Below are 62,649 nucleotides of genomic sequence, written 5' to 3'. Positions count from 1 at the left end.
TTTACAATATGGTGGAATGACTTATTTTGTAATACATGTCAATATCCATAATCCATTGAGCTACTAAGATTGAGTATTTCTCTTTTATTGCAAATGTGGAAAGCGAGAAATTCATTATGTTTTAATGATGGTACATATGAACCTAATTAATGACATAGTTCATAAGGCTTTATTTGATTTACATGAATATGACGATGTTGTGCGAAATTCGGCAGTTGTGAATCCTATACCTAACAAGATTTATGTTGCAACAGTTACTTTGGTCCGAAATGGGATTGTTGTTTTCACAGATGCAGGTCTACAAAGGGAGAAGGAAAAAGCAAGCATTGGAATGGCGGCTATAGATAGCTGTGGTAATTTGCTTCATGCCTTTGGTACCCCTATTCAATATGTAGGGAAGGCCATAATTGTTGAAGCACTAGCAATTCGAGAAGTTGTGGAAAGAGCACTACAAAAGGGTTGGTCAAAGGTTCACATACTGTCAGATGCAAAGAATGTCATACAAATGTTACAAAAGAATTTGATAACATCTTGGGAAATAGAGACCGTTTGCGAGGATGTCTGGCGATTGATGAAGTCTTTTGAAGAAATCGAGATTATATATATTCCTTGAACATGGAATGTATTAGCTCATAATCTAGCTAAAATTTCTATTTCATGTATAAATAAGATTTCTTGGGATTCTGCCTTCCCAAGTTGTGTTGTAATTGATGCAATGGTGTCTTATGGACATCTGAAACACATTTTAAAGTAATGCAATAAAATGTTTTCCTGAAAAAAATAATGATGGGGAATTCAATTAAATTAGAATTTAATATAATATATTTTTTCCTTTTTAAATATCTTAATATCTATGATATTTTTAGTTATAATATACTCATTTATTCTTATTTACTTGTTTATTTTTGACTTCACACACATATTAAGAAAAAAATAACAATTGACAGTGGATTAACATTTTACCCCTATTAAATGATAAAATTTCAAAATCAATTTACTCTTTAAAGATGTTCTACCTTAAACAAAAATATTAGTTTTCTAAATAAATTGAGGGTATAATAGGTAAAAAAATATTTTATTTTCTTGATTTGTCAAAATTAACAAGTAAAATGGGACAAATAAAAACTCTAAATTGAACAAGTGAAAAGAGACAAAATGAGTACTTGTAATGTATTAATTTATAAAGAGCTATGTATAATATTATTATACCTATACTAGCTAAAAGAGCTCGTGCTAGCACGGGCCCAACATTTGTTATTTTTTTTTCAAGTTTTGTGATATGGACAAAATTTGAAGAGTTTAGATATTTAAATTGTTAATTATTGCAATTATAAAAAAATGTAATATATAATTTTTTTTTATATGTTGTTAAGATGAGGAGATTTTGAGTTGACCTGAACTAAAAAATAATATGTATATTTTTAATTATTTTAATTTATAATAATATTTTTTCGTAATTTTTAAGTACATAACATACGAAAAAGAAAAATAAGATAAATAAATTAAAACCAGAAGAAATGTGTGAATAGAAGTTACAAAATTGGTGCACGTGTAGAAGCTTTTTCTGTGGAAGTACAAGGAGGCATAGACAGCCTAGATGCGTATTATTAGATATGTGTACTATTTTTCTTCACTAGAGTTTTAGCCTAGATGCGTATTATTAGATATGTGTACTCTTTTTCTTCACTAGAGTTTTTCTTTTTTTAAAGTTTTTTTTAGTAAGATTTTTAATGAGGCACATTATCAACGAATTAGACATTCAAAGGGAAGTGTTAAAAATATAGTGAATGTCTATCTTTTAGAGAATATTTTGGAACCCTAATTTTGGGACCAAGTCAATTTCCCCCTATAAATAGAGGTCCTTTTCATGGTAAAATCACCCCTCAAGAAAAATAATAACTCTTCTCTCTTCTGTCTACTTTCTTGGGGCTTTGAATTAAAGGTGACATTAAGGTGTCAAAATAAAGGGTCGGTGACATAAGTCTTATTATTTAGTGTAGGTGACAATTATGTGATTAATGATTAAGGATTGTGGAGTTTCCCTCAAGTTTATAAGTTGGCAGTTTGGTCCATTGAATTAAATGAGGGGTAAAATGGTAAATGACTAAAACCTAATTTAACCAATTTTGGTGGGAACCAAAATTGGAGGGAAGCCACCAGCTGTACCAAAAGGGGGAAAATAAAACTCCCCCCCGTATTCCTATTCTTATTCTTCTTCTGCTATGTTCTTGCTCTCTTCTTGCTTGGTTGCTTGCCTTTCTTCTTCCCATTCTCTTCATCTTCTTCTTCTTGTTTTTGTACATTGTTGGTCTTGGCTGCTGGTCCTTCTTGAGCTTTTTTCATCTTCTTGAATCAGATTTAGCTAATCTAATCAGTGGATCAGATTTCGTTCTGTATCAATTGAAATTACTTCATAAGTGATTGGGTTCACACACCATTGTTTTGGTAAGTAAAATTAATAGTTCTTTGAAATCATTCATCATCATCTGGGTAGCTGCAAATTTTTCAATAATTTGCATTCGCGTTTCCAACAGATGGTTGTATATGTTGGAACATATGACTTATACATTTTGTCACAACATGTGATTTATGTTTCGCAACAGAATAGTTATATGTAGCAACATATGACTTACATTTCGCAACATGATAGTCATATATTGCTACATATAACTTACATATGTTGCCACATGCGATTTATTTGTCACAACATATTAGTTATATGTAGCAACATATGACTTACATGTCGCCACATAATAGTGATATGTTGCAACATATGATTGTCATACACATTTCTTCATTAGTACTAATTGTTTTTTTAATTAATTTCTTCAGGTATAATAAATGGAGGGATTATTTGTAGGGATTGATTGTCGTGGTGAATGGGTCGAGAAGAAAAATAATACATTTGGCGTTGAAAGAATGGTAAGAAACGGGGAGGGTCGGTAGGGGTAGGGATGATTGTCGAAAGAAATATTTTGTATGATGATTTTGTGAATTTAGTCATGGAAAAATGTGAATACAATTGTCATCTGAAAGATCTTGTCATGAGTTACATTCCCCATTTTTTTCATAATGAGAATGTCTTACCTTTTAAAATAACTGATCAGCCTAGTTTGGTTGTTTATTTGGGAGGAGCAAAGAGACCACCCATATTAAGAGTCTACGTGGATGAAAATCCTATCGAGGAGGATCATAATCTAGAAGAAGTCCAACAAGATATGTTAAATGATGAATTTAATGATGTAGACATGAATAGTCACGATGCTGAAATTGGAAAAGATGACGTGCCGGACTTTGAGAGCCACAATCCTCCTATACCTATTGTTGGCAACAATATTCTATGTTCTTCTCAATCATCACGTGTGAATAATGTTTGAGATGATGAAATCGGTTTTTATAAGGGAATGACATTCAAGAACAAGGAAGAACTGGCAAATTCATTGAAAATTGCTTGCTTGAAAAAAGATTTTAGACTGAAAAAAGTGATCAATTCTCGTAATGTGTTTTCTTTTAAATGTTCATACTCGGAGTGCAATTGGTGGCTGAGGGCTGTGAAATTTACAAGTAGCGACAAGTTTGTCATTAGAATCTATGAAAAGTACCATACGTGTGGTTCAGAGCATCTTACAAGCCATAATCCCCATGCCACAACAAAAGTCATAGGTAAGTACTTTGAAAATAGGTTTTCCAATGGTAAAGGCCCATCCACAAGAGACATGTCAAATCAACTCCGCACATAATTGGGTTGTAAGGTAAGCTATTGGAAGATTTATAAGGACATGAAGCATGCTAAGCCTAATGTTAGGGGAACAAATGAGCACGGATATGCAGTGCTTAATGCATACCGTTATATGCTTGAAGTTACAAATCCAGGAAGCAAGACGACATTGTCGCTCGATGAAAATGAGAGGTTCAAGTACTTCTTTGTATTATATGCCACTTGGATAATTGGTTTTCAAGAAATGAGAAAAGTAATAGCCGTTGATGGGACACTCCTGAGGAGTAAGTATGAAGGAGTTTTGCTACGGCGGTGGCATAAGATGCTGAGAATCATATATTTTCATTTGCTTTCTGTGTTGTGGACAAGGAATGCGATGCCTCATATGAATATTTTTTTCAAAATATGATAAGCTTTGTAGATGATACTGATGAGTTATGTATTATTTCTGATAGACATCCAAGTATTCGAAAGATAGTTTCGACTATCTACCCTGCATCTCATTATGGTTGTTGCATGAGACACCTTGGGAAAAATATTCGAAATAACTTTCACAATTCAAAGGTAGTGACCCATTTTTATAAAGCAGCAAAGGCGTACGATAGATGTGAGTTCAATGACCATTTCAATCAAATAAGAGATTTGGTACCAAAGGTGGCTGAAACTCTTGAACGTATTGGATTCCACACATGGAGCAGGGCATTTTGCTTGGGAAATAGGTACATTATTATCTATACCATCTTGTTTGATTTTATTGTAATTTTATGTGTTTTGATTGATTTTTTGTTGTTGTGTAGATATAACATTATGACGTCAAATATCGCGGAGTCGGTGAATTCTATGTTTGATGTTGAAAGAGAATTTCCCATTGTCGCTCTATTTGATGAAATAAACAGGAGATTTGCACTTTTATTTCACCAGAGGCGTGTGGAGCTAGTGAACTCTGCAAATAGATTTGTTCCTGAAAAGGACATATTAAAGTATGTCAACGCGGGCAACAAGTTATTGGTTCATCAAATCGCTAACTACAAGTTCAGTGTCACTGGTCATGGTGATGTTGCTATGGTGGATCTACAAAGAAGAACTTGTACTTGTAGAAGTTTTGACTTGGACAAAATACCTTGTCCACATGCCATGGCAGTGCTTCGAGCCCAATATGGTGCCGATTTTGGAAATCAGATTTATGAGTAGTCCTCTCCATATTATTCGGTGGAAAAATACATAATGGTATATTGTGAGGAAATTCACCCCGGTACCACCTGAAGATTCTTGTATTGTCCCTTTGGATGTCATAGAGAGAGAAATACCTTGTCTATATGTTGATCAAAGCAAACCTGGAAGAAGGAGATATAAGAGACGGCGTGGAGTTGGTGAATCATTTCCAACAAGAAAAAATAAGTGTTCCGTATGTAGGGACTTTGGCCACAAAAGAACTACATGCCCAAATCGAAATGCTCTATAAGTGTTGTTGAATTTTAATGAATGTTCTTTTTTATTTGAGGATGATGTTCCCTATCTTCTTAACTTAATTTGAATCAACTTATGTCATGTTATTTATATAAAATGTGTGATTTATTTAATTATGTGTTGCTACTTACAACAGAATATTGCATATGTTCCAACATATGTCAATTATGTGTTAGATTTTATAACAGAATATTGCATATGTTCCAATATATGTCAATTATGTGTTACATGTACTACAGAATAACACATCTGTTCCAACCTCTATTAATTATGTGTTAGATCGTACAACATAATATGCATATGCTCCAACATATGTCGATTATGTGTTACAAGTACCACAGAAAACACATTTGTTCCAATATATTTCTAATAAATAATTACGTGTAAGGTGTGTGAACCATCAATCAATAATTACTGTCATTGGAACAACTTTCAAGAAAAAAATTAATTACAACTCTTCATATTTTACCCTTTTTTCCAAAAAAATAAAGTACTTTCATTTGTAAAGTCAAAAGTTGTGTCTTTTCTCTTTTGTCGTCTTCATAAGTTGCAACTTTTCTCACATTTCATTTTCCTGGCATTATATAAGAAATCTTGAAAGAATAAGAAATCTTCAAAAATGACTATGAGTAAAAAAAACTACATTGAATCCCTTCGAGGGAACTTCTAATTGATATCGTTGAAAGGATTGCTTCCTACTCCCTCAAAGATTTAATAGGGTTAAATTAAGGTATGTATGTATTAAACAATTTTCGCTCTTTAATTTGATTTCCTAACCATTTGATTTGATTTCTCAGTTCTAGGGTCCTCAATCAAGTCGCTAATGAACCTTCTATATATCCAAAGGTAACATTGGTCAGCATTCCTTATCGTAGATGGTCGATAGTTCAACAAGCCATTTCTTTCATGGAAATGTGCAGAGCATCGGGGAATTTAGAAGCCTCATACAGAAAAGGCGTGGTAATTTTTTTTATGTTTTTTGTATGTATTCACGTTTTTATCAATGTATTTTGCCTTTTAAATGTGTTATTTCTTCTGTAGTTTAATTTTTTCAACCTTAACGATCCAACTGCATTGTGAATGATTACTCAAGCAGCAGGTGGTGGCCACATTAGTGCATCCTATGTGCTTGCCATAATTTCAATATTCAATGGCGGTGAATCCATGAGAGAAGGTTTAATGTTCATTGTCAACATGAAAAAAATGGAGCCACTAAAAGTCAGAAGATGTCGACATAATCTGCGAAATATTTTAGGTGGAATGTGGGTGCCAGAACCTCATTTGTTAGGAGGAAGACCCATTTGTTGTACTGTTCATCAATTTGAGCGAATCAGACGCATGAATGGTTGGCCCATGGTAAGCATGACAACGGGACCGGAATCGGGACTACCAGACCAGGATGGACCGAAACCGGCCATCACGGGCCGAAACCGTACCGGAACTGGGATGGACCGGAACCGGTAATTCCGGGAAAAAATATCAAGACCCGTTCCAGACCAGTAATGGACTGGGACCGGGCCGGAAATCAGGTCCCAACGGCTATTTTTTTTTAAAAAATTATTAAAATTAAAAATTAGGAACATTACTCAAAAATTATTAAACTTTTATAATTTTAATGTTAAAAATTTATACTTTTAAAGTTTTAAATACAAACTTTCAAACTTTAAAAGTATAAAAGTTTAAATGTTACACTTTAAAAGTTTGAAAATTTAAATTCAAACTTTAAAACTATAAAAGTTTAAATTTCACTCTTAAAACTTTGAAAATTTATATTCAAACTTTAAAATTATATAACTATAAAATTTTAAATTTCACACTTAAAAGTTTGAAAAGTTAAATTCAAACTTTAAAACTATAAAAGTTTAAATTTCACCCTTTAAAAGTTTGAAAATTTAAAATTCAAACTTTAAAACTATAAAAGTTTTTTTCACCCTTCAAATGTTTGAAAATTTAAATTCAAACTTTAAAACTATAGAAGTTTAAATTTCACACTTTAAAAGTTTGAAAATTTAAATAATTAAATTCAAACTTTAAAATTTAAATTCAAGACCATAAAAAATAATAATTAAGCGATTAACCTATACTTTTATTAATATTAATTAAATAGTACAAGTTGAATTACAAAATATTAGTAGAGTATTAAAAAATCTAATCTACACAACCACCTTTTAGGAAGGGTTCTGTTTGAATTAGAACTCAAATTATTATACTCATACTAATAGACATTTAAATTTAATAGTTCATGCTACCTAGGAAATCTTTTTTTAAATCATTTAACATTTCTCTAGCAACATGATCTGGAATTGATTGATTAGCTAGTTCCTCCATTGCATCAAATGTTGTCGTCACTAAAATCTTGCATTATTTCATCAACGCCATTTTCAAATTTGGTCGATAAAGGTGGACGACCATAACTCCTTCTCTCGCCATTAATCCAATCTCTAAATAGTACTGATATTTCCAAGCTATCTGCTGCTAATGAATATCTATGCTCTCCAATTTGAAATCTTGCTGCACTAAAAGCACCTTCTGAAACTGCTGAAGATGCTTGAATAACTAACACATCTCGAGCAACCGGTTGAAGTTTTGAAAATTCCTGGTCGCGATTGCTCCACCATTCTAGAAGATCAATAGTAGTAGCTTCTGTATTTTGATTAATATATGCATCAAAGTCATTTCTATCATTATGAGAAAGTTCACTATAAGAATCTATCATATCATCAATATCATCTTCATTATTATATCTACTCCTAGAACTTTGAGGCTCTTCATTACCTACTACATTCATTATATTAGAAATATATAAGTCATACAATTTTCTAGCTTCAATTTTTATACTATCTTTAACATTTTGATAACTAGGTGTTTCATCATCTTCACTATCAATACCCAAATTAAAATATATTTTATCAACCATTCGTGATGCACCTTCATCTTTGTAATGTGGGTTTAACAAACAAGCGGTCAAATAAATTTGAGGAATATGAATAAAATATTTTTAAAATTTTTCAATCATTTTTTTAACAGATTCTTCAAATCTTGATTTATTTTTGAATTTATAAAATTTACTAGAAATAACACAAATATTAGGTAAAACAGAGTAAATAGTTGGATAATAAAGTGTAGATATTTTTTTTGTAGTTAAATAAAAAGCTTTTAAGAATTCTGTAAGTTCTTTAATGTCATTCCAATCATTATCATCAAGTCTATACGTCATATTTGAATTATGAGCATTCCAAACCATTTGTAAAGGTTTCCTATATTCATAAGCGACTTCAAACATTCATATAAAGAATTCCATCTAGTACACACTGATTTTGGAATTTTTCTAGGTGGAAGATTAAATTCACGATAACGATTTTCAAAATCTCTACGTCTAGACTTAACTTGACATTTAAAAATAAAATGACATGCAATTTCAACTTTTATGCAACCATCATTATACATTGTTATACCATCTCTAACAATCAAATTATATATGTGTGCAACACACCTAATATGAAAACCATCAATATAAATAGGGCAAAGAGACGATTTTAGTATTTCAACAGCAGTTCTATTATTAGAAGCATTATCTAATGTGACACTACTTATTTTATCATAAATTCCATAGTTTTGTAAAACATCTATAATTGTTTGAGCTATATAACTACCGGTTTTATGCATTTCACAACATTTATAACCTAAAATTCTTTTTTGCAAAGTCCAATTTTCATCAATCCAATGCGCAGTAATAGTGAAATAATCATTCCCATTTACACTACAGCCCATATCAGAAGTAATAGCTATTTTAGAATTATTATAATAAAATAAACAATGAAGATATTGAAAATGTTGAGCTTGATAATCAAAGATGGCCTTTTTAATTGTATTTCTAGTAAAACCTTTAAAATGTGGATTATACACAATTTGAACATAATGAATAAAACCGGGGATTTTCAGCAAAACTAAATGGCAAACCCATAACAACAATCATTTTAGCTAATTCTTTAAGATTTTTTTCTCTATTATATGACCGTTGTATACTAGAACTAGAAACATTAGAAGGATTTAATCGTGTTTGGATCATATTAGAGCCCTCTACTCCTACATTTTCAGGAAGGGTGGTACCATTTCTTTAGCTTTGATTACAACTTTAGCATGCAACAATTTATTTTTACAACATGACATTAAATGATTACTCAAATGTCCTGTCCCACCCTGTTTTCCTACAGTTTTATGATTCATTCTATGTTTACATTTATTACAAATAGCTTGTGTTTTATCTTCATTCTGAGTCATAAATTGCCACACAACTGATTTTTTAGCGCGTTCTACCTTAGTCCTAGGATGCACGGGGGGAACGGGAGCAGGACAACGAAAGGGAGCGGGAGCCAGGGAAGAGGGATTGAGAGTGGGACTAGTAGCTGACGGTGGCTCAGTTTCATTATCATCATATTCATCAACATTATTATCAAAACTATCAACATAAGCATTAACATCATCATGTTCATCATCTTCAGGTAATTCCTCATCAAAATTACCAAACCTTCTTTGTAAATGTTCATGATAAAGATCTAATCCACTATTACTATCAATATTAAAAACAGTTTCATCAACATGCGTATAATCATCCATATTTATTCTTAATTGAGAAGTTTTTTTAGTTTTAGATTAAGAAGTACTACTGATTTTTTTTATTTTTCTTGGATTTTGAGCTCCATAAATTAGTGATCTAATCAACTATGGTTGTTTTACCCTTGTCAACATTGTTTTTACCGGAATTCATATTCAAATATAAAAAAGTGAGTAAATTATATATAATACGAAAATGTAATGCAAAGTTTTAAACAAATAAATAATTAAATAAGTAGAGACTAGAGACTAGAGGCTAATTACTCACAAAATAAATAATTAAATGCAAACAAATAAATAACTAAATGAAAAATGAGTTGGAACGAATGTACCAAATGTCTACTTAAAAAAGTAGACGTGTATGACCGCCGAAAATTGAAAGTTGAATTTTGAAGCTCCAATTTCCAAAGACCAAATTCGTAATTTAAACGAGAATAAGAGATTAGAGAGTAGAAGAGTGAAGATATATTTTGTGACTTGTGAGTGAAAAGAATGAAAGATTGAAGGTATTTATAGTAAAAAAAAAGGGTGAAAATGTAGTTTTTAGAAGGTTGGGGTATTAAAAAAAGTTTGGGAGGTAGGGAGGTGTAAAAGGGGAGTTATGGAGGTGAAAGAGCCGTTAGTGGGGCCCAAAAGCCGTTGCCCAACGACTCTCAATGGCGATAATTTTAATTAAGATTTAAAATAAATAAATAAAAATTTAACAAACTGGATCGGATCGGGACGGACCGGGACCGAAACCGGGACTAACCGGTAAATCCCAGTTTCCATCTTGTTACCCCTCCCGGACCCGCTACGTTCCAGACCAAACCGGGAGTAACCGAAACCGAGACGGAACCGGTAACGGACCGGGACGGACCGAAACAGGCACCTCCCGGTTCCGTTGCCTGTCTTAGCCCATGGGAAACGACAATGAAGATGATATTCATTGTGATTTATGTAGTTGTGATTTAGAACTAGATTATGTAATTAAATTTCTGCCTTATACCACTGTGTGGTATTAATTAATTTGCCATTTGTGGCAACATATGTACATAACTTGCAAACCAAATTCATAGTGAAAAAGGTTGTCTTTTTGTGTTTTGTACTTATTTTTGAATTTGTTCTTTATAAAATGTTTAATCCAAAAATATTTGTTTTTCTTCATAGTGTTCTCATTTTGACCATCCTTGAAATGTCATCTGTGGCAACATATGTACGTTCTGTAGTATATTGTATTTAATAGTTTATACTTCAACAAATATGTCATATATGGCAACCCTTCACTCGTGCAGTTGGACTGACTAGTGACTTTAAATTCAACCTTGAGACCGAGCCCTGCCTCTCACCTTTCGGTTCATTGCAAGGAAAGACTAAAAAGAAAAAAAGAAGCTTTCGGCGGACACAATCCCTAGGGACTTGACACTTGGACACCGGTGGCCCAGCCCAACATTCTTCGCAAATTCTGTAGTGAAATTGAGACTGCTCACATGTATATATCCTAAAATGTGTTTTTTGGGGCTAATTCAATTGAATTACGGTCTAATATAACAACCTCCTTCATTAATGACAACTCTTCATATTTTACCCTTTTTTCAAAATAATTAAGTACTTGCATTTGAAAAGTCAAAAGTGCCTCTTCGTCTTCAGAAGTTGCGACTTTCTACATTCATTACATTGAGATTATATTATATAAGAAGAACATAACAATATAAGGTCCTTTTATTTAATTTTCTCCAAGATGGAAAAGAAGAACAAGAAATCTTCAAAAATGGCTATGAGTAAAAAAAACTACATTGAATCCCTAATCTAAAAAATTTTGACATTTTCCCATTCCTAAATCGCTTAATTTATCAATTAACCGATCCTTGACGTGTCATATGTGGCAACATATTCATAACATACATGTAATATGTGGCAACATGTGTATATCGTAAAAGGGTTTTTTTGGGGTTAATTCAATCAAATTGTCACTAATTCAACATGTAACACTAATATATAGTCCTACAACATGTCTAAGTACAGAATTATGGTCTAATACAACAACCTTCATTCAATTCTATCAATTATTTTTACAAAGACTATCATCTCACTAGTTCATCATACAATGACCAAGTAACTCCATATGATAGTTATATAACACCCTTGTAAATCGTTGTTCCAAGTGTTATAACATATTTTTATTGCTTAATTATGGTTCAAAGTACTAAAATTTGGTCCAATTTGACATTTTCCCATTCCTAAATCGCTCAATTTATCGATTAACCGATTCTTGAAGTGTAATCTGTGGCAACATATGCACGTTCTGTTTGATAAATCTCAACGGACATGTAATATGTGGAAACATGTGTATATTATAAAATGGTCTTTTTGGGGTTAATTCAATCAAATTGTCACCTAATTCAACATGTAACACTAATATATAGTCCTAAAACATGTCTAAGTACATAATTATGGTGTAATACAACAACCTTCATTCAATTCTATCAATTATTTTTTCAAAGACTATCATCTCACTAGTTCATCATACAATGACCAAGTAACTCTATATGATAGTTAGATAACACTCTTGTAAATCGTTGTTTCAAGTGTTTTAACATATTTTTATTGCTTAATTATGGTTCAAAGTACTAAAGTTTGGTCCAATTTGACATTTTCCCATTCCTAAATCGCTCAATTTATCGATTAACCGATCCTTGAAGTGTAATCTGTGGCAACATATGCACGTTCTGTTTGATAAATCTCAACAGACATGTCATATGTGGCAACATATGTATATCATAAAAATGGTCTTTTTGGGGTTAATTCAACATGTAATGTAATAGATCATTCTAGAATACTCCACTAACACACACTCCACACACTCTCACTCATTATAAAAGGGTTAATTAGGGTTCCCTTAATTCACAAAAACAAGCTCTCGTTTTATATTTTCTTTCCTTTATTCTTTCTCCTCTCCTCCTCTCATCACACTCAAATTTTCCTGAGAAGATGTTACCACCTTGAACAAATTTAAGTCTCTGCATGCTCTTGTTGTGGGTGATCAACGTAATTATGTTGTTCTCAGTTAATATGATGTCTTCTTCATGTGTGTTCTCAGTGCATGGATGATGTTTGTTTTTGTCGAATCTTGTCTAATGGAGGGTAACTTCATCATTTGGTAAGTCTTCTTACTTTATATATAACATCATGTCTACTGTAACAACGTGTATGGGGTAGTTAACTATGGTTTTTTGTTTTTCTGTAGGTGGTCTTGTGACAGAGTGCATGGGTAGCTCTGATCCACCACTTTTCAAGAAAGAATGGTGATGCCCCTCCAGGTTTAATCGTTCAATGTTGACTCCATATGCTTCAATCAATTCCTTTTTTGCTGGCTGAAGTAGAAGTATAGGGCTAGAGCATTTTAGATGTAAATTTTGTTGTTTTTATTGGCGTTAATGCCTTGTAAATATGGATATGTAGCCTAGCCTAGCCTTGCATGTCACTATATCAACAATCAATGGGCTAGAATGTTTCAGATGTAAATTTGTTGTTTTTGTTGGCGTTAATGCTTTGTAAATATGGATATGTAATCTAGCCTAGCCTTGCATGTCACTAGTTCAACTAACAACTATCAATGACATGTTTATGTTTATGTTTAATGTTTCCCAAGTTTATGTGCTTGAACTCCTCTCTATTGATGTTGATACTACTTTCATGTACACATAATTGACATATGTTGCAACAACTTAAAAAACGTAATTACTTTATAAAATTCATAAGCAAGCCCAACCTGTCCCTATCCCTTTGGGGACATCCGATTAAAAATAGGCAAGCCCAACCTCTAAAACTGACCCAATCAGCCCATTATTTCATTTCTAGAAGGGATAGATATATAATTTAGGGTTTTCATTTTCATTTCAAAAATAGGGTTTTCATTTTCTTTTTCTTCCTTGTCACTTCGGTTCCTCTTCGCGCTTTCTCTCTCTCCTCTCTCTTCGCATGGATCTCGGATCTCTGGAGTGCATGGGATATATGATGTTTTTTATTTCATCCGTCTTTTCTGTTTTTTTGTTTTTTAACACGCAACTAATTTGATTGGCCTTTGGTTAAACCAAATCTCAGCACTGTCATGTATTGTCAAATCAATAAAATCATTAATTTTGAAATATAGTGGTTGGGTAAGAATTTCTGAGTTCTTTAAATATCGATTAGTACTCTAGATCTAGATCTAATGAATGAGTTTTGTTTGTTTTTGTTACTTTTGATATAATGTCAAATGCAATATTGAATCTAATTTGTAATAATGAAATGATCCCATGTTGGGTGTGAAAATCTGTTGCAAACATGGAGACTTACTTTCAATGCAAACTTCATGGTCGAAGGACAATTCAGGTCAAAGATTTTGGTCTTGTCCACGCTATCGTATATGTACATTTCTACATCTTAGTCTGGAGACTTCTCTTTATTTTTTATTTTTTTTTAAATTTAAATTTCTTTGTGGTGTGTATTTTAGGAGAATGCATGCAACTTCTTTAGATGGAGGGATCGTGAAGATGTTGATATTCGATCCAAGTTCGTTATTCTGAGATTGGTGAACAAAATTAAGGAGTTAGAAATTGATGATGAAAATCATATTAAAAGAAGTTACAAATGTGTGATGAAGGAGAAAAAGAAGACCAAATGTAACAACTGGAAGCTAATCTTCGTGTTTTTTTTTTCTATTTTTAAGCATTACCAAGAACACTGTGGAGGATGGAAAATTCATATGTAGTTGTATACAACCATTAAAATTATCATAGTTGTGGAAATAAAATAAATAAATGTAGTTTTGCACTCATGTTCCAACATTTTTACTTGTTCTTAACATAACATATGAGTCAAATGTTGCTACATATGAGACATATGTTGCTAAGATGACTCATTTGCTGCTACAGATGACTCAAATGTTGCGACATGTCACCCTTATGTAGCAACGTTTGACCATTTGAGGCATATGTTGCTACAGATGACCCATATGTTGCTACATATGAGACATATATTGCTACAGATGACCCATATGTTGCTCCGTATGACACATATATTCCTATAGATGACCCATATGTTGCTACAGAGGACCCATATGTTGCTTCAAATGAGACATATGTAACAACATTTGATCAAGTACTTTCTCTCAATATAACATCACATACTATGTACTTGCTCTCAATATAAGATAAAATAACATAAGTGATAAAATAAAACATTGTCTTTAATTACAAACACATTATCAAGGCTCCAAGCTCCTAAATACTATCCTAGCAGCCCAAACCCATTACATTCGATGAACTGCATTGTCACACAACATGATTTTGGGAGGTTGAATTGTTGTCCTGGTAATCAAATGCTCAATAAATGCAAGTGAATATGACGCGCACGCGGCTTTGCTATCATTTGTTACCATGGGTTCCAATTGACCTTTAAATTCCCATGGTTCATTGAGGAACTTATCTGGCAAATGCTTCATTATTCCACTTTGCTTCAACAATTTTGGCAGCAACTCGAAGACAGGTTGTATGAATGTCAAAAACTTGGCATGTTCCATACCCATCAGCAGACAGTCATAAACATTCATGCGACCCTCGTGCAAGAGGATCTCAAGAGTCACAAAATGAGTTTTGTTAATGTTCATGACTTTCAAAAGCTTTTTTGCACCAATCCAATCCATGCCTCCATGATATGGTCTAATGCCCCTGACATAGTTAATCATATCTTCATCCCATTCAAACTCATTAATTAACTGTGTAAAGCTTCTGCCACCAACTGTTGTTGTCTCCTCGCTCATTTCGTCATATCTTAGTTTGGAGTTGGAATAAAAGTTGAGATCCAGGAATCTATCTGTGGAATCGTAGTACTCAGGGTATCTCACATGCCTCTCCCTCATGAGGCTAAAGATTTCATCAACATACTGAAATTAAAAATTATATTAAAGAGTAAAAGAGTAATCATTGAAAAGATAAAACAAATGAACATTATAAATTAAAGGTACTAGAAGAGAAACATTACCTAGTCTTCTCACCAAATGTCCATGCTTGTCATGATCCTGAAATCTTTTCCACGAAAACAATGCATGTTGTATTCTGCACGCAGATTCTTTGCTCTCGCCAGGTCCACCAGTGTGTTCTTTTCAGCTATAGTCACACGCTTATAAACATTCACATGCTTGAACTCCAACACTTCCTCTCCTATGGCTATTGGCAATTCTCCAAAGATCTTCTTCTTCAAATTTTGTATTGCCTGGATAAATGATTTTTTCCTCCTCTTGGCCTGTTGGGTATATGGATGCCGAACATTCTTTGATGGAATGACCTTGACCCCCCTCTTGTTTATAAATTCAATGACAGCCTGACTCAATGTTTGAAGATGTATGATATAATCTTCATCTTGTTTCTTGTACTTCTCACAGAGAAATCCAGAACATCTTCTACAAGAGGTAGTGCCTTGGTTTTGTCCAGCACCAACACCAGGACCAGCATCAATACCACGACTATCACCCCCATAAAAAACAACTAATTCATTAACAACTCTGTCTCTTTTAATGGTTCTTGCTCCAGCCAATTCCATTTTAACTCTATCCACAACAAGATCAAATAAGGTTTCAACCAACCCTAGAGTAATTAGATATGACGTTTGCAATTCCTTTTCTGTTGGGACAAGCCATGGATGCATAACCTAAAATTATAAACATGGGTCATCCATAGGAATATTTGGGTCAAATGTTGCCATATATGTGTCATATGTCGCTATAGATGGGTGATATGTTAACACATATGGGCATCTGTAGCAACATTTGTGTCACATGTTGCAATAGAGGGATCATCTGTAGCAACATATGAGTCTTCTGTAGCAACATTTGTATCATATGTTGCGATAGATGGATCATATGTAGCAACATATGAGTCATCTGTAGCAACATTTGGGTCACATGTTGCGACATATATGGGTGTAATATAATAATAACTTACTGCATCATGAGGAGGGTTATAAAGATCTGGAATATTTTTGGAAGTTTTTGTTTTTGATCTCAACCATCTCAATATCCTTGGAGATGAGATCTCTTCTTCTGCATTTACTTGATGGGACAAATGAGGAATGACTTCAAATGCCCAAGCCTATAAAAAAGGAAAACATGTCACAAATCAAATGTTGAATTATTCAATATAATATAAAAAGATTAAGAACATTTATGTTTACCATGAAAGCCCATGGAAAGCCAAATAAGTTATTGGTCTTTAGTCCTAAATGTTTCAACAAGTATTTGACAGTTAATTCAAAGTTCTCATGACCCCAAGGATAGTTGTTGAAAGCCTCACTATCCTGAGATAAATTCACCCATTTAAGGGATATGTTGTTGTTGAGATCTCAAAAGTACATTATGTACAAACAAAAGTAAGCACAATGACTCCTTGTTCTTCCTTGGTGTATCCTCAACATTCAACAAATATATTAAATCGAGATTTTTGAAGCTTGTGCCAACAAGGGACATCAAGTCCTGCTCCTCAGTTGACTGTGTTGTTTCATCTTTTCCTCCTTTCTTTCTTCTTGTGAATTTGTTGACTATGAATTCAGGGACTGGCTCAGAAGGAGGATGACATTTTAATCCTGAAACTATGACAAACTCACTTTTGCCAAAGAGGAGTGGCATGCCACAATAATTAATCAAAACCTCATCATTCTTTTCAGGATTCTGAAAAATGAACCTTCTTTTCAGAAGTTCATAGACCATGGTCAGTTGAAAACGTGCATTATTATTCTCTGGCAAATCAAGAAAATGACCAAAACAACTATTCCGAAAAAATCTTCCAAACCATTCTGCTTGAGGGTGATCCTGAATGTGTCGAAAAGTTTTCCCATTGCTGACCTCATAATGCTATCACCAGTAGCATTAGGCTGCAAATGCACAGAAAAAGTGTGTGCATTGATAGTTTTGATCCCATTATCCTCAACTTCATTTTTTTCTTGTTCTTCTTCCTCAACTTCTTTTTGTTTTCCTTTGTCTTCATCAACTTCATTTATTTGTTCTTCTTCCTCCTCAACTACTTCTTTATTTTTTCCTTCTTCTTCCTCAACTTCTTTTGTTTTCCTTTATCTTCCTCAACTTCTTTTGTATTTCCCTCTTCTTCCTCAACTTATTCTGCTTTTTCTCCATCGTCATCTACTTCATTTTTTGCTTTTTCTCTTTCTTCATATTCTTTTTGAGAAAATTCTGCTGCTACTTGAGAAGAAGAAACTGCTTCAGATGCTAGTTCTTCTAAAAGAGTGGTAGTCGAATTATCATTCTTCTTCCTACAAGTTCTAGTCCTAGGCCTCTTCTGGATCTTTGTATCAGTTGTTTCTTTTGTTAATACAATTTTTCTTTTGACAGGAGCCATTATATTTGTATCTGCAACCACAAAAATCAAATATTTCTTAACAAAAATAACAACAACCAAACACAACAACACAAACAACAAATACGATTCAATACCACACATGAACCAACCAACAAACCACAAAACCCTCCCTAAACCTTAACCAACGAACTACAATTTAAGATTTTTGAAATCAGATAATATTTTTAAAAGAATAACTATCCAACAATCCTACAAACAAATAAGTGATAAAACCACTAAAAATGTCCTGATTTAATACCAGTAAGTATTTCTCAAATCCCTAACTAAATTTTACCTGACAAGATATCAACGATAAACTAGAAATGATGAGGGCAACGACGCCTTGTTGTAGAAGAGGATCGCAACAGATTACCATTGATGTTGTAGAAAATATCGCAACAACAACCTTGATCTGTGAAGGAATAATGGAACGAGAGAAAGGAAGGAAAGAAGAGACAAGAAAATGGAAATTAGTAAAAATAAATTAAATTTGGAATATGAAACGACCTTTTATATAGAAGAGGAGAGAGGGAAAAATGAAGGGACGATTGTTTTAAACCTTTTCGATTTTTTTTGAATTTTGACAATTCAAAGTGTGACATATGTTGCCACATATACCCTTTCTGTTGGGGCACATGCAAATAATTTTGTGGTGTTTTTAACAACATAGGTTATATATGTTGCCACAGACACCACATTTCTTCCTTTCCATCATAATTGACATTTGTTCCAACAAAATAAAAATAATATTAATAATCATTAATATTAATATTATCAGCAAACATTAACACTTCATCAATTGTTTTATACAACTTATCAACAAAAAGGTAATTCACAATGGTATACATAACCATCAATCTAATCAATGGTGGTAACCACAAAATTTTCATCTATGAACTTTGCTTTTTTAGGTCTAGGCCTCTGTGGGCCTTCATTGTTAATAACATAGCCACTCCGAGCCTTTAAAATCCCATAATTCCATAGGAGTGAAACATATCTCAAACGAAGGGATTGAGAAATAATTCCATCAGATGGTATTTGTAGTCCATCACTCAAAAACTCAGCGTATGCAGCAACAAAAACTCTACAATCACTGCATGGTATATCATCAATTAGAAAATATAATAAACCTAATGTTAACATCACATTTCGATAGTGGTAAGACTAGAAAAATAATGTGCTACTACTTACAAACTATTGCTTGCTTGTTGGGCAATACCAGTAACATGTATGACTTCGAATGGGTGAGATTTGTTCTTGCCCTGGTAAGATTCAAGAACTGACCAGGTGGTTCGGTCTTTTTCTCATAAAATCCGTTGGATTCAAGGTACTTTGGCAACATTGTAGACAACTTTTGAATCTCGGCGCACAATTTTCTGTTAGTCCTAGATGAGGACATCGAATCATACACCTTTATGTGTCGTTCCTTCAATACAATGACTGCCAAGACCCAATGAAACTCCCCATTGCAATTTACAGGGACATAAACCTTATCTGTGAGGTGCCAAGGCAGTCTAGCAGGTATACCAAACCCTTTGATAGTGCCAACGATTTTATTCTCATATTCAGGAACAACACTGGCATTGTCAATGTATGTTTTGAAAAAACAATTAGTAGTGGTATATCGATATTTAGAATGACTCTGTTGCTTCGACTTCTTCCGCAAATAGTATAAAATGACATCCACATACTGCACAGATGCATCAACAAGTGTTTTTCTGTATCAATTTATTTGTATGTATTCATGTCTTAATCAAAAGATAAAAGTGGGCATGAATTTACCTCATCAGTCCAACACTTATTAGGTTGAGACATTACGTAGAACCAGTCCTTCTTCTTTGGAAATGCAAATACAAAATCCAGTTGTTTGAACTCAAGATTCGAGCAATTGGCTAAGTAGTGATCATCCTTATCTCTTCTGTAATTTTGTAATTATTATAAATAAATATTTAGTGGACAACAAGAAGATATACTAATAAGAGTTGAACAACTTTACTTTTTTGCATGATGCTTGTAAAAACCTTCGCTTATCCATTGCGAGAAGGATGACATTAGTTCAGTTGGACCCTCGCCGTCAATGTTAAAACCTTCAAATGGATATTGTTGCTTCATATCACAACTAACGACTTTGACTTTCTTCTCTTTCTTTTTCTCTTTCTCTTTCACTTTCTTTTTCACTTTCTCCTTCTCCTTCTCCTTCTCCTTCTCTTGCTCCTTCTCCTTCTCCTTCTCCTGCTCCTGCTCCTTTTCCTTCTCCTCCTCCTCCTTCTCCTTGTCCTTGCCATTTAGGTTTGAGTGTGATACTGGAGCAGTAGTCATTGATTTTTTTCTTTCAATAATTATAGATAGTGATTGGAAAATAATTTTTTTCAACCTCCTACACTTCAGTGATTGGAAAATAATTTTTTTCAACCTCCTACACTTCAAAGGTTGTGAAATCTTCTTGCATGTACGAACATCAATATTATAAGTTATTTCCTTAAAAATATCAGTGAGTTCCTTAATACTACTAATAAAATAATTATGTTGCTGCTCACATTCTTCGCATAGACAAATAGCATTTGATGTTAGAAGAGGAAGCAACACCAATAAAAGATTGAGTTGTTGTCATGGATGAAGCCTCTTGTATCATTTCATCTACAAGGTAAATAAAAAACGGTTGAGAGTTTACAATTGATTATAAAATAATAATAGATAGCAATTTATACTTATGTTGACAGAGATGGATATTATGTTGACATATATGTACCTTCTATTGCCACAAATGAATCTTCTGTGGCCACACATAAATCTTCATGTGCTTCAAATGAATCTTCTGTTACTACATATGACTATTTTATTGCCCTAACACATAGGTGATATGTTCCAACATATGACAACTCTGTTGGAATATATACCAACATATCATTAAAATGTAGCAACATACGACACATCTTTCAACAAATGAAATATATGTTGGATAACTGAATAAGACTATATTTTTAAAATCATATGAACAAAATGGTCACAAAAAACAACAAAAGCAACAAAAGATGATTTTTCACTGAATGTTAACAATACATATACATTTCCTCAAAATTAGGGCTTTTTTGGGTTTGTTGATTTTCTTTCAAAACAATAAATAATAGGTACCATTATACTATTATTCAATTTTCACATCTATAGAACGATTTATTGTTCATTAATCCAAGAAAAAAACTTAGTATTGTTCGAAAATTGTAAAATCTTTCAAAAAACTGACTTACCCATTTTAAGTTGAACACAATCTTCAGTTCAGAAAGGAGAGAGAGTCACGGCCGGAGATGAGGACGAAGATAAGATAATGGGGGAAAATATTTGTTTTGATAGTCGGATTTTTGGATTTTCTAAGGAAGAAGAAGAAGAGAAGAGAGAACGTTGGGAGAAGAAGAAAGAAAATTCTATTTTCTTTTACCTTTTTTTAACTGGTTTGGATAGAATTGTAAAAGTTGAAAAAATGAAGTGTTTTTTTTGTATTTTATGAAAGATTAGAAAGTTTTGAAAATGTTAATTTGGTCCCAGATTTACTTAATTACATTTTAAAGTGAATTTGACCATTTCTTGGTCAAAGTGTCACCAAAAACAAAACTCAAACTTAATTGATACCTTTCATTTAATTGTCTCTACTTTCTTCTTCTTCTTCCTATTCTATAGTTTCATAACAAAAAGAAAAATCGTTTTGTTATTTGTTACCTATTTTTTTGGATTCATTCTTATCTATTATCATTTTTTTTGTTATAATACTCTAAAGTTTTAAAAAATTAAAATTAAAATAAAATAATACGTAAATTAAGAATTTTGTTTTGTTATTTGTTACTTTTTGGGAGGGTCTAAATCTTTATTTATTATAGAAAAAATTTAATCCTGCAAAAATATTGTTGTTACTTTTATTTCTAATTCTGTAAAGTAATACGTAAAATAATATATACAATATAAAAAATAAAATTCATGAATGAATTCGAATTAAACTTATTGGATTCATTCTTATCTATTATCAGGAAAAAATGTCTGAAAGTGGCTAATATATATACTTTTACTGTTATACAAATTAAACCACGAGTTTGAGTACACCAATTTTTTAACATGTAAATTGGCCGTTGGTGTTAAATGGCAAACATGTGTTTGTTATTTAGTCGCTTTCAAAATAGTACAGGTCCATGTGAGGGAGAGTTAATAGTAGTAGCTAACTCGCAGCCGTGCAATTATTATCTTTCATTTTACTCTCTTATATTCATTCACTCTCAACCTATTTTTCTTACTCCAACCATTACACCCATTTAAAAGTTTTTTAACTTTGTTTGGTATTTGACAAACTTTCAATAAAGTCATAAATGGCTAACTTGAACTAAATAAGAAATTAGAATTACGACAGTAGGAAATTCATAGAAATTTACATTGAAGAAGTCTAATAGAGAGAAAACACGAAAAAATAAATAACAAAGAAAAAAATACAACATGCACATCCTTCTAAAGACTTTAATCATAAAAATATAGATGAAAAAAAAGAAATACAAAATAATTAGGGAAATAGGTCTGAAATATATTCGAACTTTGACCGAAATTGCTGTAACAATACCGAACTTTGGAAAGGACCTTTTACCCCCTTGCACTATTTAATAATATATTTTAAAGGTATATATGTGTCCACGTGGACATCATAAATATTGCATCATTATAAATAGTAACGTGTCCACGTGGGCACATATATACCTTTAAAATACACTATTAAAAAGTGCAAGGGGTAAAAGGTCCTCAATAAAGTTTGGTATCGTAACAACAATTTCGGCCAACTTTGAAGTATTTTTCAGACCCTTTTCCCAAATAATTACTTAATTCTTTGAGCTCTTATCGACATCTTCCCTCTTAACCAATCAAAATTCAAGAACCTTCTTCATCAAGTCAAACTAAAACATGAATCAAAATAGTACAACAATAATGTAAGTATTTCACTACTTTAACGACATAATACATAAATGTACCATTTAATTTTGATTCAACTGGTATCTATGCCTCTAACGTTGGGTATGCACAAGTAGACAAACCGAGTTTGAGTACTCCAATTTTTTAACATGTAAATTCGCCGTTGGTGTTAAATGCCAAACATGTGTTTGTTGGTTAGTCTCTTTCAAAATAGTACATGTCCATGTGAGGGAGAGTTAATAGTAGTAGCTAACTCACAGCCGTGCAATTATTATCTTTCATTTTACTCTCTTGTATCACTCTCAACCTATTTTTCTTACTCCAACCATTTACATCCATTTAAAAGTTTTTTTAACTTTGTTTAGTACTTGACAAACTTTTAATAAAGTCACAAATGGCTAACTTGAACCAAATAAGAATACAGACTTACGACAGTAGGAAATTCATAGAAAATTACATTAAAGAAGTCTAATAGAGAGAAAACACGAAAAAATAAACAACAAAGGAAAAAAATACAACACGCACATCCTTCTTAACACTTTAATCATAAAAATAAAGATTAAAAAAAATAAAAAAATACAAAAGAAATACTTAATTTTTCGAGCTCTTGTCGACATCTTCCCTCTTAACCAATCAAAATTCAAGAGCCTTCTTCATCAAGTCAAATTAAAACATATATCAAAATAGTACAACAATAATGTATGTGTTTCACTACTTTTAACGACATAATACATAAATGTGTCATTTAATTTTGATTCAACTTATATCTATGCCCTCCAACGTTGGGTATGCACAAGTAGACAAACCGAGTTTGAGTACTCCATTTTTAACATGTAAATTCGCCGTTGGTGTTAAAAAGCAAACATCATGTGTTTGTTGTTTAGTCGCTTTCAAAACAGTACAGGTCCATGCGAGGGAGAGTTAATAGTAGTAACTAGCTCAAAGCCTTGCAATTATTAGCTTTCATTTTACTCTCTTGTATTCATTCACTCTCAACCTATTTTTCTTACTCATCAATTAATCAGATATGGAATTCTTATCTATCTTTGTGGACAAGGTAACAGATTGCTTGATCCAGCCAGTTGCGCGAGGGATTGGGTATTTATTTTACTACAAGAGCAACATCAGATCTATGGAAGATGAATCTAAGAAGATGGAGGATATCAGAATTGGGGTGCATCAACGAGCGGAGGCTGACCAGAGAAACTTACAAGTCATTTCACTCAATGTTGAGGCTTGGTTTACAAGTGTTAATTCTACTACTGCAGATGTGGCAGCTGTAATGCGACGATGTAGAATTGAGGTTGAAAGATATGGTTGGTGTCCAAACTTGAAGTCACGTTACTCGCTGAGCAGGAGAGCTAAGAAAATTGAACTGGAGTTGATTAAACTTCGAAATGAAGGCAATGCTTTTGCTGTTTTCTCCTATCCTGCTGTCGAAATTGCAGTTATACCTAGTAACAGTGGTGAGGAGTTTGACTCCAGAAAATTGCAAGAGGAAGAGGTCATGGCAGCTTTGAGAGATGACGGGGTTACTATGATTGGGATATGTGGTATGGGTGGTGTTGGTAAGACAACACTGGCTGAGAAAATCAGACAAAAGGCGAAACAAGGAAGTTTGTTCAATGATGTTGTCATGGTAATTGTCAGTCAACAACCAGACCCTAAAAGAATTCAGGGTGAGATCGCAAGAGGAGTTGGGCTAACATTAGACGGGGATGATATGTCTAGTCGTGGAGATCGGCTGCATAGAAGGTTAATGGATCAGAATAGCTGCATCCTTATAATCTTGGATGATGTTTGGAAGGCTCTTGATCTAAAGAGACTTGGAATTCCATGTGGAAGCAACCACAACCATCGGTGCAAAGTGACATTCACAACGCGTTTCCGATCTGTTTGTGAAGCAATGGAAGCTCAGAAGATCATGGAAGTTGGAACGTTATCCGAAGAGGAAGCATGGATCCTTTTCAGGCAGAAAGTCGGTGATTTTGTCGACGATCCTTCTCTTCATGACATAGCAAAAGAGGTTGCCAAAGAATGCAAGGGGCTGCCTCTTGCAATTATTACAGTTGCAGGAGCACTAAAAAAGCATAAAAACAAGCGTTCGTGGGACTGTGCCCTTGAAGAATTACGCAGTGCAGTAACAATAAGTATCCGTGAAGTGCCCACAGAGTTGTACAATCCTCTGAGGCTAAGCTATGATTACTTGCAAAGTAATGAAGCCAAGCACCTCTTTTTGCTTTGTTCCTTGTTCGAGGAAGATAGTGATATCTGTCCTGAAGAATTACTTAGATATGGAATGGGTCTTCACATCTTTTCAGCAGTAAAAAACTTAGAAGATGCAAGAAATAAGGTGTGTTATATGTTAGAAACATTCAAAGATTGTTTCTTGTTATCCCAAGGATCAGACAAAAATTATGTCAAAATGCATGATGTGGTACGTAACGTGGCTATATATATAGCGTCTGAGGGCAAGCATATATTTATGGTAAGTCATGATGTGAACTCAGAAGAGTTTCCAAGAAAAGACTCTTACGAGCAATACACTCACATGTCAATTGTTGCAAATAACTTTGATGAGCTTCCTAGCCCAATCATTTTCCCCAAACTGAAGCTTCTAATGTTGAAACTCTGTTTTGAAGAGTCATTCAAGTTACAGGATGATTTTTTTGATGGAAAGAGTGAACTCAATGTCTTAAGCCTGAGGGGAACCAGATATACGAATCCCATTGTGCCTTTTCCAGAATCCATTAAGAAGTTGTCAAATCTGAGGACGCTGTGTCTGAGTGAACTAAGGTTGGATGACATATCCATTATTGGGGAACTTGTCAAATTAGAAATTCTCAGCATTATAGATTCTGAGTTAGAGGAGCTGCCAGTGGAGATAGGAAAATTGACCAATCTAATTATGTTAGAGTGGCGGAATGTGGATATAGAACTTAAAAGGATTGCAGCAGGGGTCTTATCAAGACTAGTTCGATTGGAGGAACTACATATGATGGAGGTAGAAGATTGTAGTTACTCGACTTTGAGTGATCTGGAATCCTTATCGAGATTGACTACACTGACATTAAGTTATTGTTCCAGGGATGTGATCTACAGTAACTTGGTCCTTCCCTCCAAGTTGACACGGTACGCTCTTAAAGTGGGTGAAGCAACTTTAAGAAGGGATGATTACGACAAGAATATTGCTTTAGAGGTCACGGAGACCACCCCATTGGGTGATTGGATCCGCCACCTGTTGAAGGAGAGCGAATTCGTATATTCAACCGGAAAGGGCTCTAATAATGTGTTGACTGAGTTGCAGCTGAATAAATTTCAGAATGTAAAATGTCTCAGCCTCTTTGATTATGATTTAGTGACGTTTTTATGGAACATCTCTGGGAGGACACATGAAGTAATTAAGTTCCCCAATTTATATGAGTTGAAGCTTGAATTTCTGCAATGCCTCACTCACTTTTGCAGTGACAATGTTGAGGGAATTGAGTTCCCTCGGTTGCGGAAAATGGAGTTCTACAGATTACCTGAGTTCCAAAATTTCTGGCCTACAGCCAACAACTCCATCACTCACTCAAATCCTCTTTTTCATGAAAAGGTTTGCTTCATACTTTTTCAGTTTTTATTTGGAGGGTTGTTTGAGCATTAAAGATTATTTACTTACAGAGAGTCTATTTTTTCACCATTATACAAATGACTTAGATATACCTTTCTTGTATAACGAACAAGTGAAAAATTAATTTTAAATTGATCTTTTTAATTTGTTATTTAAAAAATACATATACGACTATATTTGATCCTTCTCACACATGAAGGTTTTTTGAATTTTTTTTTTTACTTCTTTTATTCAACGGCTAATTTTAGTTTTAAATATCTCCTTCTATTTGCTTATCATTATTTGAAATTCTTATATTTATTTCATGGTTTTTGTGCGAAAATAAATAGATATGGAAAAAGAAGAAAAAAGTAAGAACAACTTTAAGACTTATTTTTATAGCTATATTGTTAGTATTTATTTTTCGAAAAAGGGTCAAAATGTCTTTAAACTATGTGAAATGAACAAAAGTGCCCTACGTTTATACTTGGAAGTTTGCAGGTTTCTTGTCCCAACTTGGAAAGGCTATGTATCCACAGTGCTTCCAGCATAACTGCTCTATGCTCTAAGCAACTTCCAACTCCCTACTTTAGCAAACTTGTAAAATTGGAAGTACATAATTGCAGAAAATTGAGAAACTTGATGTCTCCATCAGTGGCTAAAGGTCTTCTGAATCTCCGGGAACTAGAAATTGTAAACTGCCAATCAATGGAAGAAGTGATCACAAAAGGAGAAGGAATCATGACCTTATTTCCCCTGTTGGAAGAGCTCAAGCTTCAGACACTGCCTAAGCTGGGGCATTTCTTTCTGACGGAGCATGCTCTTCAGAATCCATTTCTTAGAGAAGTAAAGATATATGACTGCCCTGAAATGAAGACATTTATCCAACAAGGAATATCTGTCAGTCTTGAAAGTGATGATGAGGTGAAAGTAATGTTCAATTCTAAGGTTTGTCTTTATAACTAATTACTGCTCTCTTTCCGTTTTAACTAGTAAGTAGTAACTGTTATTTCTGTTCCACTTCCTGTTACCTTGACGTAAGATGATATATGGTTCATTTTTTTATTTCTACTAGAAGCTATATTCAATTTTCATCCCTTCAACATTTGCAGGTATTTTGTCCAAACTTGGAAGAGCTATATATCTCGGGGGCTAACAGCATAAATGCCCTATTCTCTTACCAACTTCCAACTGCCTACTTCAGCAAACTTGAAATATTACAAGTCTATCATTGCGAAAAATTGAGATACTTGATGTCTCAATCAGTGGCCAACGGTCTTCTGAATCTCCGGGAGCTAATGATAAAAGACTGCCAATCAATTGAAAAAGTGATCACAGAAGAGGAACAACAAGGAGAAGGAATCATGACATTATTTCCCCTGTTGGAAAAGCTGCACCTTCAAACACTGCCTAAGTTGGGGCATTTCTTTCTCACAGAGCATGCTCTTAAATTTCCATTTCTTAAACAAGTGACGATATATGGCAGCCCTGAAATGAAGACGTTTGTCCAACAGAAATCTGTGAGTACACCAAGTTTTGAAAGTGTGAACAATGATGATGAGGTGAAAGTAGATGATCTCAATAAAGCCATGTTTAATTCTAAGGTTTGTCTTGTGCCTCTACCTGTATAGCTAATTACTATATATATTTGTGTCATACGTTAATACACCCCTGGTCTACTGCTATCTTTCCATTTTAACTAGCAAATAATGGTAGTAATATTAATCTTTTCAGATAGCTATAGCAAATAAAAGTTTATTTTTAATCATCCCCCTCCTTCCACCCCCTTTGAACAAAAAAAAATTGTTTCCAGAAAAACTTTATAGTTTTTTCTTCCCTCGCACCCCCTACCCCAACCACCTTCACCCCAAAAAAATATTAACGCCTTTTTTCTTTCTTTTACGGATGAGCCTCTTTTACTCATTCTACCCATTTAAATAACCACTTTTAAATGGGTAAAATGAGGTTTACTCATTGTTTACCTATTTTCAATGAGTTGACTACCCAACACCTTTAAAATGGGTAAATTTGAATAGGTACCCATATAAATTATCCATTTTGCCACCACTAGGCGAAATTGCAATATTGTAACCCAGGGTTCACGTGAACCCAATATCTTTTGCCTAGTGACTTTAATTTGTATTATTAATATCTAGAGATACATTGATTATGAATGTGATTGTTATTGGATATTAACCTGAGGTTTTTAGATATATCTATACATTTCAAATTATGAATGGGCATCTCATCCTAAATACTTTATATTTTGCGCCTCAATAGGATTAATAAGGTGAGACATATCGCCTTGCTTGTACTTTTTCATTTTTCATTTTGTTTTCATTATATATACTAGTTTTTGGACACTTGCACGTGTGTCCCATAAAAATGTTAATAGATCCATTAGAACGATAAGAGTTGTATGAAAACATGCTTGCAATGAGTAATAATGAAGCAATTACAAATAAAACTTGATAAGTGTGACAAGAAACACCACATGAGTGGCGTAATTTAATGTTTGAAATTAATTCATTTCAAACAACCAACTCTAAATTTTTAACTTTGTTTAGTAGTTAACAAACTTTCAATAAAGTCACAAATGGCTAACTTGAACCAAATAAGAATACAGACTTACGACAGTAAGAAATTCATAGAAATTTACAATATTTTAATTTAGTATATGGGTAAAATAATAATTCAACGTTGTACTTTGGAGCTTTCCACTTAACTAATAATATATAATATGTGCATTTATTCTCTCATGTAAATTTATATTCTATGTTGTTTTAAAAGAATGCTTTTTAAAATACTTGTTTTATATGAGTAATTTGACCTTAGATGTTTAAGCACTTTTGGATTCTCAGTGTTGGGTGTTAATATGCAACAAAGTTTGATACTTGGAAGTTTGCAGGTTTCTTGTCCCAATTTGGAAAAGTTATATATACGGAATTGCGGAAAATTGAGAAAGTTGATGTCTCCATCAGTGGCTAGAGGTCTTCTGAATCTCCGGAGACTAGAGATTGAAGACTGCCATTCAATGGAAGAAGTGATCACAGAAGAGGAACAACAAGGAGAAGGAATCATGACATTATTTCCCCTGTTTGAAAACCTGCACCTTCAAACACTGCCTAAGTTGGGGCATTTCTTTCTCACAGAGCATGCTCTTAAATTTCCATTTCTTAAACAAGTGCAGATATATAGCTGCCCTGAAATGAAGACGTTTGTCCAACAGAAATCTGTGAGTACACCAAGTTTCGAAAGTGTGAACAGTGCTGATGAGGTGAAAGTAGATGATCTCAATAAAGCCATGTTTAATTCTAAGGTTTGTCTTGTGCCTCTACCTGTATAACTAATTAATATATATATTTGTGTCATACGATAATACACCCCTGGTCTACTGCTATCTTTCCATTTTAACTAGCAAATAATGGTAGTAATATTAATCTTTTCAGATAGCTATAGCAAATAAAAGTTTTTTTTTAATCATCCCCCTCCTTCCACCCCCTTTGAACAAAATAAAATTGTTTCCAGAAAAACTTTAGAGTCTTTTCTTCCCTCACACCCCCTACCCCAACCACCTTCACCCAAAAAAAATATTAACGCCTTTTTTCTTTCTTTTACGGATGAGCCTCTTTTACTCATTCTACCCATTTAAATACCCACTTTTAAATGGGTAAAATGAGTTTTACTCATTGTTTACCTATTTTAAATGAGGTGAGTACCCAACGCCTTTAAAATGGGTAAATTTGAATAGGATACCCATATAAATTATCCATTTTGCCACCCCTAGGCGAAATTGCAATATTGTAACGCAGGGTTCACGTGAACCCAATAGCTTTTGCCTAGTGACTTTAATTTGTATTATTAATATCTAGAGATACATTGATTATGAACGTGATTGTTATTGGATATTAACCTGAGGTTTTTAGAGATATCTATACATTTCAAATTATGAATGGGCATCTCATCCTAAATACTTTATATTTTGCGCCTCAATAGGATTAATAAGGTGAGACATATCGCCTTGCTTGTACTTTTTCATTTTTCATTTTGTTTTCATTATATATACTCGTTTCTAGACACTTGCACGTGTCCCATAAAAATGTTAATAGATCCATTAGAACGATAAGAGTTCTATAAAAACATGCTTGCAATGAGTAATAATGAAGCAATTACAAATAAAACTTGAAAAGTGTGACAGGAAACACCACATGAGTGGCGTAATTTAATGTTTGAAATTAATTCATTTCAAACAACCAACTCTAAATTTTTAACTTTGTTTAGTAGTTAACAAACTTTCAATAAAGTCACAAATGGCATACTTGAACCAAATAAGAATACAGACTTACGACAGTAAGAAATTCATAGAAATTTACAATATTTTAAGTTAGTGTATAGGTAAAATAATAATTCAACGTTGTACTTTGGAGCTTTCCACTTAACTAATAATATATAATATGTGCATTTATTCTCTCATGTAATTTTATATTCTATGTTGTTTTTGAAGAATGCTTTTTAAAATACTTGTTTTATTTGAGTAATTTGACCTTAGATGTTTAAGCACTTTTGGATTCTCAGTGTTGGGTGTTAATATGCAACAAAGTTTGATACTTGGAAGTTTGCAGGTTTCTTGTCCCAACTTGGAAAAGCTATATATATGGAATTGCGGAAAATTGAGAAACTTGATGTCTCCATCAGTGGCTAGAGGTCTTCTGAATCTCCGGGAGCTAATGATAAAAGACTGCCAATCAATTGAAAAAGTGATCACAGAAGAGGAACAACAAGGAGAAGCAATCATGACCTTATTTCCCCTGTTGGAAGAGCTGCACCTTCTAACACTTCCTAAGTTGGGGCATTTCTTTCTCACAGAGCATGCTCTTAAATTTCCATTTCTTAAACAAGTGACGATATATGGCTGCCTTGAAATGAAGACGTTTTTCCAACAGATATCTGTGAGTACACCAAGTTTCGAAAGTGTGAACAATGATGATGAGGTGAAAGTAGATGATCTCAATAAAGCCATGTTTAATTCTAAGGTTTGTCTTGTGCCTTTACCTGTATAGCTAATTACTATATATATATATTTGTGTCATACGTTAATACACCCCTGGTCTACTGCTATCTTTCCATTTTAACTAGCAAATAATGATAGTAATATTAATCTTTTCAGATAGCTATAACAAATAAAAGTTTTTTTTTAATGATCCCCCTCCTTCCACCCCCTTTGAACAAAAAAAATTGTTTCCAGAAAAACTTTAGAGTTTTTTCTTCCCTCACACCCCCTACCCCAACCACCTTCACCCCAAAAAAATATTAACGCCTTTTTTTTTTCTTTTACGGATGAGCCTCTTTTACTCATTCTACCCATTTAAATAATCACTTTTAAATGGGTAAAATGAATTTTACTCATTGTTTACCTATTTTAAATGAGTTAACTACCCAACACCTTTAAAATGGGTAAATTTGAATAGGTACCCATATAAATTATCCATTTTGCCACCCCTAGGTGAAATTGCAATATTGTAACCCAGGGTTCACGTGAACCCCATAGCTTTTGCCTAGTGACTTTAATTTGTATTATTAATATCTAGAGGTACATTGATTATGAAAGTGATTGTTATTGGATATTAACCTGAGGTTTTTAGAGATATCTACACATTTCAAATTATGAATGGGCATCTCATCCTAAATACTTTATATTTTGCGCCTCAATAGGATTAATAAGGTGAGACATATAGCCTTGCTTGTACTTTTTCATTTTTCATTTTGTTTTCATTATATATACTAGTTTCTGGACATTTACACGTGTGTCCCATAAAAATGTTAATAGATCCATTAGAACGATAAGAGTTATATGAAAACATTCTTGCAATGAGTAATAATGAAGCAATTACAAATAAAACTTGAAAAGTGTGACAAGAAACACCACATGAGTGGCGTAATTTAATGTTTGAAATTAATTCATTTCAAACAACCAACTCTAAATTTTTAACTTTGTTTAGTAGTTAACAAACTTTCAATAAAGTCACAAATGGTTAACTTGAACCAAATAAGAATACTGACTTACGACAGTAAGAAATTCATAGAAATTTACAATATTTTAATTTAGTATATGGGTAAAATAATAATTCAACGTTGTACTTTGGAGCTTTCCACTTAACTAATAATATATAATATGTGCATTTATTCTCTCATGTAATTTTATATTCTATGTTGTTTTAAAAGAATGCTTTTTAAAATAATTCTTTTATTTGGGTAATTTGACCTTAGATGTTTAAGCACTTTTGGATTCTCAGTGTTGAGTGTCAATATGCAACAAAGTTTGATACTTGGCAGTTTGCAGGTTTCTTGTCCCAACTTGGAAAAGCTATATATAATGAATTGCGGAAAATTGATAAACTTGATATCTTCATCAGTGGCTAGAGGTCTTCTGAATCTCCAGAGACTAGAGATTGAAAACTGCTATTCAATGGAAGAAGTGATCACAGAAGAGGAACAACAAGGAGAAGGAGTCATGACGTTATTTCCCCTGTTGGAAGAGTTGAACCTTACAAAACTGTCTAAGCTAGGGCATTTCTTTCTGACGGAGCATGCTCTTAAATTTCCATTTCTTAGAAAAGTGGAGATATCTGACTGCCCTGAAATGAAGACGTTTATCCAACAGAAATCTGTGAGTACACCAAGTTTCGAAAGTGTGAACAGTGATAATGAGGTGAAAGTAGATGATCTCAATAAAGCCATGTTTAATTCTAAGGTTTGTCTTGTGCCTCTACCCATATAGCTAATTACTATATATATTTGTGTCATACGTTAATACACCCCTGGTCTACTGCTATCTTTCCATTTTAACTAGCAAATAATGATAGTAATATAAATATTTTCATATAGCTATAGCAAATAAAAGTTTATTTTTAATCATCCCCCTCCTTCCACCCCCTTTGAACAAAAAAAAATTGTTTCCAGAAAAACTTTATAGTTTTTTCTTCCCTCACACCCTCTACCCCAACCACCTTCACCCAAAAAAAATATTAACGCCTTTTTTCTTTCTTCGGATGAGCCTCTTTTACTCATTCTACCCATTTAAATACCCACTTTTAAATGGGTAAAATGAGTTTTACTCATTGTTTACCTATTTTAAATGAGTTGAGTACCCAACGCCTTTAAAATGGGTAAATTTGAATAGGTACCCATATAAATTATCCATTTTGCCACCACTAGGCGAAATTGCAATATTGTAACCCAGGGTTCACGTGAACCCAATAGCTTTTGCCTAGTGACTTTAATTTGTATTATTAATATCTGGAGATACATTGATTATGAACGTGATTGTTATTGGATATTAATGTCACGACCCAAAAATGGACGTGATGGCACTCGTCTTATCCCACCAAGACAAGTCAGCCTAACACTCACCCATTACAATAAAATGCGGAAATTTCATAATTAACTTAAAAATACCCCAAAATCTGGTTGTCACGTGCACAAGCCTCTAAAGTATTACAATTGAATCAAAAGGAAAATACAAGTCTCATATGACATTGTTTCTAGAGTAGAACAAGATCATAAACAGGAGTAAGAAGGATCGCTGAGAAGACAAACAACTGCCTTACAAATCTCCCAGAAGCCTCGAAAAAGAAGAGAATAACAAGTACCACAAAAATCCAGGCTCATAACCTACAAAAATTTGTAGAAGCAAAGGGTGAGTACCAAACCACACGGTACTCAACAAGTAAACCTCTAAACACGAGCTAAGGGGATAGAATACAAGTACTCCTTACACCCCAACCGAACCTTCACAACTACAATCTGTATAAAACCAGCCCAACCTAACAGTTCAAAGTTTACAAAGCACATAGTTCAACACAACACTCTAACAATTTCATATCTTCAACAACAAGCTCAATAATTCATCAGTCACAAGTTCCATAGAAAGGCACTCACAAGATCAGCAACACACAAGATCAAGTTCACCAATAATAAAGAAGTGCAATGCAATGAAATGCAATGTCAAGTATAGTGATGCATGTCTGACCTAATGATACACACCCGCTGTCTCTCAGTCCGGGACCCATGGGGGACATATCTGTCCATGCATCCATCGCGGCGCGCGATACACCCTCGATAATAGTAACCATCGCGCGCGCATACGTCCTCGAAATATAGTATCCGTCGCGGCGCGCGACACGTCCCTCGAAATATAGTATCCATCGCGGCGCGATACGTCCCTCGAAATGGTACATCCTCTTTATTTTCTTATTCTTTCTCAATGCACATAACACTTGTCACAACCATGTCTCGGAACAATGCAAATAACATGTTCACACAAATAATGAAGAGATGACCATTTTCATAACATTGCACAATTCACAACAACACAATCAGGATACAACATCAACAATGATTCAACAAGCCTTTCAAACAATTCTCAACACATCACACAAACAATTGATCACATTGCCTTTTATTATCCCTTTCTCATCATTAGAATTAATCAATGTGGACAAGTCAACCCATCACCAAGTCTCATAACTCTAAACACATATTACAAGGAAATACATGAATTCCATACACTTAACAAGGGTTTAGAAATCCACTTGCCTCAAATAGTCGAACAATCACTCTGGGAGTTAAGTCTTCCCTTTTCATTGAACTTCCAAATCAAAGCAATCTATTCAAATAAATGACCACAATAAGATTCCAAAACTAACAACACTCATATTACTATGTGTTTAGCTTTGACCCAAAAATTTACCCAAGTTTATAATCAAGTTCTTAAGCTCGATGTCCATTAACATGTCAACTTTCATATTTCTCAAATTCATGCCTAAGGTTAAGTCATAATTTCTCCAACACTATAACCCTAATAGCTTTCATATAATATAATACACATAATATTTACTTACATGTATCAATAGGTTAAGATAGGAGTCATAATGTGACAACCACGAAAAATCCAACTGGAAAATCGATACAAGAACAAAAAACCCAATAACCTCTAGTAATGAAATTATATTTTAATTCATAATCACATTCATCCTCCTAACCTTCTTTATGATTATTATCATTGTCAACTAAATGTTAGACCCATATTTCTCCAATTTCAATAACATTGTACAGTATTCCAATTTCCACTTCTTATTGATCCAAACTCACTTTCTTGTTTTTCTTTTTCTATTACAATCAACTATAATAATAATAATAATAAATAATGATAACATGACATCTATGAATATACACCAACACATTGATTAAGGCATAATTAATGTTTACCTGCGGGAGGTTCGTCGCTCATATGCTTGTGCCGACGGCTGAGGTTATGTCGTGCTTCTTTGGAGATTTCTTTTCTTTTTAAAATTAAAAGATTGATCGAAAATAATATAGGGTATTAACTTAAATTATATTAAATATGGATTTGGCCCATTTATTTTCTTTTCCTTTATTATTAACAATAAAAATAATCATTTATTAAATTTAAAAATTATATCACTCATTCTCACAAGTCATAAATCATTTATAAAAACTATTAAACGGGGCTAACTTAGAAAAATGGGTAAAATTCATAAAATGACTAAGAGGGTCGTTACAATTAACCTGAGGTTTTTAGAGATATCTATACATTTCAAATTATGAATGTGCATCTCATCCTAAATACTATATATTTTGCTCCTCAATAGGATTAATAAGGTGAGACATATCGCCTTGCTTGTACTTTTTCATTTTTCATTTTGTTTTCATTATATATACTAGTTTCTGGACACTTGCACGTGTCCCATAAAAATGTTAATAGATCCATTAGAATGATAAGAGTTGTATGAAAACATGCTTGCAATGAGTAATAATGAAGCAATTACAAATAAAACTTGAAAAGTGTGACAAGAAACACCGCATGAGTGGCGTAATTTAATGTTTGAAATTAATTCATTTCAAACAACCAACTCTAAATTTTTAACTTTGTTTAGTAGTTAACAAACTTTCAATAAAGTCACAAATGGCTAACTTGAACCAAAGAAGAATACAGACTTACGACAGTAAGAAATTCATAGAAATTTACAATATTTTAATTTAGTATATAGGTAAAATAATAATTCAACGTTGTACTTTGGAGCTTTCCACTTAACTAATTATATATAATATGTGCATTTATTCTCTCATGTAATTTTATATTCTATGTTGTTTTAAAAGAATGCTTTTAAAAATACTTGTTTTATTTGAGTAATTTGACCTTAGATGTTTAAGCACTTTTGGATTCTCAGTGTTGGGTGTTAATATGCAACAAAGTTTGATACTTGGAAGTTTGCAGGTTTCTTGTCCCAATTTGGAAAACCTATATATACGGAATTGCAGAAAATTGAGAAACTTGATGTCAACATCAGTGGCTAGAGGTCTTCTGAATCTTCGGAAACTAGAGATTGAAGACTGCCATTCAATGGAAGAAGTGATCACAGAAGAGCAACAACAAGGAGAAGGAGTCATGACATTATTTCCCCTGTTGGAAGAGCTGAACCTTACAAAATTGTCTAAGCTAGGGCATTTCTTTGTGACGGAGCATGCTCTTAAATTTCCATTTCTTAGAGAAGTGGAGATATATGACTGCCCTGAAATGAAGACGTTTATCCAACAAAAATATGTGAGTACACCAAGTTTCGAAAGTGTGAACAGTGATGATGAGATGAAAGTAGATGATCTCAATAAAGCCATGTTTAATTCTAAGGTTTGTCTTGTGCCTCTACCTATATAACTAATTATTATATATATTTGTGTCATACGTCAATACACCCCTGGCCTACTGCTATCTTTCCATTTTAACTAGAAAATAATGGTAGTAATATTAATCTTTTCAGATAGCTATAGCAAATAAAAGTTTTTTTCTAATCACCCCCCTCCTTCCAGCCCCTTTGAACAAAAAAAAATTGTTTTCAGAAAAACTTTAGAGTTTTTTCTTCCCTCACACCCCCTACCCCAAACACCTTCACCCAAAAAAAATATTAACGCCTTTTTTTTTTCTTTTACGGATGAGCCTCTTTTACTCATTCTACCCATTTAAATAACCACTTTTAAATGGGTAAAATGAGTTTTACTCATTGTTTACCTATTTTAAATGAAGTGAGTACCCAACACCTTTAAAATGGGTATATTTGAATAGGTACCTATATAAATTATCCATTTTGCCACCCCAGGCGAAATTGCAATATTGTAACCCAGGGTTCACGTCAACCCAATAGCTTTTGCCTAGTGACTTTAATTTGTATTATTAAGATCTAGAGTTACATTGATTATGAACGTGATTGTTATTGGATATTAACCTGAGGTTTTTAGAGATATCTATACATTTCAAATTATGAATGGGCATCTCATCCTAAATATTTATATTTTGCGCCTCAATAGGATTAATAAGGTGAGACATATCGCCTTGCTTGTACTTTTTCATTTTTCATTTTGTTTTCATTATATATACTAGTTTCTGGACACTTGCACGTGTCCCATAAAAATGTTAATAGGTCCATTAGAACGATAAGAGTTGTATGAAAACATGCTTGCAATGAGTAATAATGAAGCAATTACAAATAAAACTTGAAAAGTATGACAAGAAACACCACATGAGTGGCGTAATTTAATGTTTGAAATTAATTCATTTCAAACAGCCAACGCTAAATTTTTAACTTTGTTTAGTAGTTAACAAACTTTCAATAAAGTCACAAATGGCAAACTTGAACCAAATAAGAATACAGACTTACGACTGTAAGAAATTCATAGATTTTACAATATTTTAATTTAGTATATAGGTAAAACAATAATCCAACGTTGTACTTTGGAGCTTTCCACTTAACTAATAATATATAATTTGTGCATTTATTCTCTCATGTAATTTTATATTCTTTGTTGTTTTAAAAGAATGCCTTTTAAAATACTTGTTTTATTTGAGTAATTTGACCTTAGATGTTTAAGCACTTTTGGATTCTCAGTGTTGGGTGTTAATATGCAACAAAGTTTGATCCTTAGAAGTTTGCAGGTTTCTTGTCCCAATTTGGAAAAGCTATATATACGGAAATGCGGAAAATTGAGAAACTTGATGTCTCCATCAGTGGCTAGAGGTCTTCTGAATCTCCGGAGACTAGAGATTGAAGACTGCCATTCGATGGAAGAAGTGATCACAGAAGCGGAACAACAAGGAGAAGGAATCATGACCTTATTTCCCCTGTTGGAAGAGCTGCACCTTCTAACACTGCCTAAGTTGGGGCATTTCTTTCTGACGGAGCATGCTCTTAAATTTCCATTTCTTAAACAAGTGGTGATATCTGGCTGCCCTGAAATGAAGACGTTTGTCCAACAGAAATCTGTGAGTACACCAAGTTTCGAAAGTGTGAACAGTGATGATGAGGTGAAAGTAGATGATCTCAATAAAGCCATGTTTAAATATAAGGTTTGTCTTGTGGCTCTACCTGTATAGCTCGTTACTATATATATTTGTGTCATACGTTAATTACACCCCTGGTCTACTGCTATCTTTCCATTTTAACTAGCAAATAATGATAGTAATATTAATCCTTTCAGATAGCTATAGCAAATATTTTATTTTTTTTAATGATCCCCCTCCTTCCAGCCCCTTTTCACATAATAAAATTGTTTCCAGAAAAACTTTAGAGTTTTTTCTTCCCTCACACCCCCTACCCCAACCACCTTCACCCCAAAAAAATATTAACGCCTTTTTTCTTTCTTTTACGAATGAGCCTCTATTACTCATTCGACCCATTTAAATACCCACTTTTAAATGGGTAAAATGAATTTTATTATTGTTTACCTATTTTAAATGAGGTGAGTACCCAACGCCTTTAAAATAAGTAAATTTGAATAGGTACCCATATAAATTATCCATTTTGCCACCCCTAGGAGAAATTGCAATATTGCAACCCAGGGTTCACGTGAACCCAATAGCTTTTGCCTAGTGACTTTAATTTGTATTATTAATATCTAGAGATACATTGATTATGAACGTGATTGTTATTGGATATTAACCTGAGGTTTTTAGAGATATCTATACATTTCAAATTATGAATGGGCATCTCATCCTAAATACTTTGTGTTTTGCGCCTCAATAGGATTAATAAGGTGAGACATATCGCCATGCTTGTACTTTTTCATTTTTCATTTTGTTTTCATTATATATACTAGTTTTTGGACACTTGCACGTGTCCCATAAAAATGTTAATAGATCCATTAGAACGATAAGAGTTGTATGAAAACATGCTTGCAATGAGTAATAATGAAGCAATTACAAATAAAACTTGAAAAGTGTGACAAGAAACACCGCATGAGTGGCGTAATTTAATGTTTGAAATTAATTCATTTCAAACAACCAACTGTAAATTTTTAACTTTGTTTAGTAGTTAACAAACTTTCAATAAAGTCACAAATGGCTAACTTGAACCAAATAAGAATACAGACTTACGACAGTAAGAAATTCATAGAAATTTACAATATTTTAATTTAGTATATGGGTAAAATAATAATTCAACGTTGTACTTTGAAGCTTTCCACTTAACTAATAATATATAATATGTGCATTTATTCTCTCATGTAATTTTATATTCTATGTTGTTTTAAAAGAATGCTTTTTAAAATACTTGTTTTATTTGAGTAATTTGACCTTAGATGTTTAAGCACTTTTGGATTCTCAGTGTTGGGTGTTAATATGCAACAAAGTTTGATACTTGGAAGTTTGCAGGTTTCTTGTCCCAACTTGGAAAAGCTATATATACGGAATTGCGGAAAATTGAGAAACTTGATGTCTCCATCAGTGGCTAGAGGTCTTCTGAATCTCCGGAGACTAGAGATTGAAGACTGCCATTCAATGGAAGAAGTGATCACAGAAGAGGAACAACAAGGAGAAGGAATCATGACCTTATTTCCCCTGTTGGAAGAACTACACCTTCTAACACTTCCTAAGTTGGGGCATTTCTTTCTGACGGAGCATGCTCTTAAATTTCCATTTCTTCAACAAGTGGTGATATCTGGCTGCCCTGAAATGACGACGTTTGTCCAACAGAAATCTGTGAGTACACCAAGTTTCGAAAGTGTGAACAATGATGATGAGGTGAAAGTAGATGATCTCAATAAAGCCATGTTTAATTATAAGGTTTGTCTTGTGCCTCTACCTGTATAGCTAATTACTATATATATTTGTGTCATACGTTAATACACCCCTGGTCTACTGCTATCTTTCCATTTTAACTAGCAAATAATGATAGTAATATTAATCTTTTCAGATAGCTATAGGAAATAAAAGTTTTTTTTTAATCACCCCCCTCCTTCCACCCCTTTGAACAAAAAAAAATTGTTTTCAGAAAAACTTTATAGTTTTTTCTTCCCTCACACCCCCTACCCCAACCACCTTCACCCCAAAAAAATATTAACGCTTTTTTCTTTCTTTTTCGGATGAGCCTCTTTTACTCATTCTACTCATTTAAATACCCACTTTTAAATGGGTAAAATGAGTTTTACTCATTGTTTACCTATTTTAAATGAGGTGAGTACCCAATGCCTTTAAAATGGGTAAATTTGAATAGGTACCCATATAAATTATCCATTTTGCCACCCCTAGGCGAAATTGCAATATTGTAACGCAGGGTTCACGTGAACCCAATAGCTTTTGCCTAGTGACTTTAATTTGTATTATTAATATCTAGAGATACATTGATTATGAACGTGATTGTTATTGGATATTAACCTGAGGTTTTTAAAGATATCTATACATTTCAAATTATGAATTGGCATCTCATCCTAAATACTTTATATTTTGCGCCTCAATAGGATTAATAAGGTGAGACATATCGCCTTGCTTGTACTTTTTCATTTTTCATTTTGTTTTCATTATATATACTAGTTTCTGGACACTTGCACGTGTGTCCCATAAAAATGTTAATAGATCCATTAGAACGATAAGAGTTGTATGAAAACATGCTTGCAATGAGTACTAATGAAGCAATTACAAATAAAACTTGAAAAGTGTGACAAGAAACACCACATGAGTGGCGTAATTTAAAGTTTGAAATTAATTCATTTCAAACAACCAACTGTAAATTTTTAACTTTGTTTAGTAGTTAACAAACTTTCAATAAAGTCACAAATGGCTAACTTGAACCAAATAAGAATACTGACTTACGACAGTAAGAAATTCATAGAAATTTACAATATTTTAATTTAGTATATGGGTAAAATAATAATTCAACGTTGTACTGTGGAACTTTCCAGTTAACTAATAATATATAATATGTGCATTTATTCTCTCATGTAATTTTATATTCTATGTTATTTTGAAAGAATGCTTTTTAAAATACTTGTTTTATTTGAGTAATTTGACCTTAGATGTTTAAGCACTTTTGGATTCTCAGTGTTGGGTGTTAATATGCAACAAAGTTTGATACTTGGAAGTTTGCAGGTTTCTTGTCCCAACTTGGAAAAGCTATATATACTGAATTGCGGAAAATTGAGAAACTTGATGTCTCAATCAGTGGCCAACGGTCTTCTGAATCTCCGGGATCTAACGATAGAAGACTGCCAATCAATTGAAAAAGTGATCACAGAAGAGGAACAACAAGGAGAAGGAATCATGACCTTATTTCCCCTCTTGGAAGAATTGAAGCTTCGAAGACTGTTTAGTCTGGGGCATTTCTTTCTTACGGAGCACGCTCTTCAAATTCCATTTCTTAGAGAAGTGATGATATATGACTGCCCTGAAATGAAGACGTTTGTCCAACAGGGAATATCTGTGAGTACACCGAGTCTTCGAAATGTGAATCATGAATATGTGGAGAAAGTAGATCTCAATAAATGGACTCAACAGATGTTCACTTCTCAGGTTTGTGTTGTATAACTAATAAGTCTCTCTTTCTGTCTTAACGTAATATTCATATACTTATTTACGTTTGTCAAAATTGAAGCAACTTTCTTCTACAATATTTTCAATGAGAAATTTGAAGCATCACTATTCTCTGCACCCAGGAATAAAAAGCTAGTCAAGGCGATATTTCTGAATCTGCTAATGACTCGAAAGGGTGAACCATGATTTTGGAGGTGTTGGCAAAGAAGCCGAACCTAGTCATGGAGGAAGCCAGTGATGTTATTAATCTAAAGCTATCTAGGAAGGTAATAAGTATTCAATGAAATAGACCATGTTAGCTTGAACATCGCCTAATACCTATACCATTGTTTGTTGATTTTTGAAAGAAGGGGTGGATCTTGAAGAAGTGGCACGAGCCTAGAGTAGCAGCCTATTACATATTGTCGGGCCCCTTTGATATCTTATTAGTCAAGTGCTAGCGCCCCTTTAGAGTAAGATGCTCGTGATGGAGGTAACAAGCAAAGGCGGATCGATATTATGATTCATGGATTCACGTGAACCCAACAGTTTTTGCCAAGAAACTTTGTATTTGTACAAGTAATTCTTTATTTGCATATTCTCTGACTTTCTGATTGATTTTGATTCAAGGACAGTTTTTTTCTGAAAATTTGGACAAATGAAAGTAAACTAAGAAAGAAGCACTTCATAAACTATTGTCTGGAAAAGGTAAACCTTTGAAGACTGTTTTGGAATGTGAACTGAAGACTAAAAGTGAAGTCTTCGTTTAAAATTCTTTTTTAATTTTTGTTTCCTACAATTATTATTTGATTGATCTTTATATACCACCATATCTTCTTGTATAGCCCCAAAACCAAGCTAATATTTCAAAGCTCCGAGCATTGTCTGCTGAAAACTATTGTCATGGTGCCTACGTCAGCTTGTACACACAGTGGTGTGTTCCACGGTGTATCAAGTTAAAGTAACTTGTAACAAAATGTAACTATATCATGTACTTGTCACTAAAATACACTGATAATGTAAGAGTTGCTTCCATTGCCGGTGTATAAAAGTTAAATTATTTGAAGTGCCACTTGAGATTCTATCATTTCCTTCAATTTGTGAGTGCTCTTATACTAAAATTTGTTGGCTTTTGTGTGTTTGAATAATTTGCAGAAAACATAAGTGCCAATAGTAGAAACTAAACCACCACAAAACAACATAGTTGTTGATCAAAGCAAGAACATAAAAATGACTCTGATGATAGAAGAGAAGGGTAACACAAGGCCCCAACGCAATAATAATTCCACGGTCAAGACAAACTAGGAACCTTGTGAAAGATATATTATCTGGCTTTGGTTCGTCATCAAAATACTCCTATTGGAAGTTCAAAGCAAGGACATAAAAGTGATGGCTCTTTGTCGAGCACAGAAGGAGCTTTGACCATGTAAATGCTTTGCTCGAGCTCCTTCATTGCTTCTCTCTAGTACTCATTGTCTTTCTTTCCTTTCATCCCGTATGATTTGCCAACTCATGTTAATAGCAAGAACATGCACATGATAGATCATATATCGTATCATATCATATAAAAGAGAATCCTAGGCCCGCCTATGTGGCGCTATCACAAATCAAGATTTCCTTTAAATTTATTTAATTCCAAAACTAGTCTTCCCCTCCTCTCAGAAACCTTCACAACCGTCACCACCATCTTACAAGCCTCACCAAATCTTCCATATGTATAAATATCAGCCCCCCTTTGAACTTACTTAAGAAACTGATCGCCAGATAGGAATACCCGTTCAAACGTAAGTTTAACCAACTAGTACCAGAATGAAGTATTGCGCCAAACTATGTGAGTTAGCTGGCTTAGATGAATATATAACAACTATACCTTGAGAATTTTCTTTTTAGTTTTGGAATTGTGAATGTTTCTCCCTTAATCCTATGTATACTTGCATTGTTGCATGCATTAGTCTACTATTTCTCAATAATCTTACTTTACCTTTGGTGATTTGAGTTAATCATTTCTTGTCTAGGGGTGGTACAATATAGATTGAAGGTCAATGTCATTTATTAGAGCTTTGAATGAAATATGAAGAGTTGCGACTTTCATGAAAAATTGCAACTTTTATGAAGAGTTACGAATTTTATGAAAATTTGTGACTTTTATGAAAACTAAGGTTGTGACCTTTCCGAAGGGTTGTAACTTTTTCAAAGAATTGTAACCTTTCCGATAAGGCACAATAAACATTTGTTCACACTACCCTTTGTTGTCTATAAACAGAGGGATTTCCTCTCTTCTTCTTCTTCTCTTCTTCTCCTTCTTCTTCTTCTTCTTCTTAATTAAATATTTGTGTACTTTGCTCCTCTTGAGAGGTTCATTGACACCATTGTTTTTGTATCAATGCACTGGTGAATAGAATAGTTCTATATATCCTGAGAGGATTTATTCCTTTAAACCTCGGGTACTAGAGGGGAATAATTTCCTTAAGGGGACAATGTGCATTTAGTGGGCTCGGTTTTTTGCTTTATGTTTCATTCTATTGTTAAAGATCCTAGTATTTTTTTTACAGACATTAATCTATGTTTATGTTATTAATTGTTGTTTTGAGTACATGCTTTAAACTTTGTTGTTTATGTTTCTGCCAAGTTATTGTTATAAGTATTTGTTAGTAAGATTAAATAACACATGTTAATTGAGTATTTCCGCATGTTTTCTCTAATGCAATTGTTGAAGGTACAATAAAAAAAATCCCTTGAAATCTATACTACCATCTCTTGAAAACAAAATTCAAATTTGGTATGCCATTGTAAGGACATAAAGACCTTAAAAATCTTATCGTACCTTGATGTGTGAAGTAAACCAGGAAAAGAAGACAAAAATTAATAAACTTTTGACATAGTTTCAAGGATGTTGTGTGGATGACCTATAGAGGAATATGACTAGATTGAAGCCTCTTTTAATCCCAACGACATAGATAACTACACAATAAATTAATTTCTCATATTGAATATGAAGTATGAATAGATTCTCAAGTTTACTGCAAGTTGTAAATATTTTTCTTGAAGTAATAGATGTGTTTCTCGACACTGCGATTGGAATAGAAATGTAGTTTCAAATTGAACTTCATCACTCTGGTATGCTGAATTTTATAAAGAACTCAAACAAACTGAATAATTGTGTAATATTTTTCTCTCTCACGTGTATATGAATTGTTGTCCAATATGATACATTCTTCCTTTAATTTTCCATTTTAATAATTTCTTATGATACATTTAAGTGAGAAACTTTAAAATGATATATGTCAAGAAAAAGGTAGGGCTGAACTTTCTACGCATTAAAATTAGAATATTTGTTCACTTTTTTCAGCTTTTTAAAATTTATTTATCTCTTCACCAACGATCATTTATTTATCAGAAAATTTAATATCTCAGGTTGTTGTTCATTTGATTCTCTAAAAATATCAAATAGTAACACTTCCTGAAAGCAAAAGGATAAATTATAAAATTATTAATGTTTGTTACTATGTAATTTCATATGTAAGATAATATATGAGACATAATAACATTTTATTTGAAATTCTAAACGTGGAGGTAGCTGAGAAGTTTTTCAAATTCAGATTTCAACTTCAAGTTTAATTTGGAATTTCCATGATCAAAAGTAATTTTCTACTAAAGTAAAATTATTTCAGAAAAAAGACGGGTGATATAGTTCTATTACTCCGCGCGAAGCGCAAATAAGTTCAGTAGTTTATACTTATATGTTAAACATTTTTTGCTGACATGACAACATATGTGTGAAACACGCATGAGAGGTGCGTGAAATGCATCATTTAAAAAAAAGAATTATTTTTTTTAATTTTAAATTATCATCTCTTCTTCTTCTTTGACTCAACCACCATTGCCACCACTTTTCTACCACCGCAATCGCCGGCGTCACCACCATTAAAGCTCTTTCTCCTTCTTTCTCGACCTGTAGTTATTCTTCTTCTCCATGCCTCTTTATTTTTACCAAATTTGCCGTCTCCTTATCCACACTTTCCCTTTCCGTACTTTCTCTGATCATCTTCTTCCCCTTTTCTTTTCAGGTCATCATCTTTTTCCACTCTTTCACCAGCCATCACCCCTAAAACCCACCACTGACATCACCTCATTTTTCTCCAAATCTATCATTGTCACTATCTTTCTTTCTCCTTAGCCTTTCAAACAGTCAATCACAACTTTCAAATTTGCCACCTTAGTTTGTTTGTCGGAAAACACTACCATCATACATCTCTTTCTGTTCTATATCTCTTTTGTCAAATCAACCCAAACATAAATCAAACCTAAACCTAAGGACAAAACAAAAGATAAATCAAATCCAAACTTAAGAACAAACAAATCTAAAAAAAAGTAGAAAAACCTAGGAGATTTAAGTTTAAAAAATAAAAGAGAGGAAGAAGATGAAGTGAGGATGCAGTTCGGAGACGGCAACTGTAGTTTAGGATTTTGGTTTATTCATTTTTTTAATTATAATTATTTTGGGCCCCAAAACCACATGTCGTCTTTTAATAGTTATTTTGCCATGTCATGGCGAGCGCATAACATACTCTTTACATTTTTTTTGGTAATTATCAAAATGAGTCTAATAGGAACAATTTTGTATAGTAAAACGTGTTCAATAGGTATAAGGTCTAATTAGATTGTCTAAGTGAAATATGAAGACAATTTTAAAGGGTTGTGGATGACTTAAATCTAATACTACCTCTGAGGTACACTATACCCTCTTTAGATTCCACTATGTAGACTACATTGATATGTTGTTGATTTCATATAGATTTATCCTTAATAATTGAAATATAGAAATAATTTCACATTCTTCTTCACTGTTATCAGATTCAACAATTCAAAGAAAGAGAAATATACAATTAGTAAAGCACCCAATTCAAGGGTTCAATCAAAAGATGAATACTTTTTTCTAAGTCGTAGTCCCTTTTAACCTATTTTTAATTGGGCTTGGGTACCAAATCAACCTTTGTGAGCTTCCTTCCAGTTCTACTGCTTCTTCTCTGTCCAATAGCTCGTTTCATATTCTACTTTCATATCATATGCAGTTCCTTCAATCGAACTAGTCTTAATAAGACATTGTAATTTTTTACCAACGGTATTTGGTGAACACCCTCCCCAAATCCCTAGTTACGGATATACATCATAGGGGTGTAAATGTTTGAATTTAAAATACAAGAGGTCTATTCGTAATTGAGTCATAATACATGGGTGTTTAGTAATAATTAAGTTTTTTTTTTGGGGCTTTTCCATAACTTGTCTTGTAAACCTAAAAGGGAACTTGATTAAGCTTTGTTTTTTTTCCGATGATGGAGAAATTCTTACCGGTTGGACGATTTGATGATTTTCGCTGCAGTGGTGACTCAATTCTCCTCCTTTCTGGCCCTCCCTCATCGTAAGTTAATTTTGCCAATTTTTTTGAATTTTTTTTCATGGAAGTTCAAAATTGTTCAATGATTGATTGATTGATTGATTGCAAGAGGGAAGACCTCTTTAGTTTTCCAATTCGCAATTAACTCTGCAACTGCTACCGCCGGTAATGTTGTCTTCATTTGCAACCGTCGGAAGTTGGAGAGTAAACCCCCTTATTTAGCTCAGGTAAGTTTTGCCGATTATTTCTTCGTAATTTTAGCTTAAAAATAATAATTTCCAGAAAAAAATGTGTGATGAGATGATTTTCAGGGAATTGATGCGTCTTCTGATATTATTAACCGTATTCAGATGAAGTAAGTATGTATTTATACTGATAATTTGACAAAAAATTGTCATTGGGTATTGTTTTGAATGTGACGATGTAAGTTAATGATATAGGTATGTAGACGACGAAGAAGGAATTAAGAAATACTTTGCTGCATTCCATATGCATGATCCTGCTCCAGTTTCAGTAATTATTGATGATTTTGCTGATTTTTTTGATCAAGGGTACTTACTTCATTTCTAGTTAATCTCGAAACCAATATGTGTCGGTATCGTTTTTATGTCTGAATCTTTTTTCAGAAACTGTCAAGAGAGATACAATAATACTCGAGGAAGGGATTTGGCGATGGTTCGGGTATTAGCCTTATGTCGTAATGCTATTTTATGTGCTAAGTGAGTGAGCAAACGTCCCTTGAGTATTAGTAATTTGATGCACTTTTGTTAGTGCTGGTTTTGTAATCAGCATATCTTCGTTAATTAGTGAAAAGGGGTCATGTCAGCTTCTACTTTCCGATACTCATAATGGTGACTCCCCAAGGTTGTTATACCTTTATAAGAGATGGGTCTCCTCTATCTACATAATCAAAGGTAACTTGTTACTCTTCTTGTTGATTTTTTAGCTAATGCTTGTGTTTTATTTGTTGGAGTTGCTTTCTCTTCACCGTAGTTTTACTGTCTTTGAAATATATGATTCTTCATGGAAGAGGATGGCTTCGGATCATATCTTATTAGGAGTTTGGGTGTTGCTAAATATGCGACAACTAAACTTGCAAAATACTCCATAGCTCTTCAGTATTTGGTTTATGAAGGTATTACAGAAGATGGAGAGCAGTCAGATGAATGAGTGTTTCTCTCATAGAGGGATTCGGTATGTCCATCTTCAAATTTTCATCATGTTAGCTCTTATATTAACATCTCTGGAGATACAAAGATGATTATATTTCGTTGAGTTTTATATGCTGAGCAGTGTCTATTCAGAAAAAGCTAAAGCCGTCTTTATTCATTTATGATAATATTACTAGTGTCAGCCAAATATATTTTGACAAGTTCACTGAAATTTGGTGAATGTCAAAGAGGATTTGAGCAATTTTGGAGGGGGGATTAACACTCATGTTGAAATTCTGTAACTTGTATGTGCCTTAGAACAATGGTAGTTTAAATATCAAGGGTCACTTGTAGATTTTCTTTTTATCGTTAGTTCTGCTGGTTAGGGATTCAGTGAATGTTCATCCATTGTCTGCTCGTAAATGATTGGTAGGTAGGCAGTGTCATTCAAATACAATGGCATATACTGTTCAATGGGAGAAAAGAGAAGACCAAATGACCAACTTTAGATGATTATAAAAATTGAATTTACAGGTTGCTATGTAGTATACTCACTCTGAAAATAGACTGTACATTCAAATGAAAGATCCATTAAAAAAAAAAGAACTAGAAAAAATTGTGGGCTATCCCTTGTTTTTATCCCCTAAAAACTTCAACTTTACAACATGCATCTATTTGATGGAATTAGGATTGTATGTCTTAGCTCATTGTAATCAACATACTCCCTGTCTACCCTGATGTAGTTCTGTTGCTTCTTGGTGATGTTTTGAGTTTGACACACATAAGAAACCCGAACACGAACATAAGATACATTTCAACTTCACAAACATCTACTCCTATTGTATCACAGGCTTTGGCTGGAAAGATACTGAGCACAAGTAGCACATAATATTGCTGGAAAAAGAAACCCGAAGTAGATGAAGAGCTGCCCTATGAAGTGATGGAACTATTAGCCAGCTCTTTGAGCTTCATATGTTACTGTAGCTACTCTGTTATGTGAACGCGGGGAAGTTCTTTGGGTAGAAATGGAGCTTGGGTGGTTTGAGAAAGGGTCTTGAATGGTATTATTAGCAAGAATACACTCACTGTAAATCCGGTAGTAGATTATGGGGAGCCACAATCTAAAGGGAACCAGGGTCATTGCTCCTGAGCCCTAGCCAAGAAACAGATATTGGAGGAATAAGAGAAAAAATATGTCCAATACTTTTTTGTTAGTCTTTACATATCCAAAATTCTACTACGACTGGAAATGAATATTTTTCTTTCTATCGAAATAAAGAATTGTTGAAAAGGAAGAAGTTGATTAAAAAGTTGATCTAGATTAGTGTTTATATAGTTCATAAGTTGCTTTCTGCACATTAGTAATTCAACTCTGTTTCCCATTTCCATTATTAGATATTTCAACAAAAGATGAGTTAAATTAAGCCTAATCATAAAAATAAGAAGGGCAACAAAGTTTTCATTCCAAGATAACACAACACACAACAGTAACGTTACCAAAATCACACAGCAGATGTACAAGCACACCAGCTGGAAACAAAAAAAGTAAAAAGGGAAGAAACAAACACCTACATACTCCAACTTTGCAAAACCTCTAGTCTTGTGGAGGAACTAATTTCGGTTTACTCAGCTATCCACACTTTATTTAACTGTTGAATTGATAACCTATTCATCTTCGCCTCATTGTTGTTGGGTTCTTTTTTGAAGGCGCAATAAACGTGTAAAGCTTCATCATGATCTAGATTATAGTACAACAGTCCGCCTTTGGTCCCCTCTTACTTGGAACAAATGTTGCACTTGATCTCTGATTCTTAAAGGGGAATTCAAAGAAGAGCTCGTACGAGACATTGTCCACCCGTGTCAAGGTCTTGGGAGCTCCAGCACACTGGTGATTCATAATAAATATGCATGGGGTGCAATAATAGGCCATGCCACGAGAAGTTTGGATATTGCCATAGCAGCCTGGACATCTGAGTTCCTCATTTAACAAATTTAAGCAGCAAGTTAGCTTGAGAGGGTTTTGGGGATGAGACATATGTTGAATAATGGATGGAACTGAGAAGCAAATCTTGTCGATACAGTAATTGCAACTACTGCAAAAGTACCCTGTCAAATAACCAATGTCGCACAAGCTGCAGGCTTGGGGCTTGACGAGTTATATTCCTTGAGAGCATGGCGATGAGAGAAATGTGTCACGTCCCCACACGGTTGACCTGCAAGTGTATTAAGGAGTTCAGCACCAAAACAGACATTTTTTGAACCCTAAACACCAAAATGGACAGTTCGCCTATTTATGGGCGTAATATAGCTACCATCTAATTTTAACACCGTCATCCTCGTTAACTCCAAATCCATCCAAAATAATACTACACAAACTTTAAAGGTAGTTCGCCCTCAAATGAGTGAACTACAATTCTTTTTATTAACTTCTCACGTGAATCTATCTCTTTCTTTCTCATGTGAAGCTATATCTCTTTCTTCACATAGTCACTACTAAAGGCCGAAAATGTTCTTGTGAAAAATGGAGAAATTACCATATACCATGTTCGCATGTCATAAAATTTTGTTATGCATGGCATTCAACCAAAGAGCTATGTCAGTAAGTACTACATTTCAAAGAATTACAAGCAGACTTACAACAACATATTTTTTCCATTAGGCGATGAGTCATATTGGCCACCTTCTCCATTCAATTTAATTGCAAATAACTTAATATTTGAGAAATTCTGGAGTCAACAATACTAGGTGTCGTAGAAATGAAATGGACATTGCTCTAGGTCGCATGGCACAACAATGTAGTTTATGCAAGGAAACTGGTCAGAAGAGAATCGTTGTCCCCGTCGACCTCAGTATTTTTTTTAACTACTGTTGTAAGCAAATAAATAGTAAAATTTATTTTATGAAAAAAATTCTCAAGTTCTTTTATACTTTTATTATTGAAAAAACTCATGATTTTATGAACCAAAAAGACTTCACAATACACTTAAAATTGAGAGAGAAATATAGATTAATGTGATGAGTTGATAAAAAGAATTGTAGTTCGCCCATTTATGAGAGAACTACCTTTAAAGTTTGTGTAGCATTATTTTGGATGGATTTGGAGTTAACGGGGATGACGGTGTTAAAAAATGGTAGTTTTATGGGCGAATTATCAGTTTTGGTGTGTGTTTAGAGAGTGTCCCTTTGGTGTTTAGGGTTCAAAAAGTGTGTGTTTTGGTGTCGAACTCTGTATTAGGAGGAATTGTTGCCAGAGTTTGCAGCCAGTTTTGAACTTTACCCATGGAATGATTCTCCATTCCGTATTCTGATACAACAGCACAATTGAAGTGACAGAGGTAATCATGCTCATGGTTGTAAAATAGCCAGCATCCAGAAGTGGGAACAACTCTAGCAACAAACTGAGCAGAAGAGAATAGCAGTCTCACTGGTGTTAAGGAATGAAATGAACAGATGAAGCGGATATTTCACTATTTTGGTGCAAGGTTATGGGTATAGAAACACATTCAACATGAAAGATTGAAATTGCAGGGCTCGCGGCCATTGTATGACTGGAACAGATAATGAACAGAATCATCATGTCCACAAGCAGCACAGTGAAACTTGTTATTTTGGAGCTAATTTGAAGTTTTGATGATTTAACAAACTTCGAGATCTAACAAGGGACCTGGTCATGCTGATAGGGGAAATGATGAAAGGGAGAAGAAGGTTGAATATTAGTTTGTCATCATCAAAAAGGGGGAGATTGTTGTTTTAAGTTATATATGAAGTTTTGATGATTAAACGAACTTTGGACCTGATCCAGACGAAACTGGAAGTGTCTGTATAGGAAATATAACTGTTCAAAAGCCTGCAACTCTGCAATATTTGTTGTGGTTGGTGCGTGTCTCCTACCATACAACAGACCCTCAACCAATAGAATTGCTTTGTCTGTTTGTGCCTATCTTATAATATGTTCATTCTCCATTGAAAAACTAAGCCTTTTGAAATCAGAAATTTTACAAGCAGAGGCCATTCTCTCAAGGAAGTCTTTCTCGAAGAACAACAAGGGACTTGATAGAGTTTTCATTGTTCGTAGTTGTTGTTAGAGCCAGTGCTTCATCTTGTAAGATCTATTCCTAATCTATAAAGGAATTAGATCCTTTGAAGTTCTTGTTGAGCTTTCTGATTCTAAGCTAGAGTTAGCTATGTCGGGTTATTGAAGTTTATATTAACTAGAGTTAGTTGGTGTAGTGGGCAACATAGTTGTTGCTTAGTGCAATAGAGTTGCTGCTTGTTTATTCTCTAATCCTTGAGATCTAAGTTGGTGGCTAGAGTTAGCCTTGTTGAGCTCTTGAAGTCTAGATCGACTAGAGTTAGTTGGTTTAGTGGGAAATAGAGTTATTGCTTGGTTGTTGCTGGTAGTAGAGTTGCTACAGTAAGGGAGAAGGGATTAAGAGTTTAATTCCTAGGTTACAAGAGTCTGTCTTTGCTCCTTTTTATAATTAAATAGAGTTGGGTTGAAAATCCTGTGAGGACAGGTCGTGGTTTTCTCCTCCCTTGAGCAAGGGGGTTTCCACGTAAAACTCTTGTCTGTTTTACTTTCTGCATCATAAATATGTCAAGGAACCTGGTTCATTGACTTTTAGTGGACGCATACATTCAATCAAAATTGTTCTTGGTTTGTGGCTTTAAAGGGGCGGAGAGTAAGAGTATGGTCAGAGCCCTGATCAAAATCATGGCAAATTTCTCTGGGGAAATTACAACATACATCATGAAGGTAATAATCACAATGTTGATTGCAGGCATAACCTCGACCCGAGATGACGATATTGCAAAAGTTGCATTTGATTCCTTCATTCCCTCGCTATCTGAGGCATCAGGAAAAGCAGCTCGTAGTATTTGACTCATTCGCAGTGACTGCTCTTTTATGCAGATATTGGGCTTAGTTTCCTTGTCAACGAAATCATTCATTTTTTCTCTGTTTCTCTAGGAAATTCTCAATAGATTTGTCGCAGCTACTCTGCTCTCTATTTACTTGAGCTGAAGGTCTTTCGGAAACAAACTCTTACCTCCATGAGGTAATGATAAGGTCCGCACACAGTTATCCCCCTCCTCCCAGACCCACTTAGTGAGATTTCATTGGACATGTTGTTGTTGTATTTTCTAAACTGAAAAGTAAAAGTGAATATCTATTGATAGTATAGTAAACAAGTAAAAGCAGAAGAATTATAAGATAAGATCAACACAAAACGCCAATCACGGAAAAGATTATTCATAAATGGACACCCTCCAGTATGTATATACATTTTGGATCAATATCAACTATGTATATACATTTTGGATCATTATCAAAGACCTTTCTCATGTTTGACCTTGTTTAACTAACCTTCTTTATAGTTTCAGATATTACGTTTGCCTTCCCTTTTTTGGTGACAAAATTTTAAATTTATTTATTATTGATATATAAAGTTATAATCGACTAATTCGCACTTTCTAATGTATTTTTTAGTTTGATTAAATTTATAAATAAGGATATTGTAAGCCAAAGTTAATTCCTAAATGAATTGAAATCGGCCTCTTGAAAAAAATTAATAGCCTTCACTAATGTACTCACAATTTTTTTTTAACTTTAGCATTATCACCTTCCATTTGTTCCTCAAAAATACAATGAAGATTATCTAAAGCTTAATAGAGATAAGATTCTCAATTATTTTCACATTTTTAAGATGTAAATGTTAAATAGAAAATGGTATTATAAGACAAATTGGAATGACATCACTTTAATGACATGGCTATTGAGCTAGCTAGAGAGTAACTATTGGAGATTTGATCTCATTAGGTTCTGTTCCTATTTAACTCACAGTCAATATAAGCTCAAAGCTTCCTTGTTAACATCTGGAATTACTTTGTAGTGACTCCCTAAAAATTCTTTTTTAGAAAGATTTTGGAGTTATTTAGGTTTGCTTGCTGAGTACCATTGTTGTTTGGTACTCACTCCCTTGCTTCTACATTTGTGTAGGTTACGAGCACGAACCACCTTGATTATTCCCTTGTTACCTTCCTCTGAGGCTTACTTGAGTAGTTTGTGAGGTAGAATGCTTGTCATTTCGGCAGACATCAATTACTCTTTCGTTATATTTTTGTTCTATTCTAAACACAAAGATATTCAAGTTTGTATTTATGTTGAATCCAATGTAATACTTTTCCGCAATGTTCATGTTATATTAGTCTCTTATTCTGTTTTACTTCCACATTTACTTCTTTTGTTGGGTTTCAGGCTGATCTGTCTTGGTGAGATAAGACAGGTGTCCTCACGCTCGATTTTGAGTCGTGACAATTTATCCATCAAAATATTATAGGGAAAATGCACAAGTACCCCCCAGCCTATGCTCAAAATCCTTGAGACACACCTAACCTTTACTAAGGTCCTATTACCCCCCTGAACTTATTTTATATATAATTTTCTACCTCTTTTCGGCCTACGTGGCACTATCTTGTGGGTCCTGCGTGTGTTGACAAAATTTTCAAGGATAGTGCCACGTAGGCCGAAAAGGGGTAGAAAATTAATTAAAAAATAAGTTCGGGAAGGTAATAGGACCTTAGTAAAAGTTAGGTGTGTCTCAGGGATTTGGGGCATAGGCTGGGGGGTATACTTATGCATTTTCCCAATATTGAACTATGATTTAAAAGTGTTTACTAAGGATATACTAACATCTTTATAAAACATATTTTCAATATAATTACCCAATGTGCCCGTGTGACAAGTTAATTATTGTGCTTTCTATTACCAAAATTAATTATGAAATATACATGTCAAAATTTTAGCAATTTTCAACTTTTTAAGAAAAAAGTAAAACAGTTTCCTTGAAAGCAAATTACACAAATCAATTTATTTAAAATTTGGACCCCAGCTTAAGAATTTTCTTGATTTGACTACATTGACGATTCTTGTTTGACATCTACAAAAGCCACACACCTCTTCAAGTTTTATATATATATTCTACTCCAAAGTAAAGTATTTTTTGTTTGAGTATCAAATATGGCTACAAAAAGGCTTAGGGATACTAGGAACTATTGTGAAAATGTGTGAAACTCCATCCTAGATAGAAGAGCACCAAGTTTGTTCAAGAAAGCAGAAGAGCTTACTATTTTGTGTGATGTAGAAGTCGTCATAATTATTTTTACGCCAATGAATAGCCAACCCATTGCTTGAAAATCTACAAGTCTGGCTCAGGATGTCTTAACAAGGTATTTAAGTTCTATGGAGTACGAAAGGCTTAAAAAATTGGTCAAACATGAAACCTATCTTTTGAGGAAAGCGGATAAGAAAGAAGAACAAATTAGCAAATTAGAGAAAATTAATGAAAAGGAGATGAAACTCCTCCTCAACAAACTAGTGGAGGGAAAACATATTAATGAACTTGATGCAAGACAAATGAAAAGCTTGTTAAAAGTGTTCGCTGCAGAAACGGCTAAAATAAACAAAAGGAAGATACAATTGAATCAACCTCTAAAGCCTCCATCCAACAATGAAAATGTTGCCCTATCGGCAAGTCCGATGGAATATTTATTGCATGACGGGTATTTTATATAGACTATGGCTGCAATAGGGTATGGAAGCGGTGCAGAGCCTGCATCAACAGAAGGCAATGACACCAATGCTGAAGATGATGGATATTCTAAGGACCTTGATTAAGAATATAACAATAATGTTGTTCTATCATTGTTTTTTCATGTTGCCCTTTTCATAGTGTGCGACTTAATTTGTTGCATTTTTATACATTTCGTGTTTCATACTTTTTATTTCAATTATTTATGAACGTTATTCTATTTTATTGGAAAAATGAACTAATGTTGTTCTATCAACAAGTTATTTGCGTCAAACTTTTGGACTAAGTTAATCTTTATTTATAGTCGTATATATTTTATTTCTATTTACCAACTTATGATATTTGATGCAAAAGGTATTTTGTGTGCATGTGAAAATTAAGGAATTTCTACCCTACATATAGTAGTCTATTCAAATCCATCAAAGAAAAACCTCACTCTTTATAAACTTTCTGAAATAAAATTTCTAGCCTCAACATTTATCATTTTTTTTTGGAAAAATGCATAAGTACCCCCCAGCCTATGCCTAAAATCCTGGGACCTTTACTAAGGTTCTATTACCCCCCCTCCCCCCCCCCCCCCCCCGAACTTATTTTTTAATTAATTTTCTACCCCTTTTTGGCCTATGTGGCTGAGTCTGTGACTTCACCTATGTTAGGCGCGTGGGTGCAGTTTTTAGACAACACTGACCAGTAAAAATTGGACACGTGTTAAAATAAACTTGAGAAAAACAAACATTAACTCAATTGTCTTCTTCTTTATCAGTGTTCTTCTTCTTTGGAAAAAAAACCTCCATTATCATTTGAGTTAATTGCTCCTTGCTTCGAAAAGGTAAAGTAAATTTTTAATATATTCTTTATATTTACACCATTTTATGTCGATTATTAGTTTTGATTTTAAATTTCTTTCACAATTTTTATGTTTAAATGTTAGGGTTATGACAAAATCCGAGTTGAATAAGTTGTGTATGGATGCGAATGATTCAATGATCAATGCGGAAGTGCGATGCAAGCATAGATGAAGGTGAAAGTCTTCGAAATGGTAATGAAAATCTCAACATCAATTCAAAGGAGAAGGGTGGCGATGTAAAAGAAATGGGTGATTTGAAAGAGAAGAAGATGAAAGGGATGAAAATGAAGAAAAATGATGAAGGTTGTCGTTGTTTTGGGAAATTCCTTTGTGAAGATGAAAGGGATGAAAATGAAGAAAGGGATGAAAATGAAGAAAATGTGATAGCTTTTTGAAATTTTGGGAAGTGTAAAATCTACTTTTGAACTGATAGCTTACTTTTTAGAAAGTTGAAAAAGTGGGGCCCAGTGCGTGTTGAACAAAGCTTTCAACCTATCTGATTTATATTGCCACGTAGGTCAAAAAGTGGTAAAAAATTAATTAAAAAATAAGTTCGGGGGGGGGGGGGGGTAATAGAACCTTAGTAAAGGTTAGTGTGTCTCACGGATTTTGGGCATAGGCTGGGGGGGTACTTATGCATTTTTCCTTTTTTTTGGAAGTGTTCGGATTGACATTTTGTAAGTGACTTATAATTTAAAAGCTAAATGATAAAAGTTGGGAACACCCAACTTTTGGTTATTGATCTTTTTCTGTACTTTTTCAGCCTAATTTTTTTTGTGTTTTCCAAACACTTCAATAACTAGAAAAAAAGAGGTCAAAAGTCACCTAAAATAAGCCAATTCAAATGCCCACTTAGCCAATTCTCTCTCTCTCTCTCTCTTGGCTGTCCTCTATTCTCCCTATTTTCTTCTCTTCTTCTCTGCCTTTCCTATATCCTTCTCTGTTTGCCCCTACATTTTCTCCACCACTCCATCTCTTCGAATGATTTAGTATTTTAAGTGGTTGATAAAGGTTGCCCAAATCTGAAGTTGTTACCACAGAGCTTTATTTGAGATAGTGAAAATAGCATTGAGTTAGTGGATTTGAGGTGTTTGAAAAAGGAGCTTTGACCGTGGTTTCACCCAATGAAATTTGTATGTTTGGATTTGCGGTGATGGATGGCGTTTCATAGAAAATAGGAAGTTGTTAGTGGCCTCACGGTGGAGTCGTGGTAGTTGTTCTAACCTTTGTAACAATTTCAAGCAATTGTTAGTTGCTTTTAAACTTTAAATTCCCAATTGTGGAATCACAAATCTTGTCTTTAGTGTATAATCAGTGGATACTTGACGAATATTCGATATATAATTGGCGTATCTTAATGTACAATGTATGTATTTATCATGTCATAATGACCGAAGGTTGCATCTCAGTATTGGTTTTCTCTTCTTTTCTCCCGTTAAACCTTACTCTTCTAAAGCTACAACAAACAACTGCAATTTAAAAGGTATCACTCAAGTTCACACTGTATTACCTTAAAAAATTGTCACCTTATCACCAAAGTGGTTCTAACATTTTGTATAGGTCACACCTGTGCATTCAAGACTTGACATATTTAATCAAAATTTTCATGGATTCTTAATTGGAAACTTCTTATGCAGTTAAGCCAAGCCCAATTGAGCCTTTTGGGTGTATATATCTCAGCTATACAAACATGTCCATGTATATACGTGTTCACAAAGGGGAACATGTATGTTTTTACAACATAGGGAAATTTTATTGAGGCAAGTACTAAAACTCTTAATATACAACAACAAAATACAAATGCTCTTAGCTTAGCATTAACATAGTTTTTTTCGTACCATATATCCAGTTTCCTTAGCTACAAGTGTAAGTTTTGTATGCAAAGGGAACATGTATTTAACAAATAAAATGAGAGAAAGAATAGGAAAAGCTTTAGAGAACCTTCTGGCATGTCCCGAACCTACACCCTAGACGTAGTCGGCACTCAGAATCATTGCTAGTCCCACGAAACCGTTGGCCTGACTGACTTCATAGCAGAAAATTATACATATTTGCGGAAGCCTTATAAAATGGGCATTCCAAATCAATGAAACATATATCATGCAAAAGTCTTACATAAATCTGAATATAAATAATGTTAAAAACTTTTGAATGCTCAAGAGTGAACTGGATCACTAACTTTGTCTATCTATAACCTCTACTAACTGAAGATAGGTGTCATGACAAGACCAACGACTACCTAATTATTCAACTAACAATGTCTGAAAGATTAAATAAATTGAACTAACTAAATTAGAGTCCTCTGAAAGTGAGGAGGTCTCACCGATTGCTGAAAAGTGTTACAACCCAAAGTACACCCTAGATGTGACATTACAATATAGAACCCTGAGAGGCCCTAAACAAGACACTTGACATAAGCATGACGTAAAAGAAATACAATATGAGAGAGTATAACCAATAAGTATCAACACTTAAGATGACATAAAAGATGCCAACAAAGTACATAAGAGAATATGCAGGAGGAGCGTTGAACTTCATAATATAAGCATAATATGCATCATTACTTTGAATGTACTGAATGTAGGGAAATGCATAAAACGTAAACATGATAAAATAGTGAATTTAAACATGATATGCATGACCAAGTAAAATGTGGTAAAAGCCTTTAAAGTAAAATCATAAATCATAAACAAGGTCAATGCATATTGAAAACCATATAAAAGTTTTGACAAGATTTTTGAAGAAAACATAGACCATTTGGGGATATCTACCGTTAACTCATAATAAAACCATGTGAGCTATAATATGGAATCCATTGTAACCCTCACACCGAAAAGAGAGAGTCTACTTGCCAAGGTAAGAACTTTGTAGCATTCATTATTGCTAAAGTGGATCCACGAGCTAGGTCATTTATGAGAAATTCATGAGCTTGATAGGTCATTTATGAGACAATGTTGGAAAGGAACAACGAATTGATCTCATTCATATAAAAAAACGAACGAGTCTTTTGAAGTTAAATTTTTTTGTGCACAACCTAATAGTTTAGACTGGCTATTTATACAAGGCCTAACATGTTATTGTCATGCCAGATCACAAGTCTTGATGCAATCATGCAATGCAGTCAACTCTTTAGTAATCCTCTGTTTATTAGTTCAATATCTATTAATTATATGCCACGCCAAATTAGTGCACTATGACCATTAACCACTTCCTTATTTTTTTTCATGTTGTATCTACAGAGTGATGGTTAGACTTGCTATGTTGTATGGGACAGAGTGTTTACCAATCAAGAACTTACATTTTCAAAAGATGAAAGTTGCAAAGTGAGGATGTTGAGGTGGATGTATGGCATACTAGGAGAGATAAGATTAAATTGAAGAAATCTGGGACAAGGTAGGAGTGGCCTCATGGTGGACAAGATGCGGAAAGCGAAGATGAGATGGTTTGGACATGTGAAGTGGAGAAGTGTAGATGCCCAAGTGAGGAGGCATGAGAAATCGGCAATGGTGGGCATTAGTAGAGGTAGAGACAACCTGAAGAAGTATTGGGGGAGTGATTATATAGGACATGGTGTATCTTGAGCTTACTCAGAATGTGACCTTTGATAGGAGAGTTTGGAAATCATGGGTTAGAATAGAATGTTAGTTGGTAGTTGATCGTTTTCTCGCTTTACTGCGGGATAGACTTAATGGTCATACTCAGACCTTCTTTCTTACTAGTGATATTAGCCTTATTCTTGTAGTTTCTTGTTCTTCGGCTTCAGTGATCCCTTGTGTTTTTTGTGCTTCAATTATCACATTATTTTGTTGTAATTATTGTTATTTCCTCTATATGTTGTGTACTTATCTTCATTTCACGTTGTTTCATTGTTGTTAGTGTTCTTATTTATGTTTCCCCTTTTTCAAATGTCTTATAAATGCTTTATTTAAGCTCAAGGTCTAGTGAATACAGTCTCTCTATCTTTACGATGTAGGGTAAGGTCTGGATACAGTACTCTATCCTCCCCAGATCCCACTTGTGCAATTACACTGGATATGATGTCATTGTTGTATCTTGAGTCTAATAAATTCCTAACCTTGAATGAGAAGGCAGATTAGCATGCAATAGACTAATAAATGCCAATCTAAACCACAATTCAGATATGCAGTTGTTGAAAAAAGCTAAGAGAACATCCTACCAACAACAATAGATGTGTTTCAATCCTAAACAAGTTGGAGTCCGTTGTATGAAGCCTCTAAGTCTATTATGCTTATTGATGGTAAAATTCCACAACAAGAACTATAATTCAATCCCCAAACTAGTTGGGACTATTAGACTTATTTACTAAATATAGACTTAACATTAACTTATTATTTCGTTTACCAAAACGGGCCAGGTATTAATGGTTGGTGGACAAGACCCAAGCCATATATTTATATGGATTTCATGATGGACCTGTATCATTTCATGTACTAGGTGTGGGCAGACAAAAGTGTAGGCCTGTTGGAGAACAATGAGCTTGTATTTGGGAGGCTCACTAGGTTAAGACTTTATATTAAGCCTATATATATGGCGCTAGGTCCTTACTCGTGACTTAACCTAAAATATTTCCCCATTGTTGTCCGCCGTCATAAACTAAAGGAGAGGAAAACTCACCCAAAGTTTGTCTTAGTTGTGCGTTGCTATGGCGTACATGTCCACACTCTCTTTTTGCAAATTTCATTATTTTATAGGTGTTCTTCATATATCTGATTAATATCTTGTGCTTCTCAATTAATTTAATACTTTATAGCAGAAAAAATTACATAGGTCTAGAACCATTTTAATTGATCATCACACGAATAGATTAAAATATTACTATTACTGTAAACTGGATCGCGTTTTAGATTGCATCCCAAACCCTAAAACAGAGATAGTATTGCGGCAATGATTTGTTATACTTGCACTTTGTATGCATATGTTACTTTATTAGAATGATATTCAATTTATCAAGTTTAGAGTTTATTTCGGTTTGGAATTCTTAAGTTCTTGGCAGTATTTGTATGCTATAAGGTTTCTGTCTTTTGGGCCTTTCATATTTTCGAATCGAGACCCGGCACAACTCACGTCATTCCAACAATTGGTGGGGAACACCTCG

The 62,649-nt window shown here is 33.7% G+C and overlaps 2 protein-coding genes and 2 pseudogenes across 4 annotated transcripts; 3 read left to right on the top strand and 1 right to left on the bottom strand.

The window, feature by feature from the left end:
* Positions 1-19,026: 19,026 nt before the first annotated feature.
* Positions 19,027-20,487, bottom strand: LOC125809885 (uncharacterized; annotated as a pseudogene).
* A 3,556-nt stretch (positions 20,488-24,043) lies between these two features.
* Positions 24,044-42,566, top strand: LOC125809876 (uncharacterized). Its single transcript, XM_049489436.1, has 9 exons — positions 24,044-26,701; positions 27,200-27,646; positions 27,811-28,302; positions 29,607-30,017; positions 31,321-31,402; positions 37,078-37,406; positions 38,706-39,116; positions 40,419-40,829; positions 42,132-42,566. The coding sequence occupies exons 1-9, from the start codon at positions 24,134-24,136 to the stop codon at positions 42,564-42,566; spliced, it is 5,586 nt and encodes a 1,861-aa protein (XP_049345393.1). The 5' UTR covers positions 24,044-24,133.
* A 5,270-nt stretch (positions 42,567-47,836) lies between these two features.
* LOC125810324 (uncharacterized) lies at positions 47,837-50,407 on the top strand. Of its 3 annotated transcripts, XM_049489831.1 has the most exons (8): positions 47,837-47,970; positions 48,056-48,173; positions 48,258-48,301; positions 48,387-48,497; positions 48,573-48,665; positions 48,754-48,860; positions 48,977-49,140; positions 49,948-50,407. In XM_049489831.1, exons 1-7 carry the CDS (start codon positions 47,882-47,884, stop codon positions 49,114-49,116), a joined length of 702 nt encoding a protein of 233 aa, XP_049345788.1. In that variant the 5' UTR covers positions 47,837-47,881; the 3' UTR covers positions 49,117-49,140; positions 49,948-50,407. The 3 variants fall into 3 exon arrangements, with proteins under 3 accessions (XP_049345788.1, XP_049345797.1, XP_049345792.1); XM_049489840.1 differs by lacking the exon at positions 48,387-48,497 and having other exon boundaries at positions 47,874-47,970; XM_049489835.1 differs by lacking the exon at positions 48,977-49,140 and having other exon boundaries at positions 47,874-47,970.
* Positions 50,408-56,115: 5,708 nt separating this feature from the next.
* Positions 56,116-56,772, top strand: LOC125810338 (MADS-box transcription factor PHERES 2-like; annotated as a pseudogene).
* Positions 56,773-62,649: the final 5,877 nt, after the last annotated feature.

This window comes from Solanum verrucosum, unplaced genomic scaffold (genome assembly GCF_900185275.1).
Source record: "Solanum verrucosum unplaced genomic scaffold, falcon-dt-bn FXZP01000276.1, whole genome shotgun sequence".
Lineage (NCBI taxonomy): Eukaryota > Viridiplantae > Streptophyta > Magnoliopsida > Solanales > Solanaceae > Solanum > Solanum verrucosum.
The sequence above is the reverse complement of the archived record's forward strand: the minus strand, read 5'-3'. Positions and strand labels throughout refer to the sequence as shown.

Bases quoted from the DNA above. Each gene is read 5' to 3' on its own strand.
- LOC125809876 (XM_049489436.1), top strand. From the start codon at position 24,134: ATGGAATTCTTATCTATCTTTGTGGACAAGGTAACAGATTGCTTGATC. The intron at 27,647-27,810 runs GTTTGTCTTTAT...CAACATTTGCAG, and splicing joins AAGTAATGTTCAATTCTAAG to GTATTTTGTCCAAACTTGGA. The intron at 37,407-38,705 runs GTTTGTCTTGTG...AGAAGTTTGCAG, and splicing joins AAGCCATGTTTAATTCTAAG to GTTTCTTGTCCCAATTTGGA.
- LOC125810324 (XM_049489831.1), top strand. From the start codon at position 47,882: ATGATGGAGAAATTCTTACCGGTTGGACGATTTGATGATTTTCGCTGC. The intron at 48,302-48,386 runs GTAAGTATGTAT...TTAATGATATAG, and splicing joins ATTAACCGTATTCAGATGAA to GTATGTAGACGACGAAGAAG. The intron at 48,861-48,976 runs GTAACTTGTTAC...TCTTCATGGAAG, and splicing joins CTCTATCTACATAATCAAAG to AGGATGGCTTCGGATCATAT.